The sequence below is a fragment of the Anas platyrhynchos genome, chromosome 8, assembly GCF_047663525.1.
Source record: "Anas platyrhynchos isolate ZD024472 breed Pekin duck chromosome 8, IASCAAS_PekinDuck_T2T, whole genome shotgun sequence".
NCBI lineage: Eukaryota > Metazoa > Chordata > Aves > Anseriformes > Anatidae > Anas > Anas platyrhynchos.
Window position 1 is genome coordinate 3,104,818 of NC_092594.1, and position 58,023 is coordinate 3,162,840.

At 36.9% G+C, this 58,023-nt stretch overlaps 1 protein-coding gene and 1 long non-coding RNA gene across 4 annotated transcripts; one reads left to right on the plus strand and one right to left on the minus strand.

Moving 5' to 3' along the window:
• Positions 1-3,573: 3,573 nt before the first annotated feature.
• Positions 3,574-8,076, minus strand: LOC140003112 (uncharacterized). The gene is made up of 3 exons (XR_011811090.1): positions 7,944-8,076; positions 6,977-7,074; positions 3,574-3,705 (listed from the first exon to the last, which is right to left on the minus strand). It is a non-coding gene; the product is annotated as an uncharacterized lncRNA (long non-coding RNA).
• A 76-nt stretch (positions 8,077-8,152) lies between these two features.
• LOC140003111 (noelin-3-like) lies at positions 8,153-57,143 on the plus strand. Of its 3 annotated transcripts, none has more exons than XM_072041928.1 (4): positions 8,153-8,384; positions 49,006-49,152; positions 51,975-52,130; positions 55,978-56,756. In XM_072041928.1, the coding sequence occupies exons 1-4, from the start codon at positions 8,316-8,318 to the stop codon at positions 56,224-56,226; spliced, it is 621 nt and encodes a 206-aa protein (XP_071898029.1). In that variant the 5' UTR covers positions 8,153-8,315; the 3' UTR covers positions 56,227-56,756. The 3 variants fall into 3 exon arrangements, with proteins under 3 accessions (XP_071898029.1, XP_071898030.1, XP_071898028.1); XM_072041927.1 differs by lacking the exon at positions 8,153-8,384 and adding an exon at positions 44,233-44,378 and having other exon boundaries at positions 55,978-56,769; XM_072041929.1 differs by lacking the exons at positions 8,153-8,384; positions 51,975-52,130 and adding an exon at positions 44,218-44,378 and having other exon boundaries at positions 55,978-57,143.
• Positions 57,144-58,023: the final 880 nt, after the last annotated feature.

The following is a 58,023-nucleotide window of genomic DNA, read 5'->3' on the forward strand; positions in this document are numbered from 1 at the left end:
CTCTTTCCCTATTAAGCTTAATTGCGTATAAGTATCAAATGTCTATGCACAAAAACTGACTATAAGAATTAGGACAGTTTTAACCATTTGTATAATGTAAACAGAATTTCCATTACAATGGGGTTTATAAGCAAAATATTCAGTAATACTGATCAGTGCCAAGAACCTATTGATTGTAAGCATCTCAGCATTTCTGAGGGACAGGTATTAACAGAATCTAACTGAAAGCTTGCAGTGGTCCACACTGTTGTTTGTTTTGTTGTGGGTTTTTTTTTTAGCCAAATGATTTAACCAAAACTGTGAACAGACTTAAGCAATTCCTAGTCTATAGGCAATTGTTGTTTGTTGTTTTTTTTTTCTTCATGTTATTCTTCTAATGCTACATTAATATTCTGAACTGTAGCATTTATTTTGTAACAGGCTCAAACATGAGAAAGCAAATATTTGCTTTTAAGTATAAGGAAAATTGAAGCTATTATTTAAATAAAGCTTTCCTTCCCCTCCAGTATTCTTTAATTGGTTAAGAAACTATTACACTTGTATAAAAACAGGAACACTGATTTTTCCCTTGTATAAACTAAATGCTGTCAAAGATACCATAATAGTTTGCTCTTGACTTTTACAGAAAATTCAGCTAAGCTCACGCTCCATATTAACTACAGAAATCAATTGGCTGGGAAAATAATATGTAATATATATATGAAAAGCATTATTAGAATTAAAAACTTCATTAAAAATTTAAGGAATTAAAAGGAAGTGCATAGTAATAGAAAGTCCATAAGAGCTACTTGTAAAACAACTTCCCAAACTCAGTAATAGTACAAAATTGTACCTGTTTGTTGAAATGTACTTTTGAATGAAATGTTTTGTATATATTTTGATTATTTCAGGAAGAAACAAATGTCAATTCCCTATGAAATTGAAATTCCAAGTTTCAGCTTGTTCTCTTTAAATGTAAATATTTATTCTATAGCAATAGCTGCAATGCAGTAACTTACAGAGAGAGATTCATAACTCCCCATTGCCTTTTCTTCACAAAACTTCTATGAGGTTACTGACAGATGAAAAATTTATGTTAAAAAAAAAAAAAACAAAAAAACAACATTATGTCTCCCATTTCTAAGATTCATTTTTAATAATGATTGCAAATACTGAGGCTAGAAATGGTGCTATTTACAAAAAGGATATTTAAGTGATAAAATGCCCACATTGCACTGGCCACTGTCCAAAATTCACCGTAGCTGAAAAATTCACATGTTGTTCCAGATTTTCTGTTCAGTATCTCATTATTCCTGTCTCTGCAAGGCTATGAACACTAATATGCAAAGCCTCTCAATGCCCTGTCTGTATCAGAAAGACAAGTTTGTTTGTTTGTTTTACCTGGCAGTTTGTCTTAAACAGTTATCATATGCTTTCGTTGATCTTATTCAGGGGTTGACAGTATGGCAACTACACCACACTTGATCTGGCAGGACACAAAAAACCTGGCCGAATTCAAAGCACACAGGCATTGCTCTTAAAAAGTCCCACACAGACATTTGTTTGGTCACGACATATGTATTTTGCATGGCTTTGCATGAGCTTTGCATAATCCTCAGGCCCTGATTCTGATATGCACAAGTGCAAACATGAAACCCTTGTTTTAATGTTTTAAATGCTGTAGTCCTGAATTGCACTCCTGTGGTTTGATATGTTTTCCTTCTCCCAGTACAGTTCTACCCTAGGAATAAACTGATATAATTCCACAATTAATTCCTACCTGCTGTGACAGTGCCCCCTCAGGGTAAAGATGATATTTTTACATTAACAGACAGGAAGCTTCCAGTGCGATTGACCTCAAAGACACTGACAAATTAATTACTTTGCTAGTCAATATGGCATGGCAGCTTAAAGATACGAGCAGATACCCAGCCGACTAACATGCATGCTGCCATCTGCTGAATATGACAGCCAGGGATTTGTACTACTCTGGAAGACAAGTAGTGTAGAGCCTTCCAAGAAATATGCTACCAAACCCCTCATTCACAGCTTATTTAACAAGTCAAATAAAGACAGTCTTCTGGTTCTGAAAGAGAACTGGTAGTATCTTAGGATTTTTTGACCTACATGTTTAAAATGGAAAAGGAAACTATCTTAGAGTATTCATTAAAACTTTGGTTTTGAGCCCACAGCTTAACAGCAAGAGCTAGGGTATATTCAAAAAGCTCATGAGATTTACGGGAACACTCATGCAGTGCAGATGTTCATAAGGGGTTCATAGTTTATACACCTCACTTGTCAAGCTTCAGTGTCACCCTGATTTAAAAAGCTGTCCTCTGGCTTGACTTAAAAAAAAAAAGTAATTATGAGAAAACTTGTTACCATTTTTACAGGCTACCATTTTTTCAAGAAAAAAATTAGATATCTCTTATCACCATTTTTTTTTTTATTTCCATAATCTTTTTTCTTTTTGATTTTCAACAAAACCACATCAGATTAGAAAACTGAGTGATTTGTACCCTACTATTCCTGTAAATAATATTATACCTCAAAATGGCCCCAAACTATTTATACATAAAACTGTATGTAGGTAAAACTGTTTAAAGCTATATAGCACATATTATATTGATCCATAAAAATATACTCAGAATATATTCATTGAAATGAATAGAATCATTTAATTTGTTCCTCTGTTCCTGCTGTGAAACTGGGTAGGAGTAAAATCAAAACAAAACTAGAGCCAACAGTAAAGATGTATTTGGGGTAACACTGGATGAATGAAACAAACAAACAAACAAACAAAAAAGTAAAAGTTATGGTTTCCTAAATTTTGTATTGTAATAAGAAAACAGAAAACAAATAACACCGTACATTGTGGGACGCTGAATTTGCTGAGCTGTTCAGACAACCCAGTACATCTGTCAGTGAGCACAGCAAACACTGCCTTGAGACTTGCCTGGCACCAGTTTGCAGATGTCTTCATTCACAACAAAGTGTATCACCTGGATAACCTCACAGATGAAGAATAGTAGATACCATTTGATAACTGCCAGGAGACATATCAACTCACTTTACAGAGAGACTTGCACTAGAACCTGACAAATGTTGTACGAAGTAAACTGAAAGACCTTTTTTTAAATATTTCTCTTAATTCTTTTCCTCACATTTATCTTTAAAAAGCTGTCTTCCTTCTTAAACTGATCTCAAAAAGAACACCAATATATACCTTTCCTACATCAGTATTCAAAATCAAGCTCTACAGAAGCACCAGGGGAATGCCTGTTAAGCATCAGCTTACACAATGATTTTTTTCTAGATCAGTTACATTCTAGCATTCAGCTGGAATTAAAATATCTAATACATGTCAACTAAAAAATTATCATTAGAGTACCTTACAGTACCTGAGTTTATGTCATCAGCTATAACAAGCATCCTTGGCTATATGGGACAGAACCACAAATACTGCAATAGTACCGCAGAGAGTTCTGTACTGCTATATTCTTTTTAAAACAGAAACTGATTAAAAATCAAAGCAATGGCTTACTGTCTTACAGAAAAAAAAAAAAAAAAAATCTTAAGATCATTTGTCTTTGTGGCAAGTCCTGTTCAAACTATTCTTTCTCCAGTCCAGCAGAAATCTCTGCACTGAAGAGATACATAGGACACTAGATGCACTGACTCTTCTTTTGGGGGAAATATAACAGGTATGAAGATAACACACATAACCTGAAAACAGATCAGAACACAAAATTCATCTGAATGTTTGCATTATAATTTATAATTATGACTGAATATTTCTTCTAAGTATGTGTGCTTTTAAATAATTATGAGCTGGTCAATACATAATACATACATACATATATATATATGATGGTAAAATCTACACAGGCAAATTTAATGATTTACAGTAGTCCAGAATTCTGTCCAGAGACCTACAATGTCTCTCTATTTCATTTAACATCTATGTACTCTTCACTAAACTCAATGAATTAGTGCTTTACTGAATCCTCTACTCACCCAAGTTTACAACACTTTAAGCAATCTGTGTCTCTAATGTTTATTACAAATGTAGTCACCTATCACAGAAGTTCAGCTTCTGCATCGATAGTAGTTTTTGTTTTCATTTTTATCTCATTTTCAGCTCTTCGAATCAAAATCTTTTCTTTAATGTGAGATGTAATAATGCTCTCCAAGGACATTTCACCTTCATTAAAGTCAACAGGGTCAGTATTTAACCCCTCTCTTCCCAATTTCCTAAATTCTTCATCCTTATCATAAACATAGAGAATGCCTCAAATTCCAATTTTGGACTACCTTCCTGAACTGGTGGAATATTCAACACCCACAAAATAATCAGTGAGAGTGTAAGATAGACAGATTTTATAAAATATTTTCTTTTCTAGAAAAACCTTTGATAGCACTGCAATTAAAACCAGCTTTCAGACATGACCTGCCATAAATAATTTTAGTAGTATCTTTCTAGGTATGTGTATATATGCCGTCTTTTATCATAGTTCCAGTCAGTACTTTTGAGCTGTCAAATTCAGATTGCAGAACTTGGAACATATTTATATATAATTCAGTACCTACCTCCAATTTATCAACTTCAGTTTCCAGTGTACCCAAGTGAACAAGTATCTGTCTTTATTCCAAGTGCTAGCAATGCTTCTTGCAATACGGTGTCAAAAAGAAGTTGTTATAACTCTAGCCACACACTGAGAATATCCTTCACTGTCTAGACAAGCTGTATTCAGCTTGCCACCATTTTGCTAATACGCCGTCATTGATGCCTGCAGGAAAGCTTTTGATATCTCTTTTTCTTCTTTCTCAAGACTGAGTATTTTACCCTGACTGCCAACTGTCTCCATACAAAGAATTCAAGAAGAAATGCCATACAGATAGAATTTGATAGGTTTTAAGGATATGAGTAAAAGCTTTGTTAGAAGGAAATGCTCAGAATGAGGTATTCCCTTGCCACTATAGGAGACACAGCAAAAACAAAACCTTCTCATATTAGCTTGAATTTTGTTTAATTTTTCAGATATGTTTTAACAAACTCAATTATTACTCAATTACAGGTAGCAATTGTCAGTAATTTTCATTAGTCTGATTGCAGTCTTTTCTGACTCAGAAATTACTTGTCAGGTTGCAGGAGGATGGACGAGTTAGTCTATTAGGTAGTTTCTTTTTCTCTGTAATGAACCATTAAAATCAAACAGAATAGAATGGGGTCTCTTTATGTCATCCTTATGTATTCTTTTAAAACACATTTTGGTGCTTTTGCATGTACCAAACAAATTAGTTTCTATAACAGGTGAAAAGTATCTGAAGAGTTCAGGAGATCTGATGTCTCACTTTTTTTCGGGGGCCTTGGGAAGCTTTTGTTTTATTTTTAACTTGTACTCTTCAATATTTTACTGATTTCATAGACAGATGTTCCAAGCAGCATGAGGAAGTGGGCAAACATAGAGCTTTTCTGAAGCTCCTCAGAAAGTTTGCATGCCATGATTAATAGTTCATACGTTTTGCCAATTTCATCTACAATAAAAAAAAAAAAAAAAAAGAAGGAAGGGAGGAAGGAAGGAAGGAAAAGAAGAGTGTAAAGTGATAAAGTGTAGAGGAAGAAAGAGAAGGGAAAATTAAAGAACTAGTCACTGACATATTCTAGTAAAATTCTAAATACCTTTATATCTACCTTTGTGGTTTTAGAATCTATGTGTGTTTTTTCTTTGTTTTGTTTTGTTTTTGTAAGAAATGGGCTATTTTGAAAACACCATTCACTTCATCCTTTGGAGAACTGTCAGAGTTTTGGTGTTTTGGTACTGTTACTTTACCTTTGCTTGAAGCCACATATACGCAGCTATCCCCTTGATCGGCTCTTATCCTTATTTCATAGAGAATAGAAATGGCTGAAACCAGTCTCCTTTCTGTATCTTTTTGTACTTTCTTTATAGATGGAAACTCTAAAATAGGGTATGTATCAGAGGGTATTCTCTTTCCATTGTAAATTCATAGAATTTCAATAGAAACTCATTCATAAATTCTGCAGTTTATTATTATTTTGATCCACACTTTGCAGATCTACCTTACATAGAAATTTAAGACCATATCTTTGAAAAAGACAATTATGACTGAAAGAAGTCTTCTCTAAGTCATCTTACCATAAAACATACATTTTGATTCACTCACAAAAGCAAACCTGATTATTTTTATCCTGTAAAAAATTCAGAACGCAGAAAGATAATAAATCACTGTAGGGAAAACTGGCATCCTTGATCCAATTATTATGCCACTGATATACAATCCTTTCAGATAGCATGTGGGCAGAACAGATTCTGTTACATGTATCTTTCAGCAGAACTCCTGAAGACATAAGACACCAATCTTGTAGATTTGGAAACAGGTTAGAAAACAGTGCCATTTTCATACTCATTCTAATGAGCACTTAACCAAAACACTCTCCTGGGCTTGAGAACTCACCAACATACTGTACCTAAAAACATCCTTAAATAATATTTTGCACTGCTATTTTGTTTTTTATTGTGATGTTTTTCTTCTTTCTTTAAGAATATTTTTGATCCTATTTTCTTTGTTAAGATTACACAGCACCTGAAAATCCATGACAGCATTAGCTTTTCTGTGGTAGCTGCTGAAAAAGTACAAAGGGAAAATGTAGACCCCAGAAAAGTTAACATCTAATCAAGACCAAAACCAAACCAAACCAACCAACCAACCAAAAACAACAAACACATGCCAACAGTAAAGCTGATACATTTTGCCATGCAAAACTGGAAAACTTATTTGTATCTCACAACAGAAGCGACTGGTCTGTCTTATTAGTTTCCCTGAATCAATTCCCTTCTCTCCTCTTTAATCCTAATACCAAGCCTGATACAAAAGGAGCTTCTTTTCGTTTCACTTCCTACGACCCCAACCCATAAAACCAAATCAAACCAAAACAATGGGGACGCAGACAAATAATCCTCTACCTACTTACTGTTTCTACTGCCTGCACACAGGAGCTCAGTCCCCAGTTAGCAGCTGTTTCTTCCTCTACTTTCATGGGAAGATGAAAAGGAAGCCTCCTGCAGGTTCCTAAAGAGAGAGGAATGGTGCTCCAATCACACTGTAATAGGAAAATATGGAAACTTTTCCTTTTCAATCAGCCCCAAGTAGTAAAAATGTGCCAATCCCTCAGAAAAGATGACATCTTTTCATGAGATGACATCTTTTCATCAGTTCCAAGTTTATTTCCTCTCTGTGAGTACTTAAATTACCCTCAGGTTGGTTTTGGTGAAGAGAAGGATGTCTGCTACCACTGAATACTGGAACTGCTGTATGTGTTTTAATAAAAGCTAGTAAATCTTACACCGCATCCAGGACCCGGGGCTCTTTCAAACAGAACAGCAAATACTGTTAAGTTCACAACAGCATTTAGAATTGCTGCTATAGGATAGAGCTGTGCGGAGAGAATGAAGAAATGTTTCCTGGTCATCAACTACTAGGATGAAGCGAGCAGGAAGACTCGCTTTTTCTGATGACCAGCTAGGCTTAAGTTCTCTGGCCAAATCAGATTATCAGATTAAAAAAAAAAAAAAAAAAAAAAAAAGGAACTCAGTATTGTATGCATATAAAACAGGTATTTAAAATTAACGAATACCAGTAACAGTTGTAGGAGAGAAGCCCTTGAGAAAGCACGGAAGGGGACACCCCAAGGCCTCTGGGCACCCCGCTGGGGCCGCTTGGTACCGGGGCTCTGCAGCCCCTTGGGGCTCTGGCAGCCACCTCAGGCAGCCCCCGGGTGAAGCGGAGCGCGGGCTCGGGCGGCTGCTCTCCAGCTGCACCTCAGGCGTGCCCCAGCCCGTCTGAGAACCACTAACGCATGAAACCTAAGGTTATGCTGACTATGGGTCGTGAACTCGAGCGCTGTAAGGGCAACTAATTAAAGCCGTAACCCATTTTACCAGCGCTTTGTTACAGGACGGAGCCGCCACAAGCTCCTCCGCGCAGGAGCTGCCCCGCGAGGGGGCGCCTGAGGGCGGGCGGGCAGCGGACGGGCGGCAGCCATGATGTCGCATCCTTGCCACCGCCTCCCGGGCCCGAAGTTTGGCGGAGGGGCGGGCCGGGGCGGGCCGGAGGCGGGCCGGGGCAGGGCAGCGGAGCCGCTCCGGCACCACGGGCAGCGCCGTCCTCGCTCGCCCGCGGAATGAGCGGCCCCCGGGCGGCTGCCGCTGCCGCCGCCGCTTCCACTCGGGCTGCGGCGGGAGGCGCGGTGCCCGCGGGGGGAGCGGCGTGAGGCGAGGCGAGAGGCGAGGCGAGGCGGCCCCGGCGCCAGGATGCGGGCGCCCGGCAGCGTCCCCAGGCTCCTGCTGCTGTCCCTGCTGGCCGCCCTGCACCCTGCCCAGGTAGGAGCCGGCCGGGTGCCGCGGCCGACGGGGCTCGGCGGGCCGGGGCGGGGGGGATCGCGGCAGCAGGAGCGGCCCCGGGCTCCCCCGGGGCTCCCCCGGGGCAGGTGCCGAAGCCGCGGCGGTGCGGGTCTGGAGGAGGTGGCTGAGGAGCAGCACCGCGCTGCGCCGCTGAAATCGCCGCGGTGGGCTGAACCCGGCGGGCCTGCGGCGCTGCGGGAGCTCACACCTTGCCAGCCGCCTCCTGGTGCCGTGCCGCCTCCTACCCGGCAAAGTGAGGAGAGGGAGAGGATCGCGGGGCACTGCGGGCAGCCCCCCAGCAGCCCGCTCCGCTGTGCGGGTGAATGTCCCCCCCGCGGCACCGCTCGGGTGCCAGGCAGCCCCGCGAGACAGGATTTGGCTCTTCTGACAGTTTGCTTTTCCCTTTTAAATAATTGACATAGTCGTATAAAATACGCACGGAATTTCCAACAGCGTGAAAAGGGTATTCCTCCTACGAAAATATAAAGACAGAACTTAATAAGCAATTCGGTGAAAAACAGATTTACAGCTGCAGTAATCATAAGATACGGTGACAACATAAAAGGAGATGATATATGATTAATAACATTAGCTAATAATGAATTATAGCCATCTGATATTAAATAGCAGCTATTTGACAGCATCGCTATCGCTGTGTTCTGCAGAGACTCGTATCAGGCGGGGAACAGGAGTTCCTCAGCTGTGTGAGCCCGAGCACATGGCCACATCGCAATCACAGGTTTCCAGTCATTGCTCTGTCTTCTGGTACACTTAGATCTGTTGCAGGCAAAGAGGCTGCCTGAAGACAGGATAAACACAATTTGTATCACTGTCTATCCACAGAAGAGTAAAACCACTAATGAAGTGGATGACCTTCAGCTGGCAGAATTTTGCTTAGTTTAGGTGTCAGAGATATGCCCCATAACAACACTGGGAAGAAATGTTCCATCATAGGTGTCTGTTACCATCGAGCACTGAAAAGCAGGATGCACCACTGGAATGGAACTGCATAAATTATCTCTGAAACTTTGCTTCTAGTCCTTTGTGCTGTGGCACACTGTGCAGAGGGCAGAAAAATGGCCTTTTAGTCATTGCTGTGTGTGACATTTTCAGGGATATTAAAATGTTCATTGCAGGCCCTTTTAACTCCGTGAAGAGGTCATGAGCCAGAAGCTCTAAAGTCCTTAAGAATATGTAAAAACAAGAGCCCCTTAATCCAAGTCTGCTTTTTATCAGAGATAAATTGGGTTTTCAGAAATTAAAACAGGAGAACAAATGGTTATTCAGATCCTTGATTAAGATACTGCTCCACTTTAAGCATATGAAAAGGTGCCACATATAGATGACAGATGATAGTTGAGTTTTGTTGATGTATTTCTGTGAAAAATGATGTATGCAAAATGACTACAAGGTCTGTGGGTTTGGTTTTGTTTGTTTGTTTTCAGCAAATAAATACAAGTTATGATTGAAATCACTTTAAAAATGGAAGCAATCCTCAGGTATTTAGCTTACTTTATGCTAAATGGAATAACAGTGTTCTGCCCTGCAGGTTTGGAAGCAAATATATTACGTGAAATTAGTATTAGGAAACAATGAGGTGATTATTTCCTTCTTTTACAAATAATTGTGCAACATGCTCATGACTAGACACAACTTTTTAGATGCCCTTGACACACACAAATGAAAATAAATCATGACAGATGTTTCAAAGCATGCCACAGTACATTCCTATTAATGTTCTGCATAATATCTAAGTAATAAAGAAATAATTTCTGTAACTCATCTATTACTTTTAAATATTTCCAAGAAAAAAAATAAGAAAAAAAAAGCTTTGATTTAGAACTAGCTATCACTGACTTTAAAGACTGTTGTCCACAGGCACTCTTACTATGACAGGGGTTTTATGCTAAACTTACTGTGTTATCTACTCATTGTAAAGTATTTAAGTATTGCCATCTTATGGTAATATATGCTAAAAATATGTATAGTTTATTCTTAAATTTCTGGCACATTAAAATTTTATTTCAATTGCAGTAACTTATTGCCCATGTTGTATTTTTATGTCTTTTTTTCTGCTAAGCTTGATGTAGAATATTGACCTGCTCTGGAAATTAGCCTTTAACAAATGGAAGACAGCTCACTAATGATTAATTTTAAATACTCTTAATGCTAATTGTAGAATATCAATTTTAAGACACTTATTAAAATGTCACATCTGTTAATTTGATTCTAATTTTGCTCTGTATTTATACTGAAAAATACAAGGAAACTATTCATTATAATGTGTTTCAGTAAAGTTTTATTTCCAGCAGGATGATTAGATATTCAGCAGGAAGCCAACTATATAAAAAGACTTGGAATATAAAATCTTTCCTTTCTCCTACATGCAAAAGCAGTATCTTGAAAGAATGATCTATTAAGTACTAGGAAATTTCTAAGAGTTACTGCTAGATGGCATCTCTGTGCTGCTTTTCTGCAAGCCTGGAGTTTTCTGAAATGACCTTCGTAGTATACAAAGTGGATTTCTTTTGTAAGTGTTATTTTGGTGGCCATCATTTGATCGCTATATCCAAATAACCACAGCAGTATAACCAAGTGAGCATTTTAGAGTAATGTAATGCTGCACCAGACAGGGAACAAGCTCAGCAGGTCTAGATGCTGTTTTTTAAGTTTGATTTTTGAAGATTTAAACAGATCTGAAAATAGGTATTTTTCAATGCAGTCAATAAAATTTATGTCTTTAATTTTTATAATGGTTGTATATCCTACACCTGGTGGGTTTCTATTCTTTGAACTTTGCCAAAAGAAGTGTTTCAAAGGAAGACTGGTGGGTCCAGTCCCAAACGGGAGCTATGTGTAGTATCATTAAGGACAGTTGCAAAAAGCATCTGTTGTCTATGTTCATTGCTTGCGATAATAGGATCTTTGGGAGCATTAACATAAAAAAAAAAAAAAAAAGCAAATTTGAAAAGTTAACTGTTTTTGAGTGCATTCGTACCTTCTGCAGTTTGATCTTTGGAACAGCCATGTTTCTAGATTTCAAAAATCCACAATTTTCACACATCAGCAGACTACGCAACTAGCTGCTAAAATCCTTCTTTTTCCCAGAGACCAACAGAACTTGTTTGTAGGAAGAGTGCATTACTTTAACACTGCTTCAGAGTATAATTTAATTCATCTCTACTGTGAGAGTGTATAACAAGGATATTATGTACAAACAAGGGTTACCGTAATACACAATTTTTGTTGGAAATACTGAGTCATAGTACTATAATACAGCACAAAATTGTGTGGAAATCTCATTATCTTTTTGGAAATTAATTGACACTGTTTTCCACAGTATTAGTCATTAGTCAATATGAAAATCGTATAGAATTATTTAACCTACAGGATTTAAGAATGCTCTAAATAAAGAATTGCTGAATATATATGGTCAACTCTTGCCTTAACATTTCTGAGCAATGTGATTCAAAACCCAGTGAAGAGCAGTCCAGAGCTGTCTGTGTCCCGTGTCTTCTCCCAGATACGTTACTCTCAGTCCAGTAACTTCAGTCAATGGGTAACAGTTTGCAGAAATGCAGTTTAATAGCTGTCGAAACAACACCCAGCTATAACTCTAAAAATGTGTTTCTAGTTGCCTACAGATTGAGCAATTATAAATTTCCAGTTCAAATCCTTGCAATTCGTAAGAGACCTATTAAGAAATGAACAGGAAATCCTCAGAGAAGCCCCAGTTTACTTTGGGCACTGAAATACCCTTTTTCAATACTTTAGTATGACACAAATGCTTCAGGGCATCACTTCAGCGTTCTTACTGGATCTTCACTGAAAACCAAGTAAAATTTAAAAATCCTTGTGTAAATCTTTGCAGCAATAGTATTTTGAAGACCATCTTTCACCAAAACGTCAATCTATTGTACTGCTTCACTTCACAGGGCAGTAGATTTCTTGTCTAAGATGAAATTGAGAGAAGTGAGGACTTTGTATGCCTGGGTATAAATACAGAACTCTTTCCACAAAGGAGAATGCCAGCATGCAGGAACACACAGATAGCTTTACAGATAGAAAAACATTCAAGAGTTAGATGTTTTTATGTACTTCAAGAATGCCCAAAGAAGATCAAAGAGCTTATGTTGTACTTGTTTAGCATAATGAGGTCATGTGTACTACTTTCCACATGGTCAGCTAATAAATGTGCACTTGGTGCACCTGCAGAACAGAACAATTTGCTGTTCACCTGATCGATCTGACCGTCATTTTTCAAAAAAATCTTTTTCAAAATATGACAGCTCCGAATCTGCCTCCTTCAGCTTTTTTTTACTGACTTTTTATTTTTCTAAGAGGTAACGATCTTAATGTGTTCACAAGGGGATCTCTTAAGAACCCTTGAAGTGCACAACATCAATCTTCATATACTTAGTCTTGGCATTAATGATGTTTTTGGTGAGTTTGCTAAGAAGAAAAAATGGATGATAAATATCTTAGCCATTCCTTTATTCAGTCAACTGGGAATTTTTCCTAATACTAGAAAGAAATACGTTTTCTAGAGGACATAACTCCTCTTACTTCAGTACTAAATTATCTTTACCAGCCATTCAGAAAGTCGATTCTTCTGTTCATCATATTTGCTCTGGGACACACTGCCTATTAACTGCAAAGAATGGCACATCTTACCCAAGAAGTAAGAATATTAGTAAAACAAAAGTGCAAAGGTGTACAACTTTGCGGAGAACTCTTATTCAGAAATTGATAAAAAGTTGCAACTTTAACAATTCTGATTATGACACATTATTTATCTGAAGGACACTGATCCACCACTGATGGCCACTTTATACCTTTCACAGGCTGAGATAAAATTAATTCAAAATGAAGGAATTCAGCATGACAAGTTAAGGGAGCATTTGCCTCTGGGAATTTAAAATTCACATTACAATGTCTGGGTGATGGTGAAGCCTAGGACAATTCTTAGATTGTTTCTTAAAGTTGAGCACAGTGTTGAGAGATGTATCTCAGAAAAAAAGGAGTGAACTCAGATGTTACCTGTTATGTCGGAGCATAGAGAAATCAGAGACACTTCACTCCGAGCATGGACTGCAGCTTCAGTTATTTTCATTAAGTGGTTCCAATCTTAAAGGTAATTGCACTCCTATCAGCAGCATAATTTATCAGAACACTTGAAACTATTTCCAAAATGTTACTGTTTTTAGTGTCTTTGTTTTATTCCTGTCATTAAAGGTGTTTAAGGTCTAACCTTGGTTTATCTGAAATTAGAGAATTCATGTCTCTGCCTGAAAGGACACCAGAATACTAAATTATAAGGCCCTTTGTTACTGTGTCCTGCTTTTATTACTCACTTCTCAGTATTTTTAAACTTGTTTTGTGGCAAACTGGACTACTGGCCAGCAGATAACTTGTTTAATATGCAAATAAAAGAGGCATGTAACCTTGTTTACAGTAACACAGATTATTTTATCCCTGTTGGGAGCAGTTCTAAAAGATTTTTTATTAACAGGGAAATACCGTGTGTTGTGTGTACCGGACAAAGGAAATCGTTACCATTTGTCTAGCTAGCTCTGTGTAGACTAAAACTAAATGACCCGTGGCCTTCATTTTTACTGACCACCTTCTAGAAATAGTTTCCTAATATTTTTTCTCACAATACGAGTGATTCATATTAATGAACTCAACATACCACGCAACTTCCATACTTAGAGGAGGTGACAGTGAACACAAAATGTTGGTGGTATAAGCAGTTAACATTAAGGACAGAACTCTGTTAATGATGTATAGGGTATAGGTATATAGGGTATACCCAGCAATTTGATTCCTTGAAGTTTCATTGTGGTATCACACGTACTATATGCTTTTCCATACCATCCTATACCCTCTTCAATTTCATGACAGAAGCTGACCTATCACAAAAGCAAAAGAAACAGCCAGGCATATTTGTATGTTACTCACTAAACAATCATAACTTGGAACTTCAGTTATAGCCAAAAGGAGGCTGCATAGGAAATACCAGGCCTGCAGGTAGGAATTTTGTAAACTCTTACCTAGCTGCTTCTGTATGCACTTTATGTACTTTTTTTTTTCCCCACAGAAAATAAAAATGTAATATGAAATTATTCACAAAACATCCAGTATTTATTAAAACTTCTTCCTCAAGAAAAAAAATAAAATAATTTTAATATTCTGACCCCCTTCTGAGCCTTTCTCACTTAAATTAAACCACTTCAAGCAGCCCCAAATAACACAAATGTAATTTTTTCATCCTTCAGTTCCTTCAAGAACAAAGTCATCTGCCTGCTGCACTGCCATCTAAACAAACAAATCCTTGCAACTGTGGAATGCAGATTTAATCTTTTTATTCCTTCTATTTATTATTTCACTGAAAAACGTATGTTCATCAGCAGAACAATAGCTTAAGCAAATGCTGGAAGCAAGTAACCCACTTCACTCCTGTGGTTTGGGGAAATACTGTTAACATCCTCCTGCAGCTGTTAAGTAACTCATAAGGGAAGGGGAACAGGTAGAACAAGTGGAAAAGATTCTGTTCAGAGGACTGCATCTTCGTGAGCTCTACAATTAAGTGCCTATCACTACATTGTAAATAATGTTAAACTATTGGTGCATGTTATTAAAAAATGCAGTTTAAAGATATTTTAATGAACCCATTGCTTCTTTGTTTGTTTGTTTGTTTGTTTAGAACTCCTGCTTTAGGAAAATACTATAAAATGTGTTTCAGTGTATTGCTTTCAAGGTGATAACAAAATGTCCAGCATACAGCTAAATAAAAACATCATACGATGGGTGAGCAATTGGCTAACGGGCAGGGCCCAAAGGGTTATGGTGAATGGGGCTGCGTCAGGCTGGCGGGCGGTCACCAGTGGGGTCCCTCAAGGCTCCACTTTAGGGCCGGTACTTTTCAATATTTTTATAAACGATCTGGATGTAGGAATAGAAGGCATTTTGAGCAAGTTTGCTGATGACACCAAACTTGGAGGAGTTGTGGACTCGAATGAGGGTGGAAAGGCCTTGCAGAGGGATCTGGATAGGTTGGAGAGCTGGGCGATCGCCAACCGCATGAAGTTCAATAAGAGCAAGTGCCGGGTCCTGCACCTGGGACGGGGAAACCCTGGCTGCACGTACAGACTGGGCGATGAGACGCTGGAGAGCAGCCTAGAAGAGAGGGATCTGGGGGTCGTGGTAGACAACAAGTTGAATATGAGCCGGCAGTGTGCCCTGGCAGCCAGGAGGGCCAACCGTGTCCTGGGGTGCATCAAGCACGGCATCGCTAGTAGGTCGAGGGAGGTGATTGTCCCGCTCTACTCTGCGCTGGTGCGGCCTCACCTCGAGTACTGTGTGCAGTTCTGGGCACCACAGTATAAAAAGGACATGAAACTGTTGGAGAGTGTCCAGAGGAGGGCTACGAAGATGGTGAAAGGCCTGGAGGGGAAGACGTACGAGGAACGGCTGAGGGCACTGGGCCTGTTCAGCCTGGAGAAGAGGAGGCTGAGGGGAGACCTCATCGCAGTCTACAACTTCCTCGTAAGGGGGTGTCGAGAGGCAGGAGACCTTTTTTCCATTAACACCAGCGACAGGACCCGCGGGAATGGAGTTAAGCTGAGGCAGGGGAAGTTTAGGCTGGACATCAGGAAAGGGTTCTTCACAGAGAGAGTGGTTGCACACTGGAACAGGCTCCCCAGGGAAGTGGTCACTGCACCGAGCCTGACTGAATTTAAGAAGAGATTGGACTGTGCACTTAGTCACATGGTCTGAACTTGGGTAGACCTGTGCGGTGTCAAGAGTTGGACTTGATGATCCTTAAGGGTCCCTTCCAACTCAGGATATTCTATGATTCTATGATTCTATGATTTTCCACATCCGAAATTGTAAATGCTATTTGAGTTTGGCCATTAGTCTTAAAATTGGTTTTATAGATATACAAACTTCAATGTATTTAGAATATATTACTACATCATTATTTACTCAAATTAAACTGTTCTGTGCAAGTCCTAGCCTCAGTACTGCAATTATTTTTTTCTTATTCATTTTTTCATATAGCCTTTTACACAGTATTCTAACAAATCCACCTTCTAATAAGATTCTGAGCATTTTCAATATACGGTATTGAGACTTCTCCAAGAAAATATGAAGTAAACAGTGTAGCTGTAACACCAAGATACTTTACCAAGAAACAAACAATACATGGAGTACAGACTGCGATTCCAACAACTGCATTAGCTTTCTCAGATTAGATGTAATTTTGTAGTGAAACTTACCTGCTTTTCAATGTGAGCTATCAGTAATTTGCTTTCATTTTTGGCTGCTCTGGGTCTAAGTGAACCAGAGCTGAAGTGAACCCCCTGAACTGAATAGGCATTTCATCGTTCTTATTTTGTAGAGGTAAAGACAGCCCATTAGTTGTAGCTTAGTGGCAGATCATTATTTTCAAATTATCTATTGTTAACATCATTGAATCCAAGTTCTTAAGAGCTGAAGTTCCCCAGCAACACCACACTGCAAATTGCCCCAGGCCCAGCATCACCTCCTGACCCATCCCTGTTCCACCTCTGCTTCACCAAACTCATTAGACCTTTCACTGTCCATTTTAAGGCACTAAATCTACACAGCACTGCCCTTTTTAGAAGGGAGATATGGTCTTCTTTTTCACTATTCTGCACTATTCTCAACTTTTTAATAATTCTAAAGATACACAGGATCGTACTTATGACATTCATTCTGTTTGCATGGTCATAAAATTTCCAGAGGCTATGGCATGTGAGCTTGGCAGAAAAATTACAAAGAAATTGTCTTAAAGGCAAGATCTCTCTTACATATCATAATTTACTAAGCCATGTAATGCTGGAGGGTGTTTTTTTCCTTTTTTTTTTTTTGTTTTGTTCTTTGCTTTTCTTCTTTTCTTGCATATTAGCAAGAGCTGGCTAATTCTTCAACCTTGCCACTGCAAGAGTACATATATAGTACTTGTACTAAACATGACCACAGATCCTGCTGTCCTCTAGTTTTTACAGTAAAGGTCCTTTCAGCTCTGTGCCCTGAAGGTAAGTATCTTAACTTTTGAGTGTGATATGAATTATCATATAGATGATGGTATGAAAAATTCAGGTGACTGGTTTGCCTTTATAATGAGATTTCAGATCAATATTATTTGCTGTCATCGCAGGTATTTATGCCTGAGATGCATATCAGGCAGAGTAACGAACAAGATCCTTCCCAAGCATAAAGTAGGGAACTTTTCATATCTAATAGGTAATTCAGATCAGGAGAAATCAACAACCAATTAAGTCTGGTATCCTATTACAAAAGTCACATAAGCTCAGACATGACAAAAAGCTTCAACTAAATTAATAAAGAAAAAAATGTTATTAAGTAATAATCACATTAGTCTATCATTAAGATTACTGCAGAAATGAATGGCAAAAAAAAAAAAAAAAAGTCAACAAAATCAGAACTGCTAAGCTTTGACATTCCTGGAGAACTGTGACCTTGTGCATTATTTACAACACTCCCTGCACAAATAGTCCTCAAACTGACAACAAATGGAGAGCTTGTTGGAAACACCTTATTCGGAGAAAAGATTTCTGCAAAATAGAGTTGAGTCTGACACCTCAGCTTAGCCAAGGAATTATTTTAAAATATAAGTTTCATTGTTCAAAGAATGTTCAAAATTGTGGTTGTTGGCTTCTAGGTAAAATTACATGTCCTATGGAATCAGCATCATTCGACATACTTTTCTTTTGAATTACCCTTCCTAATACACACATTGATTTACTTTTTAAATCAGTGTCTATTATTCAGATACACAAAAAACCTTGTTCAAAGTGTCAGTTACAACGTTATATTCACTTTATTCAGTTTGGGCATCGTTGCTATTCTGGTAACTGATTTATATTGAACAGCAGTTACTCAACGTGCTTTCAGACCAGTAACTTTGCTTTTGTGGGTGTCACCGGGAAATAGTTCGTGGAATTCTGCACCGGGCAAAAAGAAACCCCTGCAGAAGTCTCTGATACAACCACTGTACAAGAAGCGACTAGGCAATAGTGAGAGCCTTGAAATTTTGGGGGAAATGAAAGAAGGATCTTGATGTAATACTGGCAGTAGCTGTAGTATTCGGATTTGCTAAGCTTTAGATTTGACAAGTCAGAAAGCTACGCTAATGGTAAGGTTCACCTCTGTTGTGTATACAGAAGAAAAAAATTACCAGATGCTACTGGTATTCAGATTATATCCACAGGTGACTGTCAAAAATAGAATAAATTGCTCTTGCTTATAGCTCTCTTCCATTTAGAAATGAGATTTATTTAGGAGTATGCAGTTGAAGCTATATCTCTATATGTTTATTTCTAAACAATTTTGAATGATTCATTCAACTTTGAAAACTCCCTTTTTTTACTAACATTCCTATAAAATCTTGAGCTAAAAAAAAGATCTTAGATTTCTTACTGAACATTCTGACTCATTCAATAGAAGATAATTCTGACACACACCAGAAGTAGGAAATCAGTATTAAGACTTGGAATCCATCTCCTGGCTAGTATCTGAGGGATAAACCCTGTTCCTTTTTAATACCCACGGGTATGATGTTTAACATGCCTTTCAGCAGCTACACTTTAAATTCAATCTGGTGCTCCATCAAAAAAATATTTCCTTTTTATTTGTGAGGGTGATCAAATACTGGAACAGGCTGTCCAGGAAGGCTGTGGAGTCACCATCCTTGAAGATGTCCATCCTGACTGGACAGAGCCCTGAGCAACCTGCTCTAGCTGACCATGTTCCTATGAGAGGCTGGATGCTGCAGAAATGAAGACATAAGGTTAAGCAGGTTAAGTTACTGAGTTCATCTCCATACAGTGGAAATGAACAACCAGTTAATGTTTTCTCAAATGCTTCCACAAATCGGTTTCCAAATGAATGTAACAATAGTGGTAGATAATAAAAAATAAAAATAAATTAAAATTTAATAATAATAATAATAATAATAATAATAATAATAATAATAATAATAATAATAATAATAATAATAATAATAATAAATAAGATAAAATCCTGATATGACCTAACTGCCCAATTCTTCTGTTAAATAGAAACAGTCATGTTTTTTCTCTTTGGGGATTTTCCTGAAGCACATGCAATTAAGTATTGTCTAATGCTTACTTTCTCCTTCTCATTAGTATTCTTGGACATAAAACATTTGCACTGTGTGATTTGACTGTTTTAATTGACCCTAACTCTTAAGCACTAATGTTATCTTTTCACTTGCTAATTATTTTCGCTCTCTCCAGAAATTAGTCTCTTAGGCAATATTTTTCTTGTTAAAATATCATTGTTTTCTTATCCACTGTCGTGTATTTCAGTTCAGGTTCTGAAGACTTGCCATATCATCTCATCTTTGGTTTCCCAAACATTCATAGTTTTTAGGAATATAAACTACTACTACAAGTGATATCCTTCTTTTCTATCTTTTTTTTTTCTTCTTCTTCTGTGCAAAATATGCTATTATTAGTTAATTTCATACCAAAGCCCTTAGTTTTCTCCTTTCTTCACCTTTCAGAATGCTGTTATACTCCTTGTTTGCAATCGGGATGTTTTCTGACCAGCTGTGTTCCTTATAAGCCCTTTTAGCTGCTAAGCATTTGCTTCTGCTATATTCAGTTGCCTTCAAAGAATGGCCTCATTTTCTAGGAATCTTTTTGATCTTTTTCAGTTTTAGGAGACCCCTAAGCATTTTGTTTTGACAAATTCCTCCAGTTGTCTCCAAGTCACTTAATGTGCTTAATTTATTTAATAAATTTATTTTAATAAAAATTAAAACCAAATCTTCTGAGCTACATGTAAGTGCAGCTAAGAAAGACATCCCAAGATGTCAAGAATTCATGTTGATTCTGGTTCATGCACCATACTTGTCTAATTTTACTTAAAAAGGACAAAACAGACTGATCTGATAACTTGTTCCTTGGACTGGAAGGACATTCAGCTATCCTTGCAAGGGCATGTATCCAAACTCTGAAACTGTTACTCCAATTAATATCAGTTAAACTAAAATGTCTCATGACAGGCGGGGTATCGCTGCCCCCAATATATATATTTGTTGCTGTGAGGAGGCCATGCTTTAACACAAGCCTGCTTAAAATAGCAGTGACCGTAGGAGGAGGAACTTATGATCAGCATACCTACCACCACCCGTTTAAACACGAGCTTAACAAATGTCTTAAATAATCTCCTTGATTATTTTAAATAGTGCTTAGGGTTCCACCAAAGGATTGACTTGCTCATTGATCAGTCAGAGACGACCTGGCCTGTGAGCAGTGAGACATCTTTGCAGCTCCCCTCAGGTTTGTCACCCACTGAAACCAAGGTCCAAGGGCAGCCTGATGAAATGCCCGTAACTGGTCCAATGTGGCATTGTAGCCATAGCACATACCCAAGGCTCACAGCTTGCAAGCACTCTCAAAAACCCAAGCTTAGGAAGTCAGTTTAGCAGAAAAATGCATTCAAACACTTCTTTGCTACTTCAGTTGTCACATGGCACATAGAAATTTTTTCTTCTGAAGCATGTTGTTGGAACAATGCCTGCATTATAAATGCCAAATATATGAGATATCTGACTATCCTATAGGGCAGACTACAAGATCAATCTTAAATAGCAGGCTGTGATGCAGTGATAGCTGGTGATGGGAAGAAGGATGGCAGGTATAAGTTAGCACACTGTTCTGAACAGTGGGCACACTGTGAAAAAGGCACTAAGTACACTGAACAGTGGAAAGAATCGTCCTGCCAAATGACATAGTGTGAGATTAAAGTAAATAATTCTGCTGGAAACACTGAAATTTTAAGTATCTGAAAAAACGTATCTTCAGGACTGTTTTGTCTTTCATAAAGGTACTCATCTATTAATAAAAGAGCATATTAAAAATAGGTCTATACAGTACCAAAGTAAATTGGAACTGGGATTTATTTAATTTAAAAATACGTTACTGTTTGGCCAGCAAATAGCCACAGTAGCAAAGCTAGGTTCACTTCTCACTTCCAGATCAATCAATCCTGAGTTAGAATATGTTACTGTGTCTATTACTAGTCAGCCAGCCCATGCCCATCAAAGATGATCTCCTACTGGACGAGCACATCAGTGCAAGATGCCTATAAAAGAAAATGAGGATGAACAAGATGAAGTGATTCAATGTTTTCCTTTCCTAATGCAGTGTCCACAGTAGATAGGAAGAAAACCAGAAATAAAATCTTCCACAAATACTCATTCCAGTTTTAAACAAGCATAGCTTAAAAATATTTGTGCTCCTTTTTTAGCAAGCAAAATTAATGACAGAGGAGAACGTTATGTGAATATTGTAAAATATTTTTGACAACGAGTTTATAATTTGTACTTGCATATGTACAGTTTTGCCTGCTCATTAAAGAAATATCAATACATTTTATGGCTTATCAACCCAGAGTAACTCAAACTTTAGTATTCAGATTTGTGAATTATTCATAGAAGCTACACATCAGGAACTATTTATGGAAATGTTGCTGAAAATAGTACTCTATGTTTAGACTGACTCTAGTTAAAAAGGAAGCTAATTTTGTTAAATTGTTTAGATCACAGTATCTTTATATTTATTTTGAGTATATAGTGCAGTCTATTTTTAACTCTGCTGGCAGTGTGTTTCTCAGCACTTCTTAGAAGCCTATGATACAACAACACTTCTACTACTGCAATTTTTATTTCCCAGTTATTCATACTCAGGTATTGAGTATAAATACTCAATATTCCCTACTACTGTTTGTAGCAGAACCACCCAAAGTTTATGTGGAAACAATTACCTCTCTCTCATTCCACTATCTAACGTTTCAAAATCAGAACCTGTAAGTATCACTTAAGTAACACTTACAAAGCAATATCTGTTTTTACTCACTGCTGGGAAGGGAAATGTATTCTCCTAAAGTTCTTGCTAAAAAGTATTTCCATACCATTATGGAAGACAGCAGAGAAAATAGGCAAGGGGTCTCTGACTCATTGCGTAGACTCAAGGATAAAAAGGGATAGAAAAGGTACAGTCACTGAAACCTTGCAGGAAAATATCAAGTACTATTCAGTGGCAGGGAAGAGTGAATGAGTAAGGGGTAACTGCTTTTTCTTCAAAATATATCTGAGAAGTGTGTCAAAAAACAAACAAAGCAAGGAACAAGCTACAATCTATTTGAAATAGAATCTTACACAGTATGATTTACAGCTGCTCCCAAGTTTTTATCATTCTCTTTAGCCATCACTTTAAAGTACCTTGCAACAAGGAAAAAAATGTTCTTTCCTGCTACTTTTCTACTTTCATGCCACAATAGACTTTGAAGTCATTTATTCAAACCTTTAAATAATGTGCACAATTACATAAATACGTTTACAAGGATAAGTGGAAATAATTAGCTGCTTAAATTTATTTTTTTTTCACTTTTATTTGCTTATTTTTTTCTTCTGTAATTATATAGATCTTTGAAAGAAGTGTCTATACGGATAGATAGCTGGATATTCATGAACAGAAGGAAAAAAGTCTCATTAGGTGTTGTCATAAATGAAAACACTACTTTAAGATGAAATGGCATTTTCTTTGCTGCTACCAAGACATGAAATAGCATTTCTAAGTCTTAGTATTCTCTCACATTGCACTGACTTAAGCAAACATTAAGGTAATACCTTAATACCACCAATATTTACAAAATATATATAATATATATATATATAATTTTTTTATATATATATAATTTAATATTAATATTAATATTAATATTTAATATATATAATTTATATATATATAATATATATATATATAAAATTCTTACTTATTTTATATCTTACTCATTTTGTTTATTTCAAGACCATTTTTCTATTAGATTTTCACTAAAATATGTATACATACAATTTCAAAGTTGTGAGCTTCAGTACTCGCAGAAAAGCAAGAAGGCAACTTCTATGTTTTCTCATCCATCTAGGAAACAAATACCATACCATGGACTTACTATATAACATATATTTATGTATTATTATTATATGTAATATTATTATATAACTATTATATGGGATATGTAAGTGAATATATAATTATGAATGGATACGGTGTGTAGATTTGTCTTGAACTCAATCTTTAAGCTAAAAGAACTTGAACCAAATCTTTAATCATGTTCCTGGGAGATGCTAACCCATCCTCTTCTGTGTCTGTCCAATTTTTTTTTCCTCCTGAGGAAATCCTACAGTAGGCAGAATAAACTACAGATAACTTCCATATGAGAAAGTGTAAAGAAGACTGCTATTTTGGGATCCATGGGGGATGCATATAGCACAATTTCAAAGTCATAAGTTTCCTTATGCTGTAGCTACAAAAGGCGTGCGTTGGAGTTAAGTTAGTCTGAGGTACAGTTGAAAAGCATTAGAACACCTAGGCCAATGTTTCTGCTTGAGGATCGATAGTTGCAAACAGTATCTGCACTGCAGCAGGCAAATAGAGGCAAAGACCAGGGATTGACTTATGACCACAGAACATCAGACAGGCATCTGATTCTAAAAGTTCTGTTTACCCAAGGGAGGCAAAGGCCTGAGCTGTTTTACAGCTTTTATTTATTTATGCTGGAAAGTTATAAAGACATTGTATCAGAAAAATACAATCACACTGCACTCCAAAGCAAGTCCTTGGGGGAAAGAATGATTTTATTTTCCTATTTCAGAGCTCTTTTTCTTTTAGTGCCTGAAAAAATAAAACTTTTTGAAAGTTTCTCAAACTTCAGATTGCTTAGTTACTTTTGCTCTGGGATTTCTGAAGATTCAAAAGGGGGACTGACGGGGAAGCCCTCTTACACTGAGAACTGTAAAAGCCAACATATGAGTGCTGCAGGAAAGGGAGAATGGAAATTAATTCCTTCATTAACACCAGATGAAGTGACTGTGCCCAAAGGGAAGAAGCCAGGCACAGCAGATCAATGCAGACAGCATACTGCTTGAATCATTCTGTGACTTTGGATATTTCCAAGAACAGACCAGAATTTTACTAAGGATGCCAGAAGCTGTAACCCTTCTGATAAGCCCTTTTGCTTTGGCCGTTCAGGTTGTATGTGGTACAAGAGAATAACATAAAATCATCTTCTCTTCTCTCCGGCCTCTGCTTCTAGCTGGAAGGTGCTCCAGCCCAAAAGCCCTGTTAGCAGTCAGGCAGGCAGAATTGTACCAGTTGAGGGTCTGACCCTAACCAACCTCTGCCATAATTTTGTGGTGCTACCAAGTCCTAAGGTGATCCTGCCATCCCCAAGCCAGTAATTACTGGTTATACGTGGAATGACACCTACCCATCACTAAAAAGCTCAGGGAATGGTACAGAATCAGGCCACCATTTAACCTCCCAGCCCACATTCCCTTCTCCTCAGTAAAGTAATACTACACTGAAATAAAACGATGTTCTGGGAGGCATTTCTGTCACCCATTCTAGCACTAAAGAGCAGTCTGACTGTTTCATGTGCGGCAAAATTCTTGATCATCTTTTCTCTTCTGCTTGAAAGATTTTTAACAAAGAAAACAATGCTACCATTTGTGACAAACAGTTGTCCATTATTACAGGTTGCTCTGAGCTGACCAGACATGTATAAAGATTTTCTTCCCCTAGACAGTAAACAGAATTGTTATGCTTTGGAAGGGATAAATCACCCAGAGTGTTTTCATTCTGTGTATCTGGTGAGCCAACAAGCAAAAGCAATGTCCAAGAGAACAAAATTCTAACATCCCATAAACGGGTGTGTAAACAAGGCAGTATTCTGATGACAGCTCTCAGGTTTGCTCCCAAATAGCTAAAGACACAGCAGGGCTCTGTTTTTAAAGACAGATGAACTTACATAATCTGCATTCATTTAATACTCAGAGGCACCACTGATGATCACCTTAAGGTAAGCTCAGAGTTGTGTTTCATACACAGAAAAGCCTACAATGCTAGGCTCGTTGATACTGAAGATTTTGCTCTTCCTTTTTTCCTGTCAGTTATCATGCAGGCACTGTTTCCCTATCTGCTAACACTAGGACTGAAAATCCATGAAATACAAATATGGTGGTTTTGAATCTCAATTTTCAAAGACTATTTGGAGAACAGTGCAATAGCAGGATGAGAAAAATGGAATGGGATCTTTTGTCTCTCTACACAGTGACAGGCAACACCATTTCTCCTACCAGGCACACTTGCAGTCAAGAAAGTACATTTAGTGAGAGACAATATGGAGCAAAATCCTCAATCCTTAACTGAATAAGAGTTTAGAGATTTAGCTCTCCATAACAATTGTTTCACATTATTAATATCTGACTGCCTTTACCACATTTAATAAGGTAATGGTGTCATTAGTGACTAGTATTTGCATAATTTAGAAACAAAGCGCATTTAGGTGATGTCTCACACATGCCCATATATTCTTCATACACTATGAAGTAGTGTATAGACATGCTGAGAGTCACACAGAGCATACATTTTTATCATGTTTAGGGCACTCCTTCTATCCCAAACCTACAGCTTATGGGCTAGATTTCATCACAGGAGTACTCCAGTACAACCAACAAACTTGACATTTAGTTCTATCACTATTGCAGTCACTCCCATGCTTCAGGAATTTAACTGTAGCTCCATCCCCATGACAAGAACACATTGTCACAATGTTCATGTCATATTGGAGGCTTTTAGAACTGCTTTTTTTTTGGGGGGGAAGGGCGGAGGGGGGGGGGTTGGCTGGACTGACCATTTTGAAATACTATGACATCCTTAGGTTAAAGTTGATATTTAAATTAAAATTATTGTTACTACCAAAGAGAAATTAAGGAGTAATTTGTAAGTGAAAGTCAATGAAATGGTAAGAGTTCAGTCCAACTTATTCTGGTCTTAAATGCTTAATGTCTTTCTGTGAATTAAAATTTCGCTGAACAAAGAACCTGAGATTGGATAACCTACAAGTAACCCATATGCGGTAGCTCTGTGGAGTCCCTTTGAGGAAATCCCATGGTACTGGGGAGGTTGGCTCATTAACTGGGCTGCTGGGCCAGCTTCCACCTCCCTGGAGTTCCCACAGCATGCCTATCATGAAATCCTACTGTAAAATTAGTCTGCTCTTTACTGACTGAACCTGAGAAGTTGAAAGTGCAGTAGAATTATTTTCCAAGTGGCACAAATTGATCCCTTATCCTTAATGAAATTTGTGTTCCAAACCCTTCAAGCTTTTCTAGTGTGTAGGGCACAATTCATTTCCGGATGATCTAAGAGCACTCTTCCTGTCATTATAAGATTAAGCCTTTGGAAACTATATAGGTCATCTATATCTAAATTACACTGTCAGGATGCAGTTCTTAATGAGCATTACGTTGTTTTACTATTACATGAACAGCACAAAGAAATAATTGTTTCCCCCTTTCCTTTCAATGGCATTAATTATAGCTATTAGTGATAAGAAAATTTATTATTCTTGTCACACTGGCTCATCTGCAAGGGCAGGTATCTTGGGGAGAGAAAAGGCAAAGCTATATCTGTTCTTGAATCCCTCCCTGCTCTGTAATTCTGTATAGCTCTCTGTGGGAAGAACAGGACTCATTCTTCCTTATTTCCTTCAGCAGGCACATAGCTGATTTCATAATATAAGGCTGAGTTTTTAATGCTTGCAGTGTTTAACAAAATAAGGAAGAGAATACTGTTTGATTTCAGATGAGAGTTTTCAGGAATATATATTCCTTTATCAACTGGAGGAAGGAGGGAATCATCCAGAGCTGCTTGGATTTGAGTGTTTCTTCCTGTTTCTATTCTTACTCCATCTCTGACAACTAAAGGAGTAATGTGGAAAAAATATTTGTAAAGGGAAACAGGAGGAATCCTTCCTTTGTTCACTCTGACACTTCTTTGGCATTTATTTTATCTCAGTTTGGCAAAATCACAATGCAGCTGTTTAGAAGTGTTATTTAGTCCATTATGAGCTCTGCATGAAGTATTTTTAGAATTGATTTTGTTGAGCCTTCTCTGTTTTAGTAGTTATTTCTAATTCATATGAGTTACATGAATCTGAGAGCTCCATTAACCTTCATTATGCCATCTCTGCAGCTCATAGCTTGAGCACACATGCAAACACAAAGAAAAGATGAACACAAACCAGAAAGTCTTAAAGGGATAAAAATGTAACAACTGGTTTGACGAGAAGCTAAGAGGCATGGCTAACTTACATATACTAAGATAACACAGTCTTTCTATTTGACTTTTTCAGGTACATTTTCTCTTAAACTCTGAGCCCTGCATCATCCTAGAAATACAACTGAACTGAATTATCTTTGAGTGCTTTATGCTGACAGAGGCTGTCATAAGACCTTTTTCCTTAAATTGGAAATGAGCAAATCTGCCTCAAACTAACAAAGACTTCAGGCCATGCAGATCTTTCCTTTTGCTCTGAAGTCTCTGAAATCACCTGATGGAATTTATCATCTACGAGTTACAGAGTTGTCACTTGCAACTTGTAACTATGCACTGGGGTATGTGATGGAATGTGCCACTGGGAATGAGCAGATCTAAAAGCTGGTGCTATGGAAGAGAGAGGAAAAACAGTCATGCAGTCAGTGCTGTAAATTGTGTGTGGCCTGAAGTTCACAAACTTTATTCTGAACACACAGCTGGCACACCCTGTGCTCCCTTTAGGCTTTAAGTTACTTCCAGTTCATTATTTTCTTCATTAGTGTTGCCTGAATTATAAAAGAAGATATACCATATTTATAGTTATACTTTATCCTATGACTCTATTTTAAATACAGTAGTGACTCTCCATTTGTTTCCCACAACAGTTTCTTAGAGCACTTATATTTCAATTGATATGAAGCTACTTGTATTAAAACAACCTCAGCCACTCTCACAGATGCATCCTCCCTCTTACGGCACCGTGGAAGGTCTAGGGCAAGAAGCTGGGGTGTTGCTGCCCTCTGGAAGTGCTCTTCTCACCTGCACAGCACAGGAAACACATGTGCCTGGAAAGGTCTACCTCAGTGCTTCTGTTTCACTAAACACAAGTACACATCTTTGAAACCAATGTTATTTGATCATGTGACATTGAAATACCAATATATTGAGTGATGATAATAATGTCCTATATTTTTAGAAATTCATATTGTGTTTTACAAAACGCTTTGGGAAGTTCCATACACAGTTTCCTCAATTCTAAGTATTCTTTTCAGTTCCTGTGAGTAACCCATAATTTATGTTTATGAGCAGAGGCAGAATTTGTATTTCACATTCTGGAGCATATTCTGTTAATTAGAAGATATCAAAGACTGTATCACAAGCAGGGAAAAAAAAAAAAAAAGCAATAATAGTCATGGCTCTGTATGGTGAAATAAGAGGTTTTCTGCCATAATTTGATTCTTGAAATACAGTCAACTTGTAGCAGGAAACTCTCCCCAGTTTTTCGTAGGAGTGAAAGAGGTTTCACTGGGTACTGGTTGTAGGAAATGTTATTCACATTTAAATTTATGCTTCAGTAAAACTAAATCTAACTTGGGTTGTTTGTTTTATGCATGGAATAAAAAACATCAAAAAACAACACTATACACAAGACTTTTTAGTGACACATGCACACTCCTTTACTATTGATAAGGAACTCAGAAGAAATGGTAACACTGTTCCTTTTCCTTCTAAACTGTATTTTAGCACTAGAACCTGGCATTTGCGCTGCAGTTTCCTAAAGATTACAGCTTTTTCACGAACCATTGACACATATCCAATAAAAGACCAGAGGAGGAGGACTAACATAATAATAAATCACTTGCACTACTGAAGTCTTGGTGTTGCCAGGAGAACCTGCTTGTCATAACATAAATCAGAGCTGACTGAAGCACACAACACCAACAAATGATCATCTTAGAGGTCCAGGAAAACAGTGAGCAAAAGAGTCACATTATTATAGCCTAGAGACCTCTTCATGCAGAGACATCCTTCCTCAGCCGGCTCAGGACAGCCTGAGAGTCCCAAAGCATCCAAACAAACCAGAAGGTGTCTGTTTCTTGAATTATGTCAGCCCCAGTTCTTACTCTTCTGTTTCATTCTGCCTCAATGTGAAAGGGTTCAATTTTCAGCTACAGTAGTTTTCTTTTCGTAGATTGTTAATATATTACCTAGTGGGAATATTATGCCAGACTGAGGAAAAATCTTATTAAAAAGGGTCACTATAATAACGAATAAAGAATATTACCTCATTTGGCTTTCCATAATTACATTCCACCAATTGCTCTAAGCCCATACACCTACTGCCTCTCTTGTTTCTTTACCCTGACTGCCTCTAGCTGAAAAGAGGGAATTATCCATTAAATCTCAGGTTATTCTATTACTGCATACATCTCCTTCCATTTTAATTTGCTATTTTATTGGGATAGCTCTGTTTTCCTTCTTCCCTATTTTTCATGTAATCTTGTAAGTCTTTGCCTACGTAGTATATTTTTTCCCCTTTTACAATAGATGGCAGACTGTGTCCCAGACCCAGAAGGCTAAAACTGAAGTACAAATACAGCCTGTGAATTTTCTTAGTTTCTTCAAAATTACTGAAGACTGACTTTGTGCATTAATGTAACTGTCCATACAGAATGCTGGAAGGCTTTTATCCTAATAGCTACATGCACAATGCATGAAACAGCAAACCGTGTTACAGTTGCATTGCAGTTCATATGCCTTTGGCTGTAAGTAATATGGGGTTTATCATCTGTCCTTCAACATCTGATAAGCCATATTCTCCTTCAGGGATGCTTTTCTTTTCCAAAACACTGATATTTGCCACTGTCAATCCTTTCAGTTTCTATTTCATTTGTAAAGGGTCTGTGTGGTCATTTTAGCCAATTTTCTCCGGATTATCTCAGTGCTGGGTAATATGTTTAATTATCTTCTCTACAATTATCTAATACTTAAAATTTTAAGTCCATGGGTAGACTGCAGGGCCAGTTTTCTCTCTTCTTCTGTTTAGCAAGCTCCTGAAGAATTGTTTTGTCTAATGAAGCAGTACTTGCATTTTGTGCTCTGAAACAATGTTATTTCCAATTCATTACATAAGGAGAAATGAGGCATCTTGTGAAGTAAGCATTAGACTGTGAGGTCAGAAAGTCTGCATTGCTAAGACAGATTGGTCTTTGGGGAAATTGGATATTTCCACCCTACTAAAAAGCCATTATAATTACATTCTTGTGACTGCCAAGCGAGCTGCACTAGAGACTCCATTCATTCCCTCTTAAATGCATACTTAATGCATCTGACTTCTAATACCTCACTTCTAAGTCAAATCAAGAGATCCAGCCATTCCTGTGATGAATCTATTTGATCTCCTGATTCCCAGCATTCACTCCTGTATTGGTGTCGTTTGGCTCTGGCCTGCTTACCAAGTCCAGGACAACATAAACTTGCAGCAACACAGGAACAAAGTCTTCTGAATTAAACGCTAATTCCTCAAAGGCACAAAGTACAAAAAGAAAGAACAAAAACAATAACTGGCTTTTGTAGCTAGACAGTATTTGTAACCTTTATATTTATATTTGTAACTCTGGCTTTACAACTTTATCCCTAAAGTAGAACAGAACGGAGAGAAATGGTGCTGAAGTTCCTCTCATCTTCTGTATAAACCAGTCCTTTTCTACCTCCTCCACTCTACCTCCTTGCTCTGATATTTTCAGGTATAGAATTGCCTGTGATCCCACAATTCAGGCTCAGGAAAATACTCCATTTAAGGCTGCAGGAGTCAGACATACTTTCTTCTATACTCATAATCAAGTCATTGTTATTTCAGCCCACTAAAAGCAGTTTACCTCAGCCTTACTTTTACTAACATTTCATTTCCTAAAAGTTTCAAGTTAACTATACGCATTGAGAAGGGATAGCATCAAACACATGAGCTCCATTAAAATACAATATCTTATTGTATTTCAGAATAAATACTTACAAATTCTACATGTTTTATTTCCTTCTAGGACTGACAATCATCTCAAGGGATTTAGAGCCATGACATTTTCCTGTAAACATCTGGAAATTTGTAGCAGGAATGAAAGTCATCAAGGCACACTGCTTGGGATTCTGCTTTATGTTTTGTTATTCTAAACATACTGCACAGTCCAAGAATCATTTTTAGGTAATTAATCATACCCTCAAGGAACTACTAGGGAAGTCCACATAAGGAAGGCTTGGGCTTTAGGAAATCTAAGTCTATGCTTTCTTAATACGGGTATCCTCAAGCTACAACACCTTATTAACATATTGGATTTTGCTAGGAAAGTTGGGAAATCTGGAGACAGATTTGAAATTGGAGAGTCATGTGAAAAGAGATCTAGACCTGGGAATCTGATTCCGAAATCAATTGTTCTAAGCACAAAGCAAACTGCAGCACAGAAAATTAATCCATGTTACAGGAGCATGTAAATGAGCCAAGCAAAAAACGAACAAAAAGTCATATAATTCATTAAACTAACTGATAGAGTTGGATAAAACAATTTGCTAAGGGAAAAAAATCTGGCAACTTATATTGCTTAGGAAACCATAACCACAAGTTCTGAAGAATCAAGAAGCACGCATACTGCAATCAGCTTCTATGCAGCTCAAGCATGTATTTTAACAATAAGCAAACATGAAAGACTGCCAGCAGCAAAACATTCAGTTAGATTTCAGGATAAAACAAGATTGCTTGAGTGTCACCAGTAAGTGTGTGTTTGTGGTCTGCTTTCCCAGGCACTAACCCATTCCCATAGACTCACTTTTGTGTTTATAGTGTGGCTATATCCAGTATCCTGTTGTACAATGACCAAAGAATTTTTCAAGTCTCTACCTATTTGTCAAAAGAACAGAAGTGTCTAAACTGATATTTATTCTCATCCCTTTGAAATGAGAAAGTTTTTCAGCCCAAAATATCTATTCATATTATTAATAAACCATTAAATGTATGTGTAATGACCTGATTTGAAAGCCTTCCCCAGATCATTGCCATTTGTAACCTAGGGACTGGCTTCTTTAATGTATTAGCAATTAATTCAAAGGTAGCATTCCAAAATGTTTGTTTTTATATCAAACTTGTTTAACAAGATCTTCACTGATTGTTTTGAATAAACCTCATGCCACATTCCATGTGACCAGCTATCACTTGAATATTTGCCACACAATCTGGTATTTCACCCTACTAGTTTTTGACCATCTCCACTAGTTTTTCTCCTCTTGTTGCTAGTTTTTTTTGTTTTGTATTCTAATAACTGTAACTCATCATCCCTTTTCACATCTATGCATATGGCATTTGCCCACGTCACTTTATTCTTGCAGTTCCCCTTGCCTGGAAAAAAATCAAGTAGAACAGATTTGCTTTTGTGTCACCATGATAACACAGCTTTTCTTGTTTAGTGATCCATAAGAGATTTGTTTTTACATATTTTTTAAATGATCTGTGTATCTTTGCAAATTATATTTATACTGCTCCTGAAATTCCATTTTTTCTGTGCTCCTCTATTAATTTGATATACAGTCCTTATTTAATTACTATCTCTATTTGCATAATAGAAATCATTTACCCAGTCCCAATAAAGTGCACTTCTGTTTCAGTGCATTTTCAAATGGCTGAGCTTTGTGCTTCTGTGTGCTCTAATGCTTCTGTAGTCTTTGCAAAGTAACTATTACCTGATGAGATTTTTTTTTTTCTAACTTCGCATTGCTGGAGAGAAATGATGGAATGGTTTAAGTAAAAGCACAGAGGTGGCACCACGGTGGCTATACCATTGTGGTATAGTTTTAGCTATTCTTTATAAAGTATAGATGCACATAGTGACCATGTAGCGATTATCCTTTTCCTAAAGCAACTCTTACAAGTTGGTACGGTTGATACATATGGTATTTAGAGAACAGCACCTGATTTATGTTAACTAAACACACTGCTCCAGGACTTTATAGGCTGCCATATATGTGTTTTTAAGATCAGAATTTTTATTTTTTAACCTCTAATCACTATGAAATTCTGCTGGGTGTTACACTGGGTGACAGTTCTCTGAAGAATTCTGTTTAATCCTTCAGACAGCATAAAGAAATACGATATTTTTACTTGTGCTAAACTTGGTGAGCAAAGCTACTCGATGTTCTATAGTAGGGGATCTCAACTTCTCAGTCTCTTCTATTAAGAAGCAATATTCATCACAGGGTCATGGAAGTAACAGTCTTCCTTCTGATTCTGCCTTAAAATATTAAGCTGATGATTCCTTTGTAAACATGTACTGTAATTTCAAAGCAGCCTATTTTCCAAATATCACTATTTAAAGTCACTTGCATTTTGTGACTTCAGAGAAAGTACTTGAAGCCCACCAAAGTCATGAGTAAGGAACAGCAGCGAGCACCACTCTGGCTTCCATGTTGTAGCAGTACTGTTGCTGTAGCCATCACAGCATAATAAGCATGACAGACTTTGTGAGGAAATCTGGTGTTCCCACTCTTTGATAATAGAAATCATTTACCCAGTCCCAATAAAGCGCACTTCTGTTTCAATGCATTTTCAAATGGCTGAGCTTTGTCCTTCTATGTGCTCTAATGTTTCTGTAGTCTTTGCAAAGTAACTATTTCACTAAGAAAAAAAAAAAAAAAAAAAGTGTTCAAGGAGTTCTTGGGAACACAAGCTCAGTTTCCAGTCCAAAGTAGCAAGAACCACTCCAAAAATTAAAAACAGTTGAGAAGTTTGAAGATTGCTCTTGCTTCTGAGACAACTTCTGCTACTGCTTCAGCTACTTGCCTAAAAAAAAAACAAAAAAAGAAAAAAAAAAACAAACTTGACTGCTTCTCCTAATTGTATCAGCTCGTCTAATAAAGAACATAATAATTTTCTAATGAATGTTACCAGCACTTAATCTAAGCCTCTGCATACCACCTACTTGGATTCCTCAAAATTATTCTCACCAAAACAACTTGAAAGTCACAACAGTTATTTGAATGACCTTGTGCAATTCTGAGTTATTCAATATTCTGAAAAATTATTTGGTTAAATGCAAAAAAAAAAAAAAAAAAAAAAAACAAAAAAAACCAGAAGTTAAACATTTTAAACATCCAATAGTTTAGATATAATAGCTTTTTTAAAAAAAGGTTGTTCAATCTTTTTTTCTTTTTTTTCCCTGAGATTTTCAGAAACTAAGAACAACATTACACTTCATATGTTTAAATACAGATACATCATCAAAGGTAGCTACTACTTCATTCAGGAGAATTTCAGCACCAACATTACTAATGAGCTACTGCTAATTAATAAACTATTACTGAGCTATTACTAATATAGCTCAGGCCACCCAAAGCTCTTTTTACCTTTTGGGAAGGCTCAGGAACTCCATGTTACATTTATGATGCTGATGTTTGTCCACCTCCAGCAGATAGTATTATAGCCATTCAACAGCTTACAGAGCTGAACAGCTTTGGGCTGTACCAATCCAAAATATTTTTAATTCATCATACTATAAATGAAAAAATGTGCATGTTGCTAACTTTATCTACTGAGTTTCCCTTTAACTCATTTCATGCGATAAGTCATCTGCATCCTGAGCACACTGAACAACAAATCAAAGATCTCAGTGTCCAGAGGCACAGCTTAAAAAAGTAATTAAGTAATTCATCCAAGCCAAAAGAACTGTCATGTATCTCTTGTGCAAATCATGCAAGTCACGCTTTTCCTTTAAACTGACTGTGATTATTTGACTATAATGAGCAAAAGCTATTTGCAAAGTGACTGTCATTTAATTAAGTTACTCCAGAGCTAAAATTTAGCACATTTTAAAACTCCATTTAAATTCTTCCATGAAAACCTGGCATAAATTCAAGCTGGGTTTTGCTGAAGTGCTTTTCAGGAAATGACTTTTATTATCTGTAAAACATGCATGTTGTAGTAAAAGAAACAGAGCTCTTGATGGAGATAATTCATTAAAATATTAATAACAGCCTTCAGCCTGAAAAAAAAATTGCCCACTGCAAATTTAAAGTCTGCAGAACTTTGTTTGCTAAATAATCTAACATAGAGAAACTGCAACAGCTAAGTATTTGTTTATTTTATTACTATTCACAGAGCAAATTTCTTTAAAATTACGTACTGTCTATGCATCATGCAACTTTTCTTGTTATTACTGACTGATCACTTAAGTAATGTATTAATATTTCTACTTTCCTTGCTCCTTTTACTCTTTTCTTCCCCTAACTGCAAGAAACCTTATGAGAAGTACACAGGCAGCAAAAGTTTTCCTAGAGCAAACATGTTTTCAAGTTGGAGAAAGTACTTTCATCTTTTTTCCCCCCCTACATTATGTTTCATTAAAGAAAAAACCCTACTTCTTGCAAATGGTCCAATGACATTCATCTAGTGTGAAAATGATGAACATCATCATCCCAAAGCACTAGCTGAGGTGGCCTCCATCTGTCCTTATTTGTGACAGACTGACTATGGGTTATATTCATAAGAAAACCAATGAACAATAATTTGCTAGTCCATCAAAAGTGAAAAGTCAGTAAGAAAAGAAGCATCTGTGAAATGTAGTTTCTTCAGGTTCCCACTTCCCACTCGACCACTGCAATATTTTCTTCAGCTTCTTCCTATTTCTGTCAAACCAACTCTTTTTATAGAGATTTTAAATCATTTTATTATAGTTATAAATCTAAAAGTGATTTCCAGAACTAACAATGATGGACATGACTGCTTTCTTATTGCTATTTAATTGCTTTAACAGCACCAGCACTTTGACAAATTGGCTAAGACATAGCATTTTTTTTCCAGTTTCATTTTAATAGTCTTTACATTTATTGTTTAACCTCTTGGTGCCTTTACAAAATTATTCTGTATATGGTGATGTATTCAATGCCAGAAAACGTAAACCTTGGCTTGGAATGTAGTAACGCAAGACAAAAGCTCAGAACAGAATTTTTGCTTGGCCAGGACAGACTATTGTAAAATACAGAAAAGAACGGTATAGTTGCAATCATTTCTACATTATGCTTATTAAACTGCAGAATGGCAAGTCAGACCTCTTTACTGGAAGAGTGCCTTACCCACAAATTGCAATGTACACAGGGTTTTTGAGTTCCCTTAAAATAGAGTATAAATATCTATTCCCTCTTTGTATCCATCCTTCTTTGCAGTTAAACTATTTTCATAGTCCGAATGTTTGTAATCCTGTAGTACATAGGATTATAGAAGCTTTAAACATTTGCCATTTTGATCCCCTAGCCACCACACTCCTGCCTTTGAGCAAACAGTGCCAGCTCCCTGTAATCACCGACTGCCAAACACTGCAAGCACACATCGACCTGAAGAAGGTTCAGTTATACCAGCCACTTTCACAGGGATGGACTGCTGTTCTTAGAAAATACCTTCCCTCTGTTTTCTGACATGCAGGTGAATTCAGAACCATCTAAAACACTGAATTTACTAAATTATAACAAATTCACTCATTTTCATGGCACAAGCCCTACTCCAGAATTATATGATCTACCTGCACAGCGAATTTCAGCCTTTGAATATCTGAGAAGAGCCAAGTTCCTTTTTAAATTTACCTTCTGTGAAAGCCAGCTTCCTCAGCTGCCAACATCACTGAGGCTTTGTTCACTCCCCAGCAGAATAACACGTATTTTGAGAACGGGAAAAATTACAAGTGGTTAAAAGCCTTAAGCAAGAGGATTACCGCAGGAGGGATTATGCATAAATCCTTATATGCAGCCATAGCGGTTTTCAAAAGAATTAAACTGCAGTACTGTGTTGAGCCCAAGCAACGCCAGGTCCAGGAGCATATCACATCGCACCCAGTTGTCCTGTGTCCTGTCGCTCACGACAAGAGGAGGGACCTCAAGGTTTTCCAAAGCATGCAGATTCTCAGCCTTTGCTGGGGGGAAAGGACTCTGCACAATCTTTCATCATTCTCGACTAGGTAGATGTTAGTCCTCACTTCTAGCAATTCACACCACCCACTAAGCCCCCTGCAGACGCACTGCTTCGTTACTCTGTGCACTTGGGGGTTGCTAACTGCACAACACAAGGGAATAGGTGAGAAAGAAAATGAAAATGCTCTCCAAGAACAATGTCCCTTCATTCAAAGGGACTAAGAGCATCCTGAAAAATAAACAAACAGATAACAAAGGCCACTTACTTTAAAAAGAATGTCACCTCGAGCACCAGTATAAGGATAAGGATAGAACAGACTTCTCATAAGCCCTCCCCTCATACTCCTCCCGTCAGTGGAGATGCCTGACCAGAGTAACTACCATGTATGTAGGCAAAGACAAGGCTGGTGTAAGAATGTTCTCCAGAAAGGCCACACGCCTCTCGATCCACTCTTGCAAAGAGCCTGGACATTACTACTTACAAGTCACACTGCCGAGCCAGAGGTTTTTGTTGAACATAAATGGAGTTAGATGAAGCAGCTCGGGATTCCCCCGGGTTTCTAAATTCAGAGAACTAGAATTGAACTGAAAGGGCAAAGATGTGCTTTCACTGAGCTGAAGGTGGACTAAGAACTGTAATTGCTATTCAAATTTTGAGAATTTGGGTTTATACACACATTAGCCTCACTTGAATAATTACCAGTGCTCAGGAACATGACTAATGCACTTTTTTTTTTTAAATCCACATATTGCTGAGCCACCACCAGAATACATTACATGAAGAAAAAGAAAGTACACGCTACAGAACAACACCACGGTACCATGGGAAGCTGTGACTTCCATGCATGAGCTTAATTCCTAAACCTAACCTGTCAAAGTACTAACTTAGAGTGGCTTAAGTTTCCTGACTTTGCTCTGCTTCAAAGGAAACTATTTAAGAAATCTGAGACGTGACTGTGCAATCACTTTGATCTCTGTCTACATAAAATGCAGTTTTAGGCAAAGCTTTTATACAGAAGTCATATATTTTCATACCAAATAAAACTTTTTTTTTGTAGCATTTACCCATGAATACAGCTTTCAATTCTAAGAACTGTTTGGGAGGCTAACATATTTTTTCACACACATTTATAAGATGATATGAGGGTTAAGTGACTGCTACTGAATTAGCTATTTCCTCTTTCTTACAGTCACTATTCCTCTTCCTCCATCCAGGATATAATTAGACATTTTTATGCATTTGTGTGTGTGTTCCCATATTTATGACTCTCAGAACATTTACTTTGTTAATATTCCTAATACTGATGTTAATTACTTTTATTATACAGAGTTTATCATACTTCAACGTGACAACATAAAGTAGGGCTGTATTCTCATTTATATTAGACCCTGTTTAAACCATATGAAAATCTAACAGGAACTCAAAGTAAATTGAATATCATAGACTAGAAAAGCCTTATACCTCTTATTTAATAGCAATAAATTGGGGCATTCATATGCTATCCTTAGTAATACCTTTTACACTGCAAATAATTTATAAATGAATAGTACCAAGCTGGCATACAAGTATCTCAGCTGACAACACTGAAATTGTTAGATTTAGACAGTTCCATATAAGATAAAAATATGGCACGTGCAGTCATTCTGTATAAATAATTTAGCTTTCACTCTAAGATAATTTGGCTCCAAAAAGAGAAAATTACTATGCCAGTAAAATAATAATAATAAATCCCAGTAACTTGTTTTAAAAGAATAGTGCTTAGATTTTAGAAGCATTATTGCTTTCTAGCTCTTGTTCATAAGACTATTTCTTAGTAGCATATCAAGAACTGGAAATGTGAAATTGCACTTTTTTTTCTTTAAAACAGAGCTTCCGTGAAACATAGGAAATAAAACAAAAACTTATGATCTAACTAGATGAGAACAACCCTTCAGTTTTTCTATGGTTTCTGAAAAGGTCTTTGTATATATGATTGCAAGTATGTTTCTCATGAAAATTTTCTATTTGCTTGCCATTTTTTAATTTCCCCAAACGTTTATGGCAAAATAAAGCTAAAATTATTTCAAAGTTTCTGTTCTTTAACAGAAAGGTTTTTTAAAGCATTCCTCCAGTTCTAATAAGAACACAAATAAAATGTAGTTCCAGTGAGCACTTCCACTGTTTAGGAAAAATGATATTTTAATTGTTCCCATGGATGGGTTCCTTTGCATACCACTCTGGAGTAGCTATTTGACAAATGGGTGCATGGCATAAGAAATATTGCCTATGCTGATGCTGCACAAGTCAAGTCCATGTTTAGGGGAAAGGTGTAGCCTATGTAAAAAAAAAAAAAGTCTAGCAGCAGCATAGGACACAGCTTCTAAATACTTAAGGTCCTAGAAAAGCATTTTTGCAGCTTTCCAGTGTAAGCTACACTACCATCAATCCCTGGGCTAGGGTTGCTTTAGGAGACTCGTATCTCTCTACAATCTGCAATCACGTCACTGCACCGCAGTGCAAATGTGCTTTAAAGCCCTTATGCACTTACAGCAGATCTAACTTCAGCACCGTGGGGAATCCAGATATCACCTGCATGGTAATTTGCAATTATAGAACCAGAAAGAATACTAGAGGAGAATCTCCTGGTATGCTACCTTTAAAGACATATCTAGCAGCAATACTGTGAACCACACATCAGCAGGTTTTCACTTCAGCAGGCAGACTAGTTGGAAGAAAATAAAATTCTAAAATATGTTAATGAATATTCTGTATGTAATGAATATAATGAATATACACAAAAGCCAAGCAGCATATCATCTGTAGAAAAAATCATGTGCCCCCAAACAAACAGCATTCTTTGTGGGAGCTGACAATACATGGGATTAAGGATAATTAGCAGTAATTACTCATCTGAACTTCAGAAAAGTTACTGTCTTTGCAATGTAGTTCGTCAAAGGTTTAAGTCAGGAAGGGACAGACTATGGTCTTTTGTGGATCAGAAAATGTTTAAAAGAAAAACAAAACTATAAACAGCTGCAGCTCAATGTGGTATAAATGTAGCATGACTGTTCTAGGAAATGTGTTGGAACTGGGGGTATTCGTGTGCATATTAAACCTCTAAAGAACACGGGAACAAAAAAGGTGATAAAACTGGTGAACAGCAGAATCTTTTGCGGTTAGTCAGATCTAGAGAGAATGCTGAAGTGCTTCAGAAGAACCTATATGAGAAAATTATACAACATGGAGAAATGATAATTCAGCTCTGAATTAAAAAAATAATAATAAAATAAAATAATTACTTGTGAAATTGTCAGGCTGGCAAGTAATTGCAAGAATTCAGCAAAGAGACTGACTCTCGATGTCATTCAGAACAAATGGGGATACAGGAAAGGGGAAGAAATTTATAGGATATTCATTATTTCAGAGATAAAAGTAACCATTGAAATTATTGAATAAATATAAATTGTATGTATAAGTATAGGGACATGATAATATGTCTACATAACTATGGTGTGCACATGTTAATATACCATAAGGGCTTTACTCTACTTTTCTCTTATGCACTTGGTACACATATCTTGGATTATCAGGCATTTAGAATGTGTGTCCTACCGTCTGCTCAATGCCCAGCCTCTGACAAGCTGCTCTAACAGTTTTAACACTGCAAAGTTTGTAAATACCTTTACACAATGCAGGGGCCTCTTGAGAGCAGATCTTTCTTGTTCCTTCATCAGTAGTCTTAATGATTTCTCATGGACCATTAAGTTTTCTTGTTGAAGAAAACTGTCTCAGATGTTTTCTCTCCGTTTTTAGGGCCTGGATATTGTAATCTGAATTCTGCACCTATAATCATATTAGAGAAAAAATGATTATTATGTTTCTGTCTACATTTCTTCATGATACTACATTGTATGCTATGTTGTAGGCTGACTGAAATCATGGCCCTGGGCAATTGCACTTGACTGAAATTCACTCCCTTCTAATCTTACGTAGAACTTTAGAGGTGTTAAAGGTCCAACATCGCTGCTGTTCTGGTCTTCAACATTCTGATGACATGGCACTCACATATCTGCTCTATAGCCTTAGTTTTCTGTATTTGTGATTTACATTTTATGTAACTACACCCTAAAATGGGAAAGAGAAAAAAAAAAAGTCAATGCTGAAGGTTGAATTCAGTGATGTTCCATTACATTTTCTGTCTCTTGCTGCTCTAAGAAAATGTTATGCTTGATCCTTCAAGTCATGTTAAAAAGATCTTATTTGTACTTCTGCCATACTACTTTGCACAGCAACCTCATGCTCAGAGGGGAAAAACGGAGCCTGAACACAAGCCCATCTGCTCCACAGGACAAAACCCAACTTTGAGCCACAAAGTATCTCCATAGGTACAGGAACTCTATTTTGGACACTCAAACACCTCCACTCACTCTGCCCTTCTGCTGAGGTAACGCCTGACCAGCCTTTCAGTCTCATTGATGATTTTTTTTTCGTTTCTACTAAGTAACCAAAAGATGTTCTGGCTATTAGATCAAGGTTATGCTTACCAAAAATGCATTTTTCATTGGAAAATAGCAGACTGGAATTAAACACAGCATTTCTTAAAATTGCAGTCTAATCACAACTTTTGGTAAGTATACTTTTCACAAAGGACATAATTAAACCGCAGAACTCCATATCAGTAGATGATGTGCCACCCCAAGTTACCGATGAGTTAAAAAGTGATGAGAAATTCACGGAGGAAAGCTTCCTGGAAAGGCCACTGAACACAGTTACAACCTCAGGCCTTGTAAGCACCACACTTTGCTGGAAGGCTACAGCAAGAAAAGTATTGCAGTATGTTTGCTCTCTTACGCTCCTCTATTAAGCATCTGCTGCTGGCTGTTGCTAAAAAAAGGAACTAAATGAATCAAGGAGACTGATCCAGTGCAACTCTTTTCTTTTTTTTTTTTTCCCTGGGATTTTGTTTATTTCAAACTGAACAAAAGAATCACAACGCTTTCTTATTCAAACATCAGAATTATTTGCTATTGACTCATAATCTGAAAGCAATTTGAATTCTTTGGAGAAAATGGCCCTTGTACATTATTTTGTCCCAAAAGTTTTGCCAAAATATGTGAAATAAGTCAAAATGCACACAAGTGTGTGCATTCAACATGCATCAGATAATTAAATCTACAACAGGTTTAACACTTTAACTTATCCTTTTCAGATAGATCTTTTACTTTCATGTCTATATATGTATATGGAAATTAGCAAAGAGCTTATTTTTCTGTGTAGAATCTGCATATAAACAAATAAACTCATTCTTTCAGTTTTCAAGTGCACCTCTTCAGTGAATTCAGCGTGTTTTTGTTTTGAGTACCTGAAACATTTTGCAGCTCACCTTACTGTGTGACTCCCAGAAAATATATAACGTTGGGATGCGAGGAATTTCTCTGTGAATTCATTCCATTGCTGAATCCTTGTGCCTGAAGACCCCTTGTAAGATTAGATAATAGCCCTCCACGTGGTTTTCTGTTTCTTTTTTAAAAACTAGTTTTCCGTGTGTCTTTGTTAAACAAGAGATTGAAATCATCCCAAATGAATGTTGGAAGAGAAAATTTAGCCTGACTTCGGTGTACAAGACCTAAGAATCTGAAATATTGTTTGCAGGACTGATACTACAAGTTTAAGTTTACACGTAAACTATAAGTTTATACTTACAGTAAGTATAGGAAGTTTGCATTTGTGATGGCACACTGCTCTAAAATGCAACCCTTTCCATTTTATTACAGGTTTCCTTCATACAAACTTTAAAAGTTCTTTAAGAAAAATATACTCCTTTGGACACAACTTCAGAAACAAACTAAATCCATAATTGCCTCAGGAAGCACACACAGTAGTCCATCTCTGCAAATTTTTAAGCAAGTTCTTTCTAAAATAATTGCCATTAGAAATCCCTGCTCAGCATTTCTTCTTTTTAAAATAACTCTTTAAAAAAAAAAAAAAAAAAGAAAGAAAAGGAAAGCTACCTCAACACAATGATTTATATACTTTTTTCCCCCACAGTTACTAAGTTTCTGAAAAAGATTAATTGCTACTGAACCTGGAGATCAGTCTACAGCACTAGAGAACATCAGATTTAACAGCAGATTAGAGCCAAGAGAAGCCTCCAAATGCTATATGAGCAACCCACAACTTATTTTCTATTCCTAACAACAGTGAATACACACTGAGTCTGCCAGCCCTGTAATGCAAAAATTTTCAGTGTAAAACATGCACAGTAAAAAAAAATAAAAACAAAACACTAAATACTATCTTAACATGTATCTTAACATGCCTTGCAAATTATAAAGTTGCCGATGTTTGTAGTTTATGTGAGATCAACAAATCAAGGGGTATTTGGGGAGGTTTCTGGGAATGCCTGCCTTTGTCTTTTCATGGGCATGCTTACAGCTCTCACCCTTCCCCTGTCCCCCGGGACAAGTATAGTTCCTGTATCATCTTTTGAAGTATACCTGAGCATATTTCTACCAAAACAGCGATGGGGAGTAGGGAGTTTTTTGTTTGTTGTTTTGTTTTCTTTGTTTCAGTTTTGTGATTGTGCTTTTGAATTTCAGACAGGATGACTAAATGTACTGTTTTAGTCCATTCTGCAAGGACTAAACTAATGAAGTGCTAATTAACTTTCCAGCACCTATAAAGAGGTAATTCACTCATCCCATCTCCCACTGTAAACTGCAATGGCTATTAGCATGTAAAGGACTGCCAAGTCCTATAATAAGTGTTACAGTCATAAATAGCAAATAAATACTGATAAGCATTGTTAGTAAGAGCAAAGAAAGAGACCAAATAAAGATAAGAGTGTTCTTAACAGATGATTCAATCTGGGTACCTTGCTCTCCTTCCCCGCTGAGGCTGTCGTGTGCTCCTCTCAGCGCCAGCCTGCACTGGGATGATAATCAGTCACTATGAAAACTCATTAGCTCCACAGCAATGAGCCCTCCACTGCTGAAGCTTGGTGCTGTTCTTAGTACCGTGGCAATGATCTCTAACTGGATGTCCCAAACTCTCCCATCTCTGGTAGGACTAAATACCACCAGACTACCCACTTCAGTAAGTAGCTGTGATGTGTTGCAATCCATCTGAATGCTGAGCAAATATAAGTGCCAGCAAAAGCTTTACTCTGTTGCCTCTCTGTGAATCTTTTTAGAGTACTAATCTTCCTATCATCACTTAATGCATGCTTCTTTTTGGGCATCATAAATCTGCACATTGGTGAGCATGTTGTGGTCTTACTATGAAAGAAAAGATTTTAAAATAGCATCCTTAAATATTTAAGAACAAATGCCTTCATCTTGAGGGTGAAATGCTAAAAATAGCACAGCAATGCCATTTCTTTTGCTTCGATATTTTGCCTGTTTACTGCTCCAGAAAAAAAAAAATGTACTGCATTATTAAGGAAAACAGGTATCAGAAGATTTCTTTTTAATTTTTGTCTGATTAGTGCTATACATAAGCTATTGACTACAATATTCAAGGAGCCTGATCCTTTCTTATTTTTTCCTTTATTGGAGCATGGTTAAGCAAATAAATAGCTGATAAAATAAAATTGGTACTAGGAAGCTGGGTATCAGAACTTTAGAAAGGTAATTGTACAAATAACAAATATCAGCTTGTATGTTTGATGCTCATATCCAACAGCCTCTGTTAATTAAGACCTACAGAAAAGCTGTGATTAGCTATTAATGAAAAGTGTAAAAATTAAAGTAATAGTTTAGCTAGGAACACTATCCTAGTTATAAGTTATCTGTAAGTTAAACTAGAACACATTTTTTCTAGATGGTTAGTAAAACAATTTTATTATAACTGCAGTCAGATGTTTGTATGATAGTGTGTTATGTAAAAGATATAGTTAACTGTTTGTACAGTAGAGCACAATATACAGAACTTAATTTTTCAGTTGTAAATAAAAATGCATTAACTAATCAACATTTAATTAATTGAATATATGCACACAGGAAAAGCATTACTGCAGAAAGTCACTTCGTTTAGACTTTAAATACCACTACTTTAAATTTAATTATATTGTAAGAAACAATTCTTATAAGTTTTAGAGCATCAAGGTGAAAAGACAAGGAAAAGCTCCAGTTTGTTTTCTATAAATGGAGTTTATGCCCACTGACCTACAATACAGTTTGCTAGTTCTTGTGGCAATGTGATATTATAAGAAATAAGGTTCCCTATCTAATTTAAATCCAAGTTTAAGGTTGCAATTGAGTGGCAAAGAGGTGCACACTTGTTGTTGCAACATGTAGGCATATGTATATTTACACACTAATATATGATTATATATATTGTCATTTTCAAATTCCAGGTAGTGTAAACTGCCATGCCTCCCTTGGCTTCATCGGAACACTGATGTTACAAATGCCTCCTGAGTATTATTTTAGTAATGCTCTTCAAACTCAAACATTGGAGTTATATGCACATTTTGGGTTTCAAGAGGGCTAGCAGGAGTGCCTGGAGAGCTGGGGACACAAGCACAAAAACCCGATTATCTGAGCTTGGCAACATCTGCCAAGTGGAAAAAATACCATCTTCAATCAGGTGGCGTGTTGTTATAGAACTAGCACCACAACTCTGCTGCCTTTTTCTAAACTTCAGCTTCTAGCTGAGACTTTATGGCCCAGGTGCTCAGCGATGCTGTGGTCATCACTACCTGTTTTTTAATTGGCAGCAGTCAATTAAAGTTAGCTGTCAAGTTAGTGTCATCCCCTGGCAGCTTCTCTAGTGAACAGTGCTGCGCAAGCGGTTCTCCAGAAGTTCTCTCCTATACACAGCTCAAAAATTGCACATCTTGCACCAGGAAAAAAGAGCAAAACCTCCCCATCTTTATTAACATTTTCTCCTCCCCTTGCTGGAAGAAATGTAGGGTCAGGGGAAAGACCCCCCTCTTCAGCAACGTTTCACTCCCAGGACCAAAATCCTACGACTGACAAGTATTGTTCTATTTAAGCACTGATACTGAGTATACGTGTTTCCATTTGCCCAATTACTAGTAACAATGGAGGCAGCTATAGCAGCTTTATCAGAATGTGAGTGCAAGTGAAAAAAATTAATCTTTGTAAGGTAAGTAAAGTGACTGTAACTCAGCAGCCTGCCAAGGCAGATTAATATGGCTCTTTGTAGAGACTCTTCTGTTTTCCCCAGATTTCCAAGAACTAGAATGATTTGTCTTCATTGCTGCTGTTCACCACTCGTTATTTCTTTTCTCGTTTGTTGACTAAGGCCTGTCAGCAGTAAGCCTGCGTTTGGAGACTAGATTCAGCAGCTTTCAAAAGGTTTTGATGCATTCTAGCTCTTTCCATGTGGCACAGCAGTTTCTGCTTGAGATAGGCATTAAATGACAAAGAAAATTAAAAAAAAAAAAAAAAAGAGAGAGAGAAAAAAAAAGCTAAGTGCACCTACCTGCACATGCTTATTTTTCTCTGTAATTATTCGTATTACCCATCCTAGTTAACAAAGGTACCCCAATAGCATGCACACAGGTAACAAAGAATACCAGAAAAAAAAATGTAGCCCACACTGGAGCTGGTGTCTCAGCACTCATTTCTGCATGGGCAGCCCATCACAACGCATTCATATTATGCCTGAAGGTCTTTCACTGTGAAAAATATTTTCCCAAATAGCTACTGCATTTTTTATTTTTTTTTAAATCAAGATATACGTTAAGTGCCATAAGAAAATATCAGCCAAATTAATCAATAAACATTATTTTCTCAGACAAAACACACCAATACATATTGTTAGCATATACAAATACCTTTGACAACACAGCGTGGACTGTAATTGCTTTACTACAGACCATGCACAATCCTGCTATCGCATCCATTCTCAACTGCAGAGAACTCTATTCACTTGAATGCAGTAAAATCTGTTGCTATCAACCAAAAATAGCAGGTATCGCAAATATCACAGTTTATTCATAAACTATACGGAGTATTTCTGTTCTGTAGGAATTATGATTGCAAGCTTTAGGCTCCTGAACTTCAACAAGAGGTTGCTCTTGTATGGGCACACTGGGCAGCCTTTCTACAGAGCAGCATGGAAACTTGTGAACAGAGCTTACACTTCAAAGGGTCACCAGCTATAAGGTTTCAATTGTTCTAGCTTGCCATTTTAGTAGCTGCTCAAATCTAATTTAAATTATCTCTCCAGTTGTAAGTTTGGTTAGATTTTATTCTTCTCCATGTGTTAAACTAGATCACCTGTGCCCTAAAAATTAAGGCTGCAAGAGCACAACAATTTAGCACTGACCTTTGGATATGCCTTTCTGTCAAACCCAGGTTTGACTGTCCTCTGTTTAGTCATCTACGCTATGATACCTTATTCTTCCTTCCAAAACAAGGGAACAATACAGTTCTGAATTGTTTTAGTTAACTCCACAGTAAAAGAGGTCACTGCTGTCTTCAATGACTTCTTCAAAATAGACACTGTGGGGGACAAAAAGTCTATGCTCTTCTCTAACATTGCGCTGATACTCAGAAAAATATTGCTACCTTCCCGTCTGACCTCAGTCTACAGAGATACTGCACCTTTTCTGAGGCACGGAACTATGCAACTTACTCCTCACTAAGCATCAATATCAAAGCTTGCCAATTTTAACAATCACTCTTTGTGCTGACACCGAGTAGAATTTCAGAATAAAATTAATTTATTCCAACTTTATCCAGACCAAAAATATTTCAGTGTCATCCATTAGCAACTGCACTGTAAAATTCAGCAGCCAATATAGTATTATTAGAAAAGAATAATGCAGAATATTAGCTTGAAATTACAGCCTGAAAACAGTCAAAATATTTCTGGTGCCAATTAGTTTTCATTCCCTCACCTGAATTTGTTCGATCATCTGATTATGGTGCTTTGTCTCGTTCTGATGCTGTGCATTTCTATAAATCCCATTAAGCAGACAGTTACCTACTCTTGCAAGGTATCACATGAGTTTTAAAGGCAGTGTAGTGTTGGCCTGCTCTGAAATACAGTTTTTTACTTTGCTCTTGTTTGTGGTGGTGGTTGCTGAAAAAGAACAGGTTCGGAATTCCTAAAATTCTGTGCCAGTAAAGGACAGTGTGATGCCTTTCCTGCCCTGTGCCATGCCTGCCATCACCCCCGATCATCTAAACTAACCTAGTACTTTTCAGTACTGCCCCTGTCTTCCCTTTGGTGTACGTGTAGCTGAAGTCAACCAAGAAGAGTTTTCTGTGCTGCAAACCTGCTAACACACCTCCAGAACCGCTTCCCAGCCAATTCCCTATTGCGTGAGTCACACAGACTGTGCTTTCTCTTTGGGATTTTGTATTTGTTCTTTTCTGTCTTTGTTGTTTCCATTAGTCTAAAGTAAAAGTCATTCAAGCTGAAAGGACATATTTGTTCTCTGTTAATGAAAAGCCTTACCGTCCCTCTGCAAAGAATTACATCAACCACTTGTGCTGAATCACTAACAGGAAACTGCTCTCACCCACACTGGAAACAATGCTCAGAGACTCTGCTGCAGATGTGCAACATGGCAAAACTGTGCAAAATCACCAGCCTAATTAGTTAAGAGGATAATGAGTGATGACTAGGAGGAACCTCACTGCAAATATATAATGCAAACAATAAAGAAAAATAGGTGGTGTTTTCAAACAGCAATTAAATCTATTCTGTTCCCTTTATTTTTATTGTTGTTGTTGTGTTACAGACTCAGATTAGCCCCAAGGAAGGGTGGCAAGTTTATAGTTCAGCCCAGGATCCTGATGGCCGTTGCATTTGTACTGTTGTTGCACCTGAACAAAACCTATGTTCAAGAGATGCCAAGAGCAGACAACTTAGACAGCTGCTAGAGAAGGTAAGTCTTCCCAATGAATTTCTCCTTTTGATCACTGAACTTCCCTGGAAATCCACTCCTGCCTCTCTAAGTTTAATATATAATGGTGCCCTGAAGCGTTATCTATAAAAACATTCCTTCAGGGTATATCCCCTACCTGTGTTTTCACCACTTATCGTAATTTGTCTGTTTCCCTCATAGCACACCTCTGTCAACCCAAGCCACTTATCTAGCAAACTGAAGTTGCGTTTTCTCTTGCTCATTCCCCAAACCCTTTCTTACACACATACAGGACTGACTTTCCCTGTGTCAAAACAGTTACAAATCCCACCTTAAACTTCCTCGTTGTTGTGGGATTTAAACTACAGCTCCTGCTTCAAACATGTAAGTCTCTTGAAGGTCATTCCTTGTCTCTTATCAGCAAATAATGAGATACAGACATGACAGCACCATCAAAGCAGACCGTACAGATGAGAAACAATTCTAAGTTATTTTTATTTCTTATTTCCTCAGTTAATACTATTTATTTCATTCTCCGGTGGTGCAAATTTTGTCTAAACAACCCAATTCTTATTCCCACTATTATCCACTCTTGTTTATATATTAAAATTGGTAAACTGTTATTTTGTATGAACCGAAAAAAACACTGCAACCATGAAAACACAAACTATTATTCTGCATTCCCTGTGTAGGTAACCAAGTTTATAGTTACTGTGTAACAGCTAGTAGTTCATACCCTGAGGGACTGAGACAGAGCATTTGAACAGCAACAGCAGAAAGCAACATAAAATGTAGACCCCCCCCAAAAAAATGCATTTTTCAGCATACAATTTTCAGTATTTTTTCAGCTATAGAAAAATCACTCCAATGCTAAATCCAGCAGATGTTCCCTTCATAAACCTCCATGAACTTCAGGAGGGACTTAATTTCAGTTTTTGACAGAGTCCATAGCATGACATGTAACTAAGTAGTTTTAGAAACTTCCCAAAAACAATCCCTTTCTCAGAAGAAAATTTTTCAACTTATGTAAAATGTAAAGGAGAAAAGTAGAAATGTAGAAAGTAGAAATGTAAAGGAGATGGGAGGACAGGCAGTCATGTTTGCTCCTGATACCCATCTTCAGTTATTTCTCCTTGCCCTCTCCTCCACAGAATATATTAACAGGTTTTAATGAGCTATTTTTCCATCTCAGGGTCCCAAGGAAATAAAACATCAGAATTTTTCCAAGCTAAATACGTTGGTGAGGGTAGAGTCTCCTAGAATGGGGTTCACACCACCTTCATATTGTTCCAAAACTGATAAAAATCCCAGCCAAACTCAATTAGTTGGCTTTCCACTTACCATCTATGACAGGAGGTAGGAACGATCAAAATTCAGGATAAGACCTAATTCAGTAAACGTGTTAGCTATGACCGCCAAACAGCCAGTAATTTTTAAGCCTAATTAATGTTTTTCATCTTTAACAACAAGCCTGCCCTCTTACTCACCATTCCTACAGATTTCATGGTACTCAGCAGATGCAGCTTGAGAACAGGTACAAAATGAAGTCACAGAGAAAAACCTGTGGCTTTGTGTGTCAACAAAAATACCTACAGACCTGTGGACCATGTGTGTCACCACAAAACCGAAGAACTACTTGCTTGCTCAACAGTTGGAAAGCAAAGAAGAAATAAAAACGTTACTTTTTCACTTAAAAATACTTCTAGGAACTGCCAATGGTAACCGTCCAAAAGCTGATTTGTACTATTTTAAGTATATATTTTTCTGAATCCCCGCAGTCTGTAGGTTACAACATATTAATTTCAAATACAAATATTAGTTTAAATTTTACATGCTCTTGCAGACAACAGGAGTACTGCTACTTTTGTGGTTTATTAGGAAGGTCAATTTTTTTTTTTTGAGACAAAACTTCAATACAGCACTTAATATTCTTTTTTTTTTTTTTCATAGTCCACTTTTTTCCCGTTTTAGTGGACGGAACACTTACTGTCAAATAATAACTGCATTTGCAAAATGTGTCATGTTTATGACTGGGAAAAACATTGCTTTTATAATAGGCACTGCTAGATAATTATAATTATCTATATATAGATATATATATCCATATATATTATATAGATATATAATTAACTCCAGATGAAAAGTCCTTGCCTCATTTTAGTGAAAGTGCTAAATGAGGTCACTTGCAGTACTACAGTTTCCTGAACAGTCACTTATCTATAAAAAATGATTTTCTACTATTAAAACAATTGGCTGAAGTTTCTAATTTTATACTTGTAAAACCACAAGCAAATCCCAATTTAATGATGGCCCCATCCCAGCTTATCTCTGGACAGTCTCATGTATTCCTTATAGTGAATTATTATACCAATGCCTACTAGGCATGAAAATCACACTCTTCGTAACAGCCCAGAAATTTTCTCCTAATCTTAGTCCTGTTCCTCAAGTGGAGGAGGAAACACATGGTGCATGGAGCATCCTGAAGAACAGGCAGCATCTACTACAAAAGACAAAGTAGCCTCTAACAATTAACAGCATTTTTCCAGCCCATTGAAAATGGTGCTGAAAGGATCCCCCTCTCTACCTCAAAGAAACTATCCAAATACTAAGTGGCTCTAAGATCTCAGTCCCGCTAGCCCTCTGTTAGCGCTGTTCCCCAATTTTTGTACTGTCATGCAGTTATGGAATTTAAAACCTATACTGTGGTATAAATGGCTCACAGCTAAAGCCTTGACATAAGTACATTTTATTGCCTGACATTTAACTATCTGAGCAGGGAAAAAAAAAAAAAAAAAAAAGTAAAGCAACAAAAAGTGCATTTAGAGAGTGTTCTTCTTTAACAGGTTCAGAATATGTCCCAATCTATTGAAGTTTTAAATCTACGGACTCAGAGGGATTTCCAGTATGTTTTAAAAATGGAAACACAAATGAAAGGGCTGAAGGCCAAGTTTCGGCAAATTGAAGATGATCGGAAGACATTAATGACAAAGCATTTTCAAGTAGGTTTTATTTTAACAATAACTTTGAAAGCCTGCTGGAAGCGATGTACTAAGCAGCAATGCATGGACTGCTAAGATCTCAGCTTGAAATGTTCATACAAGAGCAACATTAAAATGAAAAGCGTAATAAGATTTCCTTTATGATAATAATCTTTTGCTCTGTTCAATTTAATTGTACTAGGAAGTAACCATTAATTATTAAGATATTGGAGATATGTCACTAGAAACAGATTCCTGTTTTTCCTGTATCATTGTACATGTCATACTGAGAAATTTATATTCATTCAAGCTCCAGTGATAAATGGGCAGATCCAATGGAATTAATAGCAAGTAACTAGAGAGTTCTGCACTTTTACTGCTGCCTGACATTCACTGCAGTTGAAGGGAAGAAAGCCTATAATAAATCAGGTTGTTGTAATTTTTATCCAGTAGAATTAAGATCTAATTTCGTGTCTGAAGGTTTGCTATTCTGAGTTTGGGATAGGGGAGGAGGGCAATCATTCCCAGTCGCATCTGTATGATTAAAAAAAGACTTCTAAGGAATTTTAATGACAAGAAAAAAACACAAGCCAATCTTTTTGTGAGGAAGGAGAGTTGCAAAGATTACAAAACAGCTTTGTGTATTCTGAGAGGAAAAAAAAAACACCTATCTGAAGTACTTTTAAGGAGAAAAATTTACAAAAACATAGTTAAGTTCTTCAAATATCAAGTCTGATAAACAGTATTTCAGGTTGCAAGACAGCAAGGTAGAATCTAAAAAATATATTACAAAGCTTACATTAACAAAATTTATATTTAAACCCTTCATGAAACACAAAATGGACATACTTTTCTAATCAGCATTAAAGTTACATACCTAAACAATTACATAGCTAATTTATTTTCCAGAGACACTGAATATTCTGGACTTAATAGCATCAGGAATTAAATACTTTAATGATCTGACTACCAAACATTATTCTTTGTCATCACTCTTCATATAGGAGGCTGAACACATTCTTCTAGTAATTTTCAGGTAGTAAAGCTCTGCAATTTTTCCTTTTATCACTCATTGCTACAACACATTTCTATAATGCCATTATATATTCTTTATCCTCATAATAGTTTTTCTTGAACAAAATATCAAAATTTGACTGTCTGATATGTGATGTCAAAGGTAGCAGACTCCTGCAGTATTCTAACCTTTTAAATATTCAGCATTTATATTGGTCAGACATTTAACCTCAGTTTGATAGTTTGCCAGGAGCATAAAGCAGATTTCCAGCCAATCAAATGATAGAGGAATTTAGAAGGTCAACATCACACAACATGCTGCTGGCTTTCTGAAATTCAGCCTACTAAAATTCCAGTGCTTTATCTTACCTGAGACACAGGAACTTCTTGATATAACAAAACCCCTCACACCAGCAGGTGCAAAGCACCAGAATATGCCTACCACCCATTCATTTTGCAGTACAATTTAGTTCCTGTGCCACGGATCACAGCAACAAGTTAGGAACGTCAGCAAACACTATGGTTTTGGTTTTGTTTTGTTTTTCATGAAAACGCCAAAAACATCTTTATATCATTTACTGAAGCGGGATGTTTTATGCTATGGTTCCATGTTTCTGAGAGCCAAATAGAACAAATTTGATCCAGGTCACACTTGAGAATATGGTCATATTTCTGTCAAATCAGCATTCATGCCAGGCAAAAGATATTTGGTCCCCCCCAAAAAAGTTACAGCAGTTTGCTCAAATGATACCTCATCTGACATAAATTCTGTCAGGAATAAGTTACCTCCACTAATTCTCCTAAACTCATCATCTTGCTGAGTTTTGTTTTTCCATCCATGATTTACCCATGATTTTTGACTGCTTACTGCCCCTAGAACCAAAGCCTAAGTTCATCATTTCAAAATCAAATATAAACTTTTGGCTTTTTGTGCATTCCACATCACAAAACCTAGTCTCGTTATCAAGAAAGACACAACTGTTTGTTTTTTACAGATATATTAGGCTCAAGATGAATTTTTAATAAGGATAGTCAAATAAAAAATAGTTTTAACTGTAGACAAAAACTCTTCATTTCTTCCTGTCCACCTCAATAATTCTGCTAATATTCTATAATTGGAAGACCCTTTGAGGACAGAGCCAAAGATACAAAGAAAACTTCTGATGGTTTCTAATCCATTTATAACAACATATCTCTTTGTAATTTAAAATGCCACTTCCTAGATATTAAGATAACCTGCATGCAAACTATTCTTTCCAACTCCACATATAGGCCTTTATTTTGAGCAAATAATAATTCCAATATGAAAACCATTGTTAAAACTGCATGGATGAGCTGAGCACTGAAGAGACGTAAAACTCTCAAGCTGTTCTAGAACACGTTTGAGAGGTAAAAACTCAGAGGCAGATCTTCAAGCAAATCTAATGCCAACCCTGACTATCAGCTTCTTTCACATCTCCTCAGTAGAAAAGCATTCTGTTTGACATTATGTTATTTATTTTGAAAATGTTTTACCATGCTTATTGCATCCATTTATACGAGTGATGTAACAAACTGTACGTATCTCCGTGCATCTCATTGACTATACTAACTAATGACCACATTTGCTTCTGCACCTCTTCTTTGTGCTTGGGCATCCATTTAGTTCTCTTCTGCTTTCCCTTTTAATCTGCTGACTATTCCATCTATTCCTTCAGGACTCCATTTTCTAATCTCTTCAATAGCCTCTCCCTGTGTGTCCTCATCCATTCTCAGTCTCTACTATCACCTAATATTAGTGCCTAACAAGTCTCTATTTCCACCCTTTTTCTTGTTTTGTCCAGGCTTGCATCTCCTCATGCCTCTGGCATTTGCTCACAGAAGTCCTGCTGTTTTCTCAAAATATAAACAGATATGCAAATCAAGGGCAAACCTACAAGCTTTTCATAAAGCAAAACCTTTTGATTGCAAGGATTATTGAGGTTATCTACAGAAAAAAAATAATAATAAAATAAAAATAAAAAGAAAGAAAAAAATAACCTCAATCTAGACTAATTTAGTAAAGATTAAGTTTACTGCATTTAAAAGAATTATTACAAAAACAAAATATAAGCAGTCATTATAAGTTACAAAGAGAAATTCTCAATGTACATGACAAAAGTCTGAGAAAGGGGCAACCAAGAATTCCCAAGTGGAGCCTTGCTTTCCTTAATTGATATTTAGGAACAGGAGTGGTGACAAAATACCAATTGCACATAGCAATAAAATGATTTGCTACAGTCCAGAACAAAGAACGCCTGAGGAAGTTCAAAGGCACCTAGTGATGTAGAAGTACCACAAGTACAAAACAGTTTAAGAACCATGGATTTTTCACTTCAGAAGAAAGAGGTATATATCACTGTGTCCAGATCAGAACTAAACAGGGTCCAACAGATATTTAGGAAAAAATGAACTCAGTATTTCTAAGGAGTGAAATAAAAATGAACAGCTTACCCACTATAGATCAGGTGTGATGTTTTTGACTGTCACCAGGTGTTCAGGTCTAATCACCTTTTCTCAGGAAGATACAGTCCATGGGGGTTTATATCCTCTGGATGGAAAGTCAGACCCTCAACAGGTCTGGTTCAGATCACTGGAAGGTAATCATATACCTCAGTAGAAATAAACTATCATCTCACACATTTTGTCTACTGCTTACTGCCATTAATTCTGAGATTTCTAAGACTTTCACAGTACACTGAAATAATAGCTCTAACTAAAATCAATAGTCATTTTTGAGTCATTTTAATAATCAGGCATAAATATTACATAACAGGGAATAAGAGGATTTAATTCCTTTAAACTGCTCTAATACGCATTTGATTACCTTTAACAGGAGTTGAAAGAAAAGATGGATGAGCTCCTGCCACTGATCCCAGTTCTGGAACAATACAAAACTGATGCCAAACTAATCACCCAGTTCAAGGAAGAAATTAGGAATCTGTCTACTGTACTCACTGGGATTCAAGAAGAGATTGGTGCTTATGACTATGAGGAACTACACCAGCGGGTGCTCAGTTTAGAAACCAGGCTTCGAGACTGCATGAAAAAGCTCAGTAAGTTTACTGTTTCTTGTCAGATTTGATCCCACAGCTGTACATTTTTGGTTTTCTCTATAGCAGGATGAAGTTTTCTTTTTTGATGAAAGTCTGAGCTATATTCAGGAAAATTAAGAAAACATTTAGGAAAAAATTCTTCACCAAAAGGGTTGTGAAGCATTGGAACATGCTGGCCAGGGTAGTAGTTGAGTCACCATCCCTGAAGGTATTCAAAAAATGTGTAGATGTGGTGCTTACTGGCATGGTTTAACGGTGGACTTGGTAGTGCTAGGTAAAAGGTTAGACTAGATGATCTTAGAGGGCTTTTCCAATCTCAATGACTCTCTAATTCCATACTCTGATCTGTGCTACCCTAAAAAATGTCAAGAGTAACTCCTCTTAAGGTTAGTCATACCCCTCAAAATTTGCGCCAACGTATTTTAGATAATTACCTACCCTACTTTATACAAAAGGAACTGAGATGGAAAATTATAAAAGATAGCAACTTTAAATCTAAGAGACTTACAACTCATTGGGGAGATACAAAGGTTCTTTCTAAAAAGTTCAGACGGGCTTTTCTATTTAAGTCATTTTTGGTTAATCAGTGTGAAAAAAACAATAGTCAGAAGTAGACTGGAATCAGTTTGGCACTGTCCATGATACAAATCTTGCTATGACACCTGAGAGCCCACTCCAACTGCACTGTCTTTAGACCTGTAATACCAGCATTAAGACAGATATGCCACTTTCCCATCTGGAACACAACAAAATTAGCATTATATCTAATTTAGTGGAGTGAAGCATGATTTTTTTTTTTGAAAACACAGCAAAAATCCATCATGAGCACTGCACTAGATTTACATCAGGCAGCCTCCATCTTTATTGCTCATGTTGCTGGCTTTTGTTAGAAAAAGTTGATGTTCAGCATCTCCAAAAATCAGCACTAGCTCAGTATTAGCTACCAAAACTAAAAGTCTGAAGTATCGTTAAGTGTCAACCTTAACTTCCATTACGCAAGCAGGGTAATTGGTACCCACCCACTTTGCAGCCATGATGCAAAGTCTGCCCTCAGAATGCACGCACTGACTTTGAGAAACCTGATAAAAATAAATTAGCTTAAAGAGAGGAATTATTTTTCTGATTCTGATTGTCTTTTATGTATGTGGACCAAAATGCTAATTGTATGAAGTATCACTGAGAAATTAGGAATTTCTTTTATCAAGTAATGCAGTTCTCATGGTAATAATGAACTATCGAGGAGTAATTTTTTCTTTCTTATATATAATATTCCATGGTAATTCTATTACACTTATTTCAATTAAATTCTAGTGATAATACTTAAATTGGTCATTAAGGAAAAGTATTTTTGTTCATAAAAGTGAAAATGTGTTATTTTGAATATTTATTACCTTAATTATGAATTTCGTTGCTGTTCAAAATATATTTTATAGTATTTTTAAAGAAGGGTATTTCTGACAAAAGGAGTAGAAAATCAAGAAAATCTGAAAAACTCTACTAACATATTTAAGTTACCTCACAGTTTATGGCAATTTTACTTAAATATTGAAATATAAAAATAGCAAGCACCTCAACAACATCTTGCCAAAAGGAACTGAAAAGACTCCCAAAATGCCATGTCCAATAATGAATGAAATAGCAATTCAGTGAAATCAGTAGGAAATTTTCAGTGTTACAATTAAGTGTTCATTGAATGGCTTTTGATAATATTTTCAAAGACATAAATATCAATTGAATGTTTAATTGCCTTTGAGGTTTCATAAATATGGCCTCTGCAAGCAGTGTAAAATGTGCTTTAAATTTAATATTTACAGAAACAATTAGAA

Bases quoted from the DNA above. Each gene is read 5' to 3' on its own strand.
- LOC140003111 (XM_072041927.1), top strand. From the start codon at position 44,259: ATGAGCCCTCCACTGCTGAAGCTTGGTGCTGTTCTTAGTACCGTGGCA. The intron at 44,379-49,005 runs GTAAGTAGCTGT...GTTGTGTTACAG, and splicing joins CCACCAGACTACCCACTTCA to ACTCAGATTAGCCCCAAGGA. The intron at 52,131-55,977 runs GTAGGTTTTATT...TACCTTTAACAG, and splicing joins TAATGACAAAGCATTTTCAA to GAGTTGAAAGAAAAGATGGA.